Genomic DNA, 71595 nt, shown 5'->3' with positions numbered 1-71595 from the left:
ATGTAGAGTGTCATGCATAATACAACAATTTCCAAAGCACACGCCACAACATAATCACAACATAGCAAAACATATGTCACAACATAACGTAACATAATACATATAAATAGTCACATAGTACAACCATGGAGAGGATACAGAGCATGCGTCATTCATATTTCATACCATTCATTCAACTAAGTCAATAGTAAAACCAACAAAATCCAACTCTCTCAAAAGGGAGAGCAAATGTTATGAGTGAAAAATAGTAATAGATTAAATACGAAATTCATAGAGACTCAAGACATCAATTACCCAAAATTAGAGTGAGAAAGAACCTAAGAGATAGTTTAACCGCACCCAAGAGGGTGGTTCGATTACCAAAGACCTACCTCCTTGGGGATCAGCTTAGAGTCCTACACGTTACTCATTTTACAAAAACACATGTTACACATAATACGAAAGATATCGACCTACTCAATCTTCTATTACGTTACAAAACAAACTCAAAAAAGTTGAGAGAAAGCGATATTCAATCATACTCACAAATATATTACTTTCTAATATCCAAAACATTCACAAACTCAATACTAACACGAGCATCCAAGTGTATAACTCGACAGTAGACCAAGCACGATTGTTTTTACCTTGCACGAAAGTTGAACATCCATTATAAAATTTCAATTTCCATTCAGACGAAGAATGATTGTAATCGAAACAATTGTTTTGTTTGAATCATAATGATGAAAAATTGAGAAGAAAATCGGATAAACGCGTTGAACAAATTAGTAATAAAAAAAAAGAGATATCAATGACCCAAATGGGTCCCCATGATAGTTGCTTAAAATACTCGGTTTTCACACCACATTCCCCTCTCTCTTCGCCTCTATAAGTTCTCTTACATTCCATTAAGGAAACCAAAAGGAACAAGAACAATGGGTTCCCAACTCTTGTTCTTCTTCATCTTCTCATTGCTCTCAATTTCCTCCATTTCGGAATCTGCCTTAGTGCCTGCAGTCTATGTGTTCGGAGACTCATTAGTCGACGTTGGAAATAATAACCATTTGAAGCTTTCAATAGCCAAGGCCAACTTTCCCCACAACGGAATTGATTTTCCGACCAAAAAGCCGACCGGGAGATTCTCTAATGGCAAGAATGCTGCGGATTATATTGGTATGTCCGACNTTTTTTTTTTTTTTTTTTTTTTTTTTTTCCTTTATGTGAAGATAAACACACCCAAGAGAGAGAACTAGAAGAGGCTGGATATATTCTCTTCCTGTCATTTTCAAGATATTTAAAACTGAAAAAAGATGAAAGAGAAGAAGGAATAGCCTCATATATAAATAAATTAGTGTTTTATAATTAAATTGGGGAGGAGAAGGAAAGCCTCGTTCAGAGGAAACTCGAAAGGAAAAGCTCAAAAAGAACCATGTTTGTTAGCGGTGAGATTGGACCGTTACAAATCGTATTAGAGCTAGACACTGCCATATGCCAACGAGGAGGCAAGCCCCAAAGGGGTGGACATGAGACAGTGTGTCAGTAAAGACACTGGCCCGAAAGAGGGGTGAATTGGAGAGTCCCACATTGATCGGAGAAGAGTTCGAGTGCCAACGAGGACGCTGGGCACCGAAGGGGGTGGATTGTGAAATCCCACATCAACTGGGGAGAAGAACAAAACATTTTTTATAAGGGTGTGAAAACCTCTCCCTACCAAACACGTTTTAAAAACCTTGAGGGAAAGCTCAAAAGGGAAAGCGTAGAGAGAACAATATCTCCTAGCGGTAAGCTTAGGCTGTTACATAGAATTTTGGTTTTAAGCTAGTACGTATAGCGTTGTGGGTTATTTTTCTTCAAAATTCAAGTACCAATACAATCCTAAAATGCGAGCGAAAAGTCATTGATGGTACCCAAAAATCGGTCGAACAAAAATTGATCGGAAGCCCAACTATTTTGAGATATTGGTTGTGGATCATACATATCAAAATCATGGAACGAGCATTAGGAGCATAGTCAGCTTTTTACAACTCATAAGCTTGTTGAATTAAAGCTTTTAACGTGGCAAATTCTTCTTTGTTTTCTTAATGGATGGTTAAAGTGGACTAGAAACAAAATGGTAGCCCTACTGTATGCCAAACTGTATTACTCTAAACTTAAAACCCACAAAACGGGAGCCCACGTGTTCATGTGCATTCACGAAACGAACATGTGATGCTCATATCATATCAAACTTCCTTTTTTTTCTTTATAAACAATATTTTAATAGTATTGTATCCCACGACATGTCTAAATAACACATACGTGGCTGAATTAATTATGCTAATTATCCATAAAATATATGTTTAAATTTTTTTCAATTTTGATATAAAAAAATGAAAATTTGGACAGCTGAGAAGGTGGGGTTGCCGACTTCGCCGCCATATCTGTCTCTCATATCCAAGTTCAGAAAGGTTATCAACACCAAACCCTTTAAGACAGGCGTAAGCTTCGCTTCGGGTGGTGCGGGAATCTTTAACGAAACAAATGACCTTTTTGTAAGTTCCTTATCTCGTATCTAATACATTTTTGAACTTTCAATCTCGTATAATAGATCTTCGAATCTATTTGACATGAGTGGTGTAACATGTTTAAGAATTTATTAGGTCAAATTAGAAGATAATTTGTGTTTTGGTTTATTGGATTTTTTTAGAAGCAATCGGTGGCGATGGACCAACAAATTGAGTATTATTCGTTGGTGTATCAAAAGCTGGTTGTAGAGCTGGGATTGTCTGCAGCGCAAGCACACCTCTCCAAATCTCTGTTTACCGTTGTGATTGGAAGCAATGACATCTTTGGCTATCATGAGTCGTCTGATTTGCGTAAAAAGTACTCCCCACAGCAATACGTGGAGTCCATGGCCTCCACTCTCAAGTCCCAGCTTAAGGTAATATCTTTTTTATGGAAATGAGTGGCTGTGATTTCGTGCAACCTTTTTCCTTTTCTTATAAGATAAAAAGAAAGTACATAAGATAAGATTTGAATGGCCCTTGTTTCACTATGATGAATATTTTGTTGGATATAACCGGTTAGTAATCATAGATTTCGAGAATGGTATGATATTATCGACTTTGAGCATAAACTTTGGTGGGCTTGCTTTGGGCTTCCCAAAACATCTCATACGAGATGAATTTTTTATGAACCCAAGATCATTCTCTAAATTAGCTAACGTAGGACTCCCTCTCCAGCAATCCTCAATAATCCTCCCCTCGAACAAAGTACACTATAGAGCCTCCCCTAAGGCCTATGGAGCCATTGAACAACCTCCCCTTAATCTCGACTCCTTCTCTAGAGTCCTCGAACAAAGTACACCATTTGTTCGACACTTGAGTCACTTTTGACTACACCTTTGAGACTCACAATTTATTTGTTTGACATTTGATGATTCTATTGACATGACTAAGTTAAGGGCATGAATCTGATATCATGTTAGAAATCACAGATCTCCACGATGGTATGATATTGTCCACTTTGAGAATGAACTCTCATGACTTTGCTTTGGGCTTCCCCAAAAAGACCTCGTACCAATGGATATGTATTCCTTACTTATGAACTCAGGATCATTCTCTAAATTAGCCACATCGAAATATATCAAAATAAACAAAGGAAGCAAAAAGGACAACACGAACATGAGGGGAGGGATCTTTTAAAACAAAGAAACCTTAAGCACTTAGCTTTTCAATTTTCTCTATTGTTGTCGTGAAATTGGCATACATCTCGTGAATGTTTATAATAAAAAAAACACAACTAGTTTCTTAAACTTTCTCCTCAAGTTAAATACCACTAATAATCTTCTTTCTCTCGTTAAAACGACAGCGATTATATGGGTATGGAGCAAGAAAATACGTGGTGACAGGAATAGGATTAGTGGGGTGCACTCCATCGCAAAGGAAGAGGAGCAAAACAGGCGAATGCGACGAGGAAGTCAATAGCTGGGCAGCACAGTACAATGTGGCTCTAAAATCAATGCTGCAAACCCTCAAAATGGAGCTCAACAACAATATTTCCTTCACCTACTTCGAAGTGTATGCAGTCATGTCCGACTTCATTCGTTCACCATCTTCATTCGGTAATAAACTCACTCTCCTCTCCTAAAAAATCATGACCTCCACGATGGTATGATATTGTCCACTTTGAGCACAAGCTTCAGTGGCCTTACTTTTAGTTTCCGAAAAGACCTCATACCAATAGAGATGTATTCACTCCCAACGATCCTCGACACTTCTAACCTTATTTTATGATATCAGGATTCACGGAGATTAGAAGTGCTTGTTGTGGGCATGGGCATTTGAATGCAGACCTTCCATGCTTACCAATTGCGGCGTTTTGCTCAAATAGAAACAGTCATTTGTTTTGGGACCTCTATCATCCTACACAAGAAGCAAGCCGCATGCTTGCTGATTACATATTCAATGGTCCATTTACATACCCAATCAATGTCAACCAACTCATTGCTCTATGATTCTACACACAAAAAACAAGTGAGCCCTAAATGTATTGCTATATCTCTTTTGATGTAGAGGACAAAATAAATGAGTGTCTCATCATAATTCTTAATTAACTTGTTTCTTATTGTTTGTTTTATGGAAATCGTGGTTACTAAATTAGAAATACAAGGTCTAATGTCCAAACTACCGACTTAGAACTCGTTAACATATGTATGCTCACATTAATTCAAGAGCAGAAGAACGAAAATAAGCAAGTTACAAACTCGAACGGTTAAAAACAACTTTGCTTTTGTAGGGAGTACTCCTAAAAATTGAATTACAAAGCTATACATTACCATAAGCTATGTACAACATTACCATAAGCTATGTACAGTTGAGAATTATTGAGAAGATTAGTCTGATGAGATATATTTGGTATATATTAAGAGTAGTTTGATGAGATATATTTGGTATATATATAAACTATATTTGGTAAAGATGGGATATATATATATATATATGATAGATTATATAAATCTTTCACAGCTATATTTAGTAAATTGAATCCTATATATAGCTTATCAAATGTATTTTTATTCAAATTGTCCTTTGGTTGTGTACATACCTGAAAGTCATGCCATTTCATAGTCGACATACTTGAAGTTATGTCATTTGGTGGGGTACATTCCAGAAGTTATGTCTTTTGGGGTGTATCAATAAAACCTTTAACCAATCCAACTTAGCTTGAAGGCTAAAGACCCTTAAAAATAGAGATTCCATTTGAGCTTGTTTTGGAAAGATGGCTAAGAACCCATGGAATCTCTTGGAAAGAAGGCTAAGGACCCTTGGAAATAGAGATTCCATTTGAGTTTGTTTTGGAAAGATGGCCTAAGGACCCTTGGAAATAGAGATTCCATTTGAGCTTGTTTTGGAAAGATTATTGAATATGGGCATTTTTTTTTATAGGATTGAAATTGGCAATTGATTCTTGGTATGGTAAGGAACATTTTCTTGGATTTTATGTCTTAAAACTCATAGTTTTGTAAACAAAAACATATTCTATTTTCAATAAAGTTATTATTATTGAATAAATTGAACTTTACGATTATTAATCTAAATCCAATAAATTAAGAATACTCTGACTATAGTATGATTACTTGAACTATATGTAGAGACATAAGAGTGGATCAAGTTCAAGTATATAGTTAAAATGATCTATAGTATGGGGATAAAGCTGAGTACTTTATCCTGGGGACACTATGGATGCAGTCCACTTTTGTATATGACATAAACGATGTGATCACTAAATTGTACATGTGGAGACATGTGAGTGGGGGCGTCCTATGCAATGAGTATTGCATAAGATCGGACCATGAAGAAAACCACTCTCACTTTATAATGTCGTTTACTGTTGAGACTGATTTTCTTTTCATTCGATAACCTAGGTAACTCGGTTTTAATCCTGAGCTAACCATGAACTCCTGTTTATTCGGAATTATCCTTAGATTTGCATGGGTGAGAGTGGCTCTAGTTCGCCGACTCAATAGGCCTCCCATTTCAGGGGTAAGACTGGGTGAATGGCTGGGGACGTGGGGTGCAAGACGGAATTCACTCCTACCCACTTTTAGGGATAGAAGAAAGGTAGTTCCCTTAAGCACTGACTCCAGGTCTTGAACAAGGGGCCCCACCCTCTCATTGGCCTGAGAGGGATTCGGTTTACTGGTTGGACCACAAACCAATTGTTCATTAGAGGATCAGTGAGACATAAGGAACAAGAAGTAACTTTAGGGGTAAAACGGTAAATTGACCCAACTCTAGTTACGAACAACCTGTGAAGGATCGACTTACTAATCATGGTTATATCAAATGGACAGAAATATATCTATAGTGAGGGGAGTGCAACTACTAGGCTATAGTGGAGTGTCCTAGTAGTTAACGAATGTTGGTTAACAAGGTTAATGAGTTTAATCGGTTAATCTTGGATCGTTGGAGCCCATGATCTATAGGTCCATTAGGTCCCTCTACTAGCTCATATCGGACTAAACCATAGAACAGTGTGACGAGTGAGTTCAAAGTGTTCGAACTCAAATTAGGGAATATGCGCTACATATATATACGATATATTTAACCGCATTTTTGTTTTATTTACAAATTAAACAAAAAGAGAGAATTTGAGATATTTAAATAAGTTTTAAATTTTTTAACCAAATATGTGTCTGATTGAGATTGGCTTTGAGTTAATATTAAATATTAATTAAATAGTTTAATTAATTATTTAATATTACTTCAATTTGAAATTAATTATTCAAATTAATTGTTGAATTAAAATGAAGAAAGTCAAAATGTTGACCTCATCTAATGGAAAAATCGATGTCAGTGGAATTTCCAGGTGTCAAAATTTGGTTTAACAAACTTGCAGGTCAAATAAACCCCACAAGTTTGAGTTCTAATCTTGAAGCTAGGGTTGGAAGAGGAGCATCTTTGTAAAAGAATGGATAGTAATATTGAAAAACAAGATCCCACTACATGAGAAAGATCTAGACTCGTTTACAATTTCAGTATAAATAGGAGGGAAGGAACTAGGGCGAGCACTCTATGATTTGGGGGGCGAGCATCAACTTAATGTCTCTATCCATTTATACGAAGTTAGGCAATGGTGAGGTTAGACCAATTACAGTCACCATCCAACTAGCAAATCGATCCCTCCCNGGAAATAGAGATTCCATTTGAGCTTGTTTTGGAAAGATTATTGAATATGGGCATTTTTTTTTATAGGATTGAAATTGGCAATTGATTCTTGGTATGGTAAGGAACATTTTCTTGGATTTTATGTCTTAAAACTCATAGNAGTCACCATCCAACTAGCAAATCGATCCCTCCCTTACCCAGAATGTTGTTTCGTTCTCCTCCCCAACCAATGTGGGATATCACNACTATAGTATGATTACTTGAACTATATGTAGAGACATAAGAGTGGATCAAGTTCAAGTATATAGTTAAAATGATCTATAGTATGGGGATAAAGCTGAGTACTTTATCCTGGGGACACTATGGATGCAGTCCACTTTTGTATATGACNCATCAATAACTACTACAGAATGTTCGCCCAGCCAGAAAAGGCTCAAAAGGTGTGCGAACCGACTGATAGGTTCATACTCGCATGTGTGGACCGTGTGTAGAAAAGTAAATACACATCCAATTGTCCACTTAGGACAGCCGTCGTAGGAAAATAGACTAATATGATAGGTCACACTCATGATTGTATATGTTTGCATCTAACCCTAATATTTCAAGCAAAGGTCTCACTCATGTATGTGTTTGCATCTAACCCCAGTATTATAAGTTAACCCCAATGTTATAGGTCCCACTCATGGGTCACTTATTGAGTATTTCTTAAAATACTCAAGTCACGTGCTAGTTTTATTTCAGGCAAAAGCAAGGCATCCCTATACAACTGACGACGACATCGTAATTCGAGACTATAGCACATGTATAGAGTAGTTGTANTCTACTAGCTCATATCGGACTAAACCATAGAACAGTGTGACGAGTGAGTTCAAAGTGTTCGAACTCAAATTAGGGAATATGCGCTACATATATATACGATATATTTAACCGCATTTTTGTTTTATTTACAAATTAAACAAAAAGAGAGAATTTGAGATATTTAAATAAGTTTTAAATTTTTTAACCAAATATGTGTCTGATTGAGATTGGCTTTGAGTTAATATTAAATATTAATTAAATAGTTTAATTAATTATTTAATATTACTTCAATTTGAAATTAATTATTCAAATTAATTGTTGAATTAAAATGAAGAAAGTCAAAATGTTGACCTCATCTAATGGAAAAATCGATGTCAGTGGAATTTCCAGGTGTCAAAATTTGGTTTAACAAACTTGCAGGTCAAATAAACCCCACAAGTTTGAGTTCTAATCTTGAAGCTAGGGTTGGAAGAGGAGCATCTTTGTAAAAGAATGGATAGTAATATTGAAAAACAAGATCCCACTACATGAGAAAGATCTAGACTCGTTTACAATTTCAGTATAAATAGGAGGGAAGGAACTAGGGCGAGCACTCTATGATTTGGGGGGCGAGCATCAACTTAATGTCTCTATCCATTTATACGAAGTTAGGCAATGGTGAGGTTAGACCAATTACAGTCACCATCCAACTAGCAAATCGATCCCTCCCTTACCCAGAATGTTGTTTCGTTCTCCTCCCCAACCAATGTGGGATATCACAAGGTTTCCACACCCTTATAAAGGGTGTTCCGTTCTCCTCCCCAACCAATGTGAGATATCACAAAGGTGAGAAGTGGGGCGTTGGCCTCCACTACAGAAGGGAGATCCCTCACTTCAATTTAGCATCCCACTTGAACTCAACATTTTCGCTGATCTGACTTGGGTCTGATATGCTTGAACCCTTTCCTCGTTTCAATTCTTAGGAAGCGTTTAAGGTTAGTATGGTACCTCTTAGGTAGTTTAAATTTTTGGAGTAAGTTTGAAGTATCTATGCATAATTAGGCAAAACTAAGTGAGCCAATTCTCATAGTAAAATTCTAATTTACAATGTTGGACTCCTTAAGTAGAATTAAATTTCAGAGATTAGCGTTAAGTCAGCATCGAGGGGTCGTAGTAGCTTCGGCCTAGGCCAACTAAGTAAGTGGTCTTACTATCATTTTGGTTAAAAGTTGATGTTTGTATGATGACATGTGCCCTGTGGTTTTGCACGTATATATGTTTGATATGTGTGATATATTTATGAAACGATATGACTATGATATATTTATATGAATATGACATGTTAACGAAACGATATGACTGTGGTCTGTTATGTACATGATATGATATATGTTATGGTATGATGCATTTGACGATATGTTTTTGTACATGATATATACGTTATGATATGATATGTGCATGATATGAATTGATACATTCAAATACATGATAAGTTTATGATATGACATATGTGCGACATGAATGATATATGATATGATTGACAAGCAAATGGTAAATTGGAATTATGTACCACCCCGATATACAGCTAGAGATTATGATAAATAAATAAATAAATAAATAAATAAATAAATATATATATATATATATATATATATAAGAAAAACGCTAGACGAGTTGTAATACATGATAATGAAAAAGGATAAATGTTGGGAACTCATGCATTATCGTGTGTTCATTCGTCGGGGGATACCCTTCTCCTTTTACGATAATATGGACTCGTATGTTATGAGGCAGGAAAACGATCATTATGTTTACCGTAATGTTGCTATGACGGCCGCTATTCCTAACAGGTGTTCGACATCAATAACTACTACAGAATGTTCGCCCAGCCAGAAAAGGCTCAAAAGGTGTGCGAACCGACTGATAGGTTCATACTCGCATGTGTGGACCGTGTGTAGAAAAGTAAATACACATCCAATTGTCCACTTAGGACAGCCGTCGTAGGAAAATAGACTAATATGATAGGTCACACTCATGATTGTATATGTTTGCATCTAACCCTAATATTTCAAGCAAAGGTCTCACTCATGTATGTGTTTGCATCTAACCCCAGTATTATAAGTTAACCCCAATGTTATAGGTCCCACTCATGGGTCACTTATTGAGTATTTCTTAAAATACTCAAGTCACGTGCTAGTTTTATTTCAGGCAAAAGCAAGGCATCCCTATACAACTGACGACGACATCGTAATTCGAGACTATAGCACATGTATAGAGTAGTTGTACGTAATTTCTTAGACTTAGGTTAGAATATGGTGTTTTTAATTTTAATACTTATTTATTTCATTTAATATTTCGTTGTGTCGTTTTAAAGATATTTTTGAACCTTTATTGGAATAGGCATGAATCAAGAATTGGGTAGAAATTACAAAACTACCTTTATTGCACCTTTTACCTGATTTCATGGTTTTAATGAACACCAAATGACATTTTACTTATTTTCTAAAAAATCATTCATGAAAAGATGTAGAACTTATTCATGAGATTATAAAAAGATGATACGTTTACGACTTTTATGCTTGAATTTGGGCTTATGAACCTTACAATATGACAATGCCTAGGTTATAGTTATAAGAAAGAACCTTAAAGCTATAACTTATAAACCTAAGGTTAAAGAACCATGTCAAACCTATCATGACACTTATATTTTTTTTACTCACGAAGGTGGAGACAATGAACTCAAAACCAAGAACTTAAGCACCCATACTTAGGATTGCGAATTCAAAATCATACGACGAAGATCCTCAACATAGAAACTATATTTAAGAACTTATCACTCATGACTAGAACCTAAGGATTAAGGTCCTTAAAACAAAAATCAAGACATGTCTTATGATTAAGATAAGAACACAGTACCCTAGCAACCACCACAGATATTGAGCCTACAAGGAAGCTACTTAACGAATTTTATACTCACTTTAGTTTTCACATATTTTTTTTAAGGTTACTTGTTCTATTGAAGTAGTCAATGAGGATAGAAATTTTGGGTAACGCCATTCACTTGGATGATGATAAGAAAGAGGTTCATGCATAATTAGCTTAATAATATCCAAGCCCCCAAGTTTGAGTTAAGCCCTTAATGTTCCAAATGTTGTGAACCATTGGACAATTTTACAATTTAACTTCATCAGTTGATCAACCTCTACCCCTCAAGTCTTTCTTACAAAGAAAGATGTAGTAAGGTTGAATTTATTTGATGATGAAACTCTGAATGAAGCATAGGAGAGATTTAAATAATATCGCATCATGGAATACCTAGTTGTATTGGGTTTTACCTAAGGACTTGCCAAAGGATGAACTCATAGGGAGAGAGAAGCATGGAAGAACAAAGTGTAACACTCAACCTCCATGTATTGGAGTGTTTTAATTTTAAATGGATCGAGAATTTGGAGTGATGAAGAAGGGAAAGTTGGCCCTACTTAGGAAGGAAATAACAAAAAATAATAATAATATTGAATTAATTCGAAAAGAAAATGGCAAATTTGGTTTGGAACGGTAGCAATTCAAATGTATTTGGTTGGAAATTGTTCTCGATTGAAATATGTGGAAACAAATAACTAAAGCAGAAGAACAACTTGAGAAGAGTGAACTTTTTTGATATGATAAGGAATCACTATAAGAGGAGTAAGATTCGGATTACCTTGTTGATCGAATATCTCAAGGCAAGAACATTGTTTAAGAAACGAATCACTCCACAAGCAAGATCGATCATGTCTTGTTTGAATAATTCTTGTTGATCAAATATCTCAACGCAAGAACACTTGTTTGAGATTTGAATCACTCTACAAGTAAGATTAATCATGTCGAGTTTGAATGATTCTACATTCAACCTAAATTACATAGAATTGTAAAGAAACTTAGTCATTGGCTAAAGGAAGCACAAATGCTACTCTTACTATATTTTCCAAGTTTGCTTGCAAATACAACATACATGGCTAGCCTCAAAATGAAACTATTAAAGTGGTGAAACATTCATACTTAATAATCATAATAATTAATTGTAATTTAAAGTAAATAAAAAATCTTAAAATATATTAATGAAATACAATAACTCTAAATTACTCTAAATTGTAATCTACCCAAAATTTATAACATGAAATTTCATTTTTCTTCAATGTGGCATGAATTGAAATATCTTTTAATAATTTCAACAATATTTTCTTCACTACATTGAAATATATGGTATGACTGATGTCTCTTGGTTCATATCATTTTGAATAGAGGAACCTTGAGAAGGAGCTCTACCGTCCTAGGTTGAGGAGCACAAAAAACCAAGCAATCATTAAAGCTCACCTTGGTAAGGATTAGAGGTTTAGGCATTTTATTCAAGCCAAATTCGAATTTCTAACCTATACCAAAAGATTTTAGAGCTGAAATATGATTTTTCTCATGAATGACTTGAAGAACGATAACAATGGAAAGGTCTCAACCTATTTCTACAACTTCGTGGGAATATTTGGAGCAACTTTGAAGAAGAAAGCAAGAGCTAAATTGTTCTAGAATTCATAACCCATATGTCGTGCCCTAAGATATGAAGAATGAACCCCTAGGTGATGAGGGTAGCCAATGTTAAAGCACTCCATGATTTAGACAACTTTCGAGAACGAAGATTTCTAAGAAAGGAAGAATTCGTTATATCGTGTGGAAAAAGGGGAGAATAGGAGATAAAGGAAACAAAGGAAGGAAATGAAACTCTAGAGTAAACCTTGTTAGTTTTCATGCACCACATTCTCTTTTTCACGAATTTCTAATCCAATGTAAGAACATGATGGCCGCATAGCTTGAAAACCCTAATCAGGAGAAGATGAAATGAGAGCCTACAAGTAGGGTACATAATGAGTAATTTTATACTCACTCTTGCTACACTTCATTTTTCAAATGGATCGTAGATGGACAGTCGATAGAGAGAGCATGCAGAAGTCATACGGTTGTAGAGGGATCGTTAGATCCGAGTCATCGTACTTGTGTTTATGTTCTTTTGTTGTTTTGGAACTTGTATTTTAGAAAAAATATCACCCCCTTATACCTACAATTTACATAGTAGTGAGTGACTTGAACCCTTAAAAAGTGAGTAATTGGATGAAAAGATGCTAACCAACAAAATCAACAAAATCACATTAAATGAAAAGACGTTAACTCATTCACTAATTTAGTAGCAATTGGAGGGAAGAACCTTAAACTCTATGTTTTACAATTATTATTATTATTATTATTATTATTATTATTATTTGGAGTATAACATAGATTTGCTGCTAACCATTTTCCTAAACTTCTTGATGATTTGGCACCTACTAATAATTCTTTTAAACTAACCCATTTCCTAAACTTCCTCGTTAGTAAAGTTAAGGTAACGATTCCAGTTTTTAGAATAAAATCAAATCAAATAAAAATAAAAAAAATAATTAAATGATCTCATGTAATCAGTCTAAAAATAGAGGGATTTCTTGCTAGACATTTATTGCCTAATAAAAACATTCCTCTTTCTGTAAGTTTCCTTATCCTAAAACCCTAGAATGCCTTATTGGGAAATGTCTTGGGATTATTTTCCCTTGAAAACGATTTTTGCTCTCCAAACTTGTTTGTGTTTTCGAGGGTGTTTGAGAGTACGGGAAAATCGAGAGTGTTAGCCAAGAAAACGTGTGGGTTGGTTCTCTGGGTGGTTTTCTTGTTCGGCGAGCTCTCGAAATCCATTGCATTACTATTTTGGAGGAAGAGTGGAAGTTAGCATCGACGTCGGAATCGCTGCGTCGAAGAAGGCAAATCGTCGGAAGCGAAGGAGGAGGACGCCACGTGACCGTCATCGAAAACATAGGAGATCGTGTCATCAGCAGTGGTGGCACATTAGATTAGGGTTTTTGTGAGGGTTCGGGCAAAGAAGACGCAGAGTCGGGTCGGGTTTCAGCCTCTGAACTAGCCCACGAACGAATGCGGGCCCATGCGTTTCGGCCCAACACGGACACGCACCTGCAGTCTCGGTCTCGGCTCCCCAAGTGTGCTCTCGGCTCGACTTGACGTGTACGATGGCTCGACTCCGTCAAATCCCGCAACTTGGCTTGGTCGGCTCGGTAGCTCGACTTATTGGCTCGGTATCACTATAATATATCGATTCCAAGGTTTTTGGCCCTTCCAAAGTTATTTCTTCTCTTAGTTTTACCATCTGAGGTCAATATGGTTCCTAACAGTCAAAGACAGATTGGGTTAGGAGTTTATTTTGATAAATAGCATGAGATTTAGCTAGGGTATGTTATGAAAAGCTCCTAAGTTTTTATGTGGTTATTATAGGATGTATTTAACCGTTGGGATCAGCTTGTTGTGAGTGACTTCGGCCAAGGCCATGTGACCTTACTGTTGGAGTTAGCTTACTACGTGTTGTATGATGGTGCGTGCCCTGTGACCCTTGCATGCACCATGTTTTATTATGTGATATGACTATTGTGTGAATTAGGACTGTTTATGCTATTGAAACTAATGGATTAGGTTGACTGTGGACTGTTTACGCTATGAAAAGTTATGGATGATATTGATTGTTGATTGTTTATGCTATGAAAAGATGGTTGATCTGCTAGTATTATATGTCATGAAAAATGTTGATCGATGCCATAGATACACGTAGTATTATCGAGTCATGTCATGAGATGCTTATGCAACTGGAATGTACTTTCATATTATGTAATATGTCATGTAATGTAAGTCATGTGAGATGCCATGTAATGTAAGAAACGTATATGCGATGTTAGCAATGCTTATGTAATGTCATGTTAGATATGTTAAGGGACCTCATGCATATATGTATGTCACGTGCATCGGGATTCTTCCCCTTTATGATACGAAATAATGAATTACGATATTTATGTTCGTCATGATATGATGCAGACCCTTTTCTGTTCTGTGGTGTCCGACGACATGTAACACGTTGTGCCCGCCCAAGCCAGGCCCAGGGGGTATTTATACGAGCCCACCTGGTGGGTCCATGTATGCATACATGGGTCGTGTGTGAAGGAGTACCACACATCCAACCCTACCCGGAATAGAAAAGCGCCCAAGGTCATGTAAAGTTTATAAAAAGTTAGGTCCCGCTCATATGTTGCATATGTTTGCATTTCTAACCCCAACAGTGGGGTGACTTACTGAGTATTTCATAAAATACTCAAGCCACATGCTACCTACATTTTTCAGGTAAAGGCAAGGCGCCAATGTACGGTTGACGGCGAAGCTAAGGACATCATGGAAGTTGGAGAGGGGATATTTTTAGGAGTTTACGTTCATTTGACTGTTTTAAGTTAAAGCATTGAATATTGTTTTATTTAGATTTATTTTGAATTCAGTTGCTGAAGGTTTATTTTCGGAGATAGGTTTGTTTTTGGATTTATGAATCTTGATGGAAGACTTTGTTGTGTTTTTCTATGGTTATTTATGATGAGCTTCCGCGTAATGAATTATGTATGCATGGATGACGTCACTAATTAGGTTAGAAAATTAGGGATGTTACATCAAGTTTATACAACTTCCGCATGCCTACAAAGTTCAACCCTTGTCTTCCGCATGCCTACAAAGTTCAACCCTTGTTGGGGCCTTGGTTAAAATATATGCACGTTGCACTATAGTGTCAACATTCCTTTGTTTCTAATCAACTTCATCTTCTTCATGAGAAATTTTAATTCCACAACATGCAATTTCTTCCCCTTCTCTCTTTTGCATATGAACTTCTTCATCTTCTAAGGTACTTCTTTGTCATTCTACCCTTTTATTATTGGATAATTATTTATATTTCGGTCTACCTCTAGGACTCTTTGGTTAAGATGGCAAGTTCGATGTCCCATTTTTCTTATGTCTTGGTGGTCTTCCTCTAGGCCTCCTTGGTTGAGATAATAAGTATGATAAAGCAAATTAACTTATACCTCTAGGCCAATCGACTCAATGGTTTCTTCTCTCCATTCTTGGCGCCAATGCCAATGGAGGCTTCTGGAAGATGTTGATGGTTTTTCATTAGTATCTTATACAGGTGGTTTAGGGAACATTTTACCTTCCATCAACAGGGCTCCGTTTCTGTTGCATATCTTGAGGAACGAGCCGACTAACTTCACTATGTTATCTTCTTCTATCTTTTGACCAAGGCTAAGAATAATATTCTTCAAACTCGAGATGTAATATACCTAGAACAAGATGGATCATTTGCCTTGGATTGGTACAATTGATCTGTCACAAAGCTTCACATTTCTAATGTACTTCTCATCAATTTTTTTGAACTTTGCTCGATCATCGATCATGTGGTTGCTCACTCCGTTGTCTAGGTACCACATTTTGGGCTCCTCTTGGTTTTCTTAACCTGTAGGGAGGTTGGGCATTTTCTCACCCAATGATCAAAACGTAGCATAACATACATAGTTTTTTATTTCATTCACAACATGACATGATAGGATATCACATACATACGTAACATGACATCATACATCAACACATAGCATGTATAAACATAGCATAACATTATAGTACATGCAAGGGCCACGGGGCATGCGTAATCATACATCATAAAATTCTTCCAATTTCAACGGTAAGGTCATTTACCTTAGGAGCTTAAGATAATGTCACCAATTTATCCTTAATGAAAGTTCGATTTTGTCTTTTGAAATCCAAGTCAACCTATGTGAGCCCATGACATCAATTTCATATTCAAGCTTCGGCGAAACTATTTCTCTACATTTTGCAATGGTCCATATATTAAACTTCATGCCAACATTGGAGACTTTACATGAGTAGAGTCTTAGAATATATATATATATATATATATATATATATATACTACACTTTTTTTAATCTGACATCCTAAAGTTAACTTCATTTTCTATAGCTATATGTGTGATTCAGCTAATCGCATGAATGACACCTGTCATGTCATGTAGAGTAGTTGTTCTTCGATTTTAGTTAATCGGTCTGTCTGGGACTTGCCTAATTGTTTTGCAACGGACATGATTGTGTACTAATTTTTAAGAAGCCAACTTATCACAATCGCACTCTTGCGGCAACAAGACAACGATTGTGTAACACTTGTTCTAACTCAATGAAGAAATTCAAACTTTGCGGACAACGTCAGCGTATACTCGAGCCGCAAGTCATGTTTGCAAGAAATAATTTAGAAAACGTGAGTGAGAAAATACATTTGAAAACAGTTTGAAAGGATTAAAGAAAGCAACGTTATATGGCTATAAGAAAAAGAAAAAAAAAAACACCATGACTTAAATAACATATAACTTAGGGTACGAAGAATTGATGATTAGTCACATCACCTATAGTGAGTACATTTTGAGGTATTTTAGTCATGACAGGTGTAGGCATGATTTTGGTGACTAGACATACACCCGTATTGACACAACATGAATATTAAAGGCTTATCTAAGATGAAAGGATGTAAAAACAGTTTGAAACGGGCATGCAACATATCCTAGACAAGCATGATCAGGACATTCGACATGCAGTCATAGGGCAACACGCCTTGTACAAGCATGACCGTGACACCAAAAAAAAGATGTTTTTAGAGAATCGACCTAGTGTGACAACCTCTTGTCTCGANTACAATACAATTACAAATTTAAAAAAAAATTAAAAAAATATAATTTTGAGTTATATGTTACAAAAATTTGTTACAAATGATGTGAGTTGAATATATTCTACTCAAATCAGCGTGAATGTTTTTCTCTCTTTATTTGATTTTTTTTTGTTGAGAAAAATCTGTCGTTGGCTATTAAATAACGCTCGTATTAACAAATTAGTAAAGTTAATTTATTAGTTTATAAAATTAAAATAAAAGCAAGGGCCTCAATACTTCATGCCTCCCATTCTCCCAATCGGTGGTTTCAGTCCCACAGAAACGTGAACGTCGGAATCGGACTCTACACTCTCCATTCGCCGCCGCCGCCGCCGCCGCCGCCACCGCCTTCGGAGTCTAAGGTCTGACTTATTGCTCTCCGCCGCAGGAAGATGGAGTCCTCCGTGTTAGCGGTTGAACTCATTGTTTCCTATAATTTCAAGAACAAGAAGCTTTTAGAGGAAGCCCTCACCCACTCCTCTTACGTTGAATCTGCCTCCTATCAGCGCCTTGAGTTCATCGGCGACTCGGCTATTGGCCTCGCTTTTACCAATTACTTTTTCCTTGCGTATCCCGACCTCCAGCAGGGCCAACTCTCTTTACTTAGGGCTGCTAACATAAGCACTGAGAAGCTTGCTCGTGTTGCAGTCCGCCATGGCTTGTATCACTATGTTAGGCGCAAGGCTGTCGCTCTCGATGATAAGGTTTTCGATTTCACCTTCGATCTCTGTTTCTTTCCTTTTTGTTTNGTTTTTTTTTTTTTTTTTTTTAATTGTCTAGGTTAGAGAGTTCGTCGATTCTGTCGCCCTAGAAAACAACTCAGTTCCGTATGGTGGGTTAATGAAGGCTCCTAAAGTTCTTGCTGACATTGTAGAATCTGTGGCTGGTGCTATCTATGTAGACGTTAATTTTGATCTTCAAAGACTGTGGGTGGTAGGTTCATGGATATATTTTTGAAGTATAATTACTATTTCATTACTAGTCGAGCACCGATTAGTTTTTGTTTTTGATGTTTTGTAGATAATTAGGGGTTTGCTAGAGCCCATCTATACTCCTGAGGATCTAGAGGTAGAACCCCAACCTGTGACTGTTCTCTTTGAAGTTTGCCAAAAAAATGGGAAGCAAGTTGACATCAAAAATTGGAGTAACGGTTCCAAGACTGTTTCTAGTGTCTTTGTTGATGGTATTTTTGTTGCATCGGGTTCTTCAACACATAAAGAAATTGCAAGGCTTAATGCTGCCAGAGAAGCTCTCGCCAAATTGTCCAAAACTATGGATATCAATATTCGAACGGCTGTAACTATTGATGGTATTGATGAATCTTTTGAAATCGAAGGGGCAAAGCAGAAATTACATGATTTTTGTTGCAAGAAAAAGTGGCCAAAACCGAATTACAGGTATAATATTTTAGATGTTGCATAACTTCCATTACTCAGACTCTGAATTAGGAGGCAGTTTATCTTTTGTAATTGTAGATTTTACATTTGCAAGCCTGCACTCCAAGTTATATAGTTGCTTATTGAATTCTCAAGTAGTTTATGATGAAATGCAATTTTTTAAAATCTTCTTGTCTTATATCTTCATCAAACTACTTTCATTCTCTCTGTACGTGGAAATTTTATTTCTTCTCAAATTATAACATTCTTTTAGTGGTCATTGCTCATTAGCTGAATTGTTATTACATCTACACACTGATTTGTTTAAAATATTTGTCTCACATTCTATTGGATCTCCTCCTCGTGGATTATGTTGGTTGGATGAAAGTCCCACCTATGCTAATTTAGGGAATGATCATGGGTTTATAATCAAATAATACTATCTCCATTGATATGAGGCCCTTTTGGGGAAGCCCAAAGGAAAGTCATGAGAGCTTATGCTCAAAGTGGACAATAGCATACCATTGTGGATTCGACTAACATGGTATCAGAGCATCTAACACATTATAGTTACCCATTGGATGTATTAAATTGTATGAGTAAAGCTAAAGACCTGCGGTGAGTTTGATGTGAATGACAGTTTTGGGTTGTTGTTTGTATTATCTTGAGTCGATTTGTGGGTAATAAATAAAAACAGAGCTAACAGAGAGATCATTCACTTACCATATAGTTCTGTGACCATCATTTTTCCCTTCCTCATCCTCCTTTTTCGGATATGTTGTAGCACTAAATACTATATGGGGTTTTTTTCACCTGCAGTACTGAGAAGGATTTTGGACCTTCACATGATAAGAGATTTACTTGCTCCGTTAAAATTTCCACTTCTTCTGGGATGCTGTATATGGTGGGAGATGAGAAGTCAAGAGTAAAGGATTCAGAGAACTCTGCGGCCTCTATGATGATTCGTGCTTTACAGGAGAAAGGGTATCTCTAATGCTTTATTTATTCAATTGGACAGAATCTAGCATATTTCATGTCCAACTATTGGATCAGCTAGGAAAAATTCGTTTTCATCTTTTTTTTTTTTTTTCTTTCTTTCTTTTATACTTATTTATACAGGTAGATATCTTGTGAATCCGTAGTCTAGTTGCCTTTCTGAGTAAAACTTGTATTAAATTCAGCATTCATTCATCGACATGTAAAATTCAAGCCGACCAGTTTAGGTTGTCATGATGCAGTGTAAACCGATTGATATCGGGTCTGCTTGGTGCATATTTGGGAGCGATTTTAGAATAGGGAAATTAGAGTAGATGGATGGGGATGGTCGTAATTTATAGTATCAAATTTGGAAGATGGATTAGTTTTACATATAGTACATAGGTCTTCCATGATTTAAAAGATTAATTTGTTAACAGTTTGCAACTTCTGATTTTTAACCATCAACTTTGAATTTTTGAATCCAGTCATATGCATATGCATATGATCTGTGGATCCTTTCCATTTGAAGTTTAGATTGTTTCAAGTTCTTTTGAATACTTAAATTAATTTTACATCAAAGAGTCTTCTCGTCTTTTCTCATGTATATCATCAACACATCTCATTGATCTTCCATTGATGCTGAAAGGTTTTTATTTATTTGTTTGTTTGTTCTTCCCAGATTGGTTAGTCGAGCATTTCTCTAAATTCATGTATATTCTTTCCATACTCTTGTTCCACCCTTTTTGTTGGGGGTTAAAAACCCGTTTTAGCCCCTAAACTTTTAAGGTTACAATTATAATTTAATTTGTGAACTTTAGTTTTTAGTAATGTAACTAAAAATTAGTTCTTATGTTTTAAATTTTGTATAACAATTTAATCTAGTTTATAATATGAATCTTTCCATTTATTTGGCTTGCATACTTAATTATTGAAATTAACTTTGGTTTAAAGTATAGGAACTCTATAGTAAGTGATAAGTAAATAAATGCCTCAAGGGTTACTTTAAATATTGTATAGTCCAAACAACCTCCAAATGACAACCTCCAAATCCAAACAACCTCCAAATGACTGACCTTTTTATAAGGACACTAAGATATTTGAGTGAGGTTTCAAGGTATTTGAATCAGTTTTATAACTTAAACCATGATTGGGATTATAAATGGCCTAAATGCTCGGAGTTTTCAATGAACTTAAAATGTTATGAAACTTTTTAAGAGGTTCATTTATGATATGAATGGTTATGCAAGTTCCAAAGGACATTAAAATATGTTTAATTTAAAACTTAAAGGAAAGGATTAAATTACTCTAAAAGCCCTAAATAAGGATTCATGATTTGCCAGAGATCCTCAAGAAACATATTATGATCTTTATGAAGACTTAGGCAAACTATTATGACAAGTTCACATGTTTACGACTTGCGCTTATATTAGAGCTTATGAACTCATGTTAGGACTTATGTCAAACTCATGTTAGGACTTATGTCATGGTCGTTCCTTAAGAGTAACTTTTCGAACAATAATCCAAGAATCCATGAGACTAGGAAAACACTCTCTCCAAGAACAAGTACCAAAAGAAGAGCCGGACACAAGCCCTAAGCCCACCAAGACTTAAAGATATAAAGACATGAAATGTTACGAGGAACTCATTAGTAAAAGATGAATAAATATACTTAAAATTACAAAAATGACATTTTGTCATTTATTCTTAATATTTCCTTTCCAAACCTTTTTCAAAGACCTTGAATAGTTAAAATTTTGTTAGGGTATTGAAATCACTTCCTTAACCACTTTATTCTTGCGGGAGTGTTTTAGTCGAAATCACTTACTTAACCATCTTATTCTTGCTTGAGTGTCTTAGTCGTACCTGGGGATTTCTACTTCGTAACCCTTTTGCCCTTTTTTTACTTAAAATTTCCTTTTAAACTTTAGTGGGGCCATCTACAACTCATAGTTCATTACATTGTTCATTTTGTATGGGTACAAGCTCATAACTTAAATAACTTAAAAAAAATATGAATGTTACCTCTGTTTTAATATCTAAAATCTTCTAAATTTAAATTGTGAACAATAGAATAGTCATTTACCGTCTTCAAAATAAATCGTGAAGTCACTTATTATTGATTGAAAAGTTGTAACTCGGTTCATGACCACTATCTAAATTATAAAATAAAACATTAAAAATAGTATTTTAAAACCGAAAAATACAATAGAAACTTCTCTAAATTTGAGAATGAAGCTCCACTTGAATATGTTGGTACTATGTTCGTTCATAAATGAAACTTGACTTGTCTAATAAAGTATAAGTTGCAATTGAGTTCAATGCAACTTTATTTGTTGACATCTTTAAAATCTTTATGGCAAGATTAAAACATTCTATTTTATATCCGACCTCTTAGTACGATGGAAAACCAAAGTTTGAAGAGACAATTTACGTGGGTACCTATAGCTCTACTTGATATTTGTTTCTTATAGGAACTNTTTTTTTTTTTTTTTTTTTTTTTTTTTTTTTTTTTTTTTTTTTTTTGCATATTTTTAGATAAGAATAAAATGTTGGGTAGAAAGCAAAGAAGGATGCCTTCCTAATTACAGGTTCAATCCAACAACGAAAATTAGATAATAACAATAAACAAAAGAATTGGAGGAAACAACTTCTTGAGCTAAACCACTAATTAAAACCTTAAATTTTATCAAAATACAAAAAAAAAAAAAAAAGAAAAAAAAAAAAAAGAGGTATTTGGTCCCTTATATATTCTTGAGTTTATAGAAGAGGTGCCCTCCTTTTTGCCACCTTTCTTTTAAAGATCCCTTTGTTGTTTGAAAAGAAGAGATTCTTCGTTACCAACAACAAATAATGCAAAAACTTGGAATTATTATTATGTTAAGGTAGGTTGGTAGCATATCTATATGGGTTTGAAGGCCACAAAAGGGCAGGCATGGAGCATGTCAGGTGTGCTTAAATTTTGTGAGTTTCCAAGTTCTTTATATCACTATCAAGTGTTGTTGATATGTATGTCCTTTTGTTTGAAGGGAGAATAACTTCAATTCTTTTCACTTTTTCTTAAAGTGCTTTTCAAAAGTTGCTGCCTCTCACAGATGTAAAACCCCAACAAATCTCATGAGATGCTCTTCTACTTCATTTTAAGATTATCAGTTTCTAGTTCATCACATTCTTTTCCTATCTTTGCAAATATCAAGTTTATTAATATATCATGATTTCAATATTTGGGATTTGTCGTTCGAGCTTCCCCTTGAAGTTTTAAAACACGTCATGAAGGAAGATGGATTGGAGAGGAAAACGAGTGACAACAAGGACACTATACCATAAAAGGGATGGAGTGTGAGATCTCACATCGGTTGTGGTTGTGGAGGATAAGGAAACATTCTAAGGATGTAGAAATCTCTCCCTCATTTTTAAAACTTTGAGGGGAAGCCCTAAAGAAGACAATATCAAATGGTATCAGAGCTAGATACCGGGCGGTGTGGTAGTGAAGACGGTGAGCTCTAAAGGGTGGTGGATACCAAACGGTGTGTCCGTCCCATTGATTAGAGGGAGGAACAAAACATTCTTTATAAGGATGTGGAAATCTCTTACTACCAGATGCGTTTTTAGCTCAGAAATGATAACATCCACTAATGGTGGGGTTGGATTGTTACATTGATTTATCCCCGAACATTGTAAATGTACTAAATAGAAGTGATTTTGGTAACACGAGTTAATTGAAAAATAAAACAGAAACACAATTGAAAAGGCTGAATTAAACTGTACAAACCCNAAAAAAAAAAAAAAAAAAAAAAAAAAAAAAAAAAAAAAAAAGGCTCAAAAGGGTTTACGATAGAAACCATGAACATTCTTCCAAGACTCCTCTTTCTGCATCTCCAACTGCTTATAGAAATTCCCAATAAACGTCTCAGCTTGGGCAAACAACTCTTGCCCATTTCCAGCGGCGCCGCCAGAAGGCTCCTCTTCCGCCTCCTCACTGTCGCCGTCTCCGATGAAGAAAATGGTGGAAGCAGAGGGACACTTGTTCAGAGATTCCATTTTGGGATTGGGAGGGGGAATGTTGTCGGAATTTGGGATGTTGGCGGAGGTGTCGGGGGAAGGGGTGGTGTTGGGGCTGTGAGCATTATTTGGGAAGGCAGAGGAGAGAAGGCCAGCTTGTAGAGCGAGAGCAAGGATGAGAAGGTTGAAGATGAAGTAGAGATATGTGGGTCTAAGGGATGAGGAAAGAAGAGGAGTGATTAGAAGAAGCGCGGTGAGGCCCAAAAGTAGAACAATTTCGGACTTCTTGAACCTGTTCATGGCTTCTCATCTTCACCCTGCTGCTGCTGCTGCTGCTAAATCATCCTAAAATGATACTAAAACTGTATACAGAGTTGTTGCTGTGGAAAACAGAGTATAGCTTTTGGCCTATTTATACACGCAACATATTCACTTTCGTTGCTCAAAATAAAGCACTAATGAATCAAAATATATATATATATATTATTGATTTTTTGTTAGATTNTCATTTTTTTTTTTTTTTTTTGGCGTATTTTACAAATCTTATCCATTACTTGCTAAGTTTTAAGTAAAAATAGACCTTTAAATTTAAGCAGATTTAATTTCATTAGAGGGAGAGATGTTGACAAATTAAATACCATTTTTTATGAGTTTTTGGAAATCATGATCCATATCTATTTTTACAAATATATATAATTGGTCAAAAATACTTGCGAACAAAGTTAAAAAGAACACAAAAATAAAGAAAAGAAAAAAAATATGAGAAATGTTAATAGTAAAAATTGGATAATATGATCCATGTACATGAAATAATATTGACATATTATTTAATTTAAGTTTTACTAACTAACACAATTTAAAAACAATGAAAATAAGGAATACAATTAATTTTGAGTATAAAACAAAATATTATTTACGTATAATTTATTGAAAAAAGAAAATCAAAAGTACACAATTTTCACTCAAATTACTTATTATTCTTGAGAAAAAAAGTAAAACAATATATTAAAATATTCAGAAAAAAGTTAGTATGACATATATATGTTATTAAAAATAAAGCTACAACTAGGAAAGAAATTCTAAAATAACAAAATTAATAATAAAAATTTTTAAAAAACAAAAACGTTTGAAAAAGATTTTAAAATCTAAAAAAAGAAAACAAAATTGAATAAATTCCCAAACAAGTTCAAAAAATTAAAAGATAAAAGAAAAAATCAAATGGGTTTTAAATAGAAAGCCATAAACTAAAAGAAATTGGATACAACTTGTTCTAAGCTAAGAGAGTAGATCCATCTTGGTAAAAGGATTCTATAACATATGGTTCAAGGTTGACATGGCCAGTAAGAAATATGCAGTGCTACCAAATTCGAGTTCAGCCAGTCTCCAACTAAACAGAGACACACCCTGACAAAAGTTCGAGATCATCGAAGTTTAAGATTTAGAGTTGAAGGTTTAGAGTTTAAGCACTCGTTCAACTATAAAACCAAACTATAAAACCAAAGGAATGACTGATGTGAGAGCTTAAAAGTAAAATGACCATGCAGTGCAATGGCATTCTAGCTATCCTTAAACTGAAAAACTCAGCAAATCGTACTCGCATTTCTCTGCTAGCGAGCGGGATCAAGCCATTCGCCTAGTAGCAAACTTAAAACTCGCCCCCATTATAATCTTAGTTATTTGTTTAGATAAAATCATCCTAGAAAAGCATGTATAAAATGTCGAAACTTACAAAGGTGGCATTTCTTCACCATCCAAGTAGCAAGAGTTTCACAAGCGCCATCCGAATATAGAGACCATTCTTTGCTTGTCGGAAGTAGGCAGCCCTTGGATCCTCATCTACATCAACAGTGATCTGCAAAATAATGTATAACTTGTAGTCACGACATGTCTGAAAATACATGTTTGAGAATACTTATTATTCATCTTTGTTACCTCATCGAGGCGAGGGAGGGGGTGCATGACCACAGCATGTCTCTGCATCACTTTTAACACATTCTTATCCACAATGTACTTGCCTCTAGCTTGTTCATACAGATCAATCCTCTCCCCAAATCTTTCCCGCTGAATACGAGTTTGATATACCACATCACACTCGGACGCAACTTCCATCAAGTTCTCACATTCTTCCCATTTCACACCTTGTGCTGACAAATACTCTTTTATATCATCCTAGATGAACAAACAAGTTCAACGGTTAGAGGATCTTAACCTCACTAGTTACTTCCTACAGATTTGCCTTCAACGATTTACCATAAAATACCAATAAGTAAAGGATAATCAGTTTATCCGGTAATTATTTCTCCAAATATTGCTTCCCAATATCATGGTACAACAAAGAATGTCAGCCGATAGACAATACTGTCATATTTTTGCTTCAAAAGTTACCTTCATTTTTACAACATCTGGAGAGACGAAGTATATCTTCACGTCTTGATACTTGGCGAGCAAATATGCTAGTGACCGTACAGTTCTACCATTGGCAAGATCTCCCACAAGCCCAACTTTAATTCCATCCAGTTTTCCTATCTCTCTCTGAATAGTATATACATCTAGAAGAGCCTGCCAGAAGAAGGTCAAGGGTTAAAAAAAAAAAAAAAACAAAATAGATGCAGATATCCATCATAGCAGAGTATTACGAACAGCATTATTTTCAAGTTCTTGTAAAGCTTAGCAAAAGGAGCTATGGAGTGTGGATCCATACTTCCTTTTCTGATGTTTTTTTATATGACCCTCAAAATGAATCAAGTACCTCATTCTTTTATCATATTCATGGTAATCAGTGGTTCTCATTGGAATCAAACGCAATGAAAGATCAACATTCAAACACTTGTTTGAACTCTTATACAAAATTCAGCAAAGCAAGCAAATACAGATGGTAGGAGATAAAGTCATATTTATTTAGTGGCTGTTGATAACAATAACCCTTAATTGATTCGTTTCTTTAAGAAAATATTTGTAATGTGGATGTAACAATTGAGTCGATTCTTTAATAATTTTGCAAGTACTATGGCACTTACTATTTATATTGCTTAATGAATGCAGAAAAGCGGTATATAATTAGTAATTTGTCAATATCAACTGTTCTTGTGAGGACAAAACTCGGTGAAAATTTTGGACATCAACAATCTTTCGAATGAACGTACTCATTTCAATTTTCTACCATTCATGCTGTACTCCGTCACCAACAAGCATGCTTATAACACTTCCTTACCATTTACACTTACATGTTACGTATTCATACAACCATTATGTTACAAGACTAAAGAAGGAGCTGACAAAACCTGAGTGGGATGTTGTCCAGGACCATCACCAGCATTAATAATAGGAATGCCAGCAGTTGCGGCAGCTTTCTTAGCAGCACCACTTTCAAAATGCCGCATTACAATTATATCTGAATAGCCCTCAACAGTTCTGATGGTATCTGCAATCAAGTGCATATAAATTACAAGTAAACTACCGTAGGAAGGTGAAGAAAAGGAGGTGAAACAATTCAATCACCTTCGAGAGTCTCTCCTTTGGCTGCTGAAGAAAACTCCCGCGCATTTTCAGTAGTCAATACCTCCCCACCTAACCTTTTCATGGCAGATTCAAACGAAAGCCTAGTTCTAGTTGAGGGCTCATAGAACAGGGTAGCCATCAAATATCCCTTGAGCATTTGGCTTTTAGATGAACTTTTTTCAATCTTTTCCATATCATGTGCAACATCGAAAATATCATTGAGAATCTCTCTATCAAATTGCTGAGATTCGATCACATCATCAAGCTCAAACTTCTTGCTTACAAAGGGAGAAAGTGAATTTTCAATTTCCACAGCACGGCACAGGATTTCATTCCTCATTGGAGATTTCTGAATATGTTCCCATTTTGATGAATTCTCACGGAACTTGGTTTTGGAGTACCCAATCCGGGAGTAGGATGAACATAAGTTACCGTACATATAGCCCTTACAGCGTTTTATTGCTGTTTCGGTGGACGCATGCTCTTGCAATGAGTATGTCAGAAGGGATGATGAAGCAGCCATTTTAATATCCAAAATATCCTGGATAGGCTCAAGTTATAGTAAAATAAGCCTCCTTGTTTAATCGTCTTTGACATAGGCAACTAGCATGGAATATATCAAATAATAAATGAAAAAAAAAAAAAAAAAATTGTTCACACAGCATACAAAAGCATTACTACATGCGTCTGCAACTCTGCCTTACAGAAAAACAGATGCAGTGAGGTAAAAACATGGCGCAGGAGACTATTATAACAAATAAGCTACCTTTATGAATCTCGTACGAAAGGCATGCAAAATATAAAAAAGGAGTAGCCCATCAATACGCCCTGAAGCTTATGGAAACTAAGGCATGTTTGGAATGATTTTCAATGAAATGAATTTTTAATCACTTACAAAGTTAATCCAAACAAACCAGCTCTAAATTAGAAAGGAATTAGAGAGGTCTATGGCTAAGAGGTCACCAAAAGAAGACCAAAAAGGAAAAACACTAGGGTTTTCAGGATAAGGCAGCAAAATATAATTTATCCATATACAAAAGAAAGGACGAGTGTTTCCAAACTCCTCTGGTTCAAATAAACAACAATTTCGAAAATGCAAGCACAGATACTAACATATATCTGCTGAAATGAGGATTGTTCCGAATCCTCTCTCCATCTCAAACACGATTACAAGTCATCCATTTAAGGAAGCAAAGAGTAAAGAGAAAACAGAAACCAAAGGAACAACACAGAAACAAATCCTTAATAGAATCCATTGAAGTAAAGATGCAATTCACAAGGAATATTAAGAACAATTAGCCTAAAAAACAAGCGATTAGAGCGAAAAAAAAGAAGTGAAGAGATGATATGGAATACCTGAGAGTGAAGCGAAGAGTGACCGGAAAAAGTAAAGGAGAAAACGCAGAGGGAGCGGAGAAGAAAGACGGAGAGGTAAGGAAGAAAGAGAGAGGAGGAGCGGCCGGAAGCGTTGCGGGTTGGAAGCGGAAGTTTTGAAGAAGAGATGCCGCTGAAGGCGCAAAGGAAGAAACGGGGGGCGGCCGGAAGCGGATGTTTTGAAGAAAAGATGCCGCTGGTGGGAATGACAAATTTAACAAATTAATTTTTGGAAAATTATTACCAATCATTTTAGAGTTTTTTTGTATTTTGTTTTTAAAAATGGTAATTTTTAGCTAATAATAATAAAATAAAGAATTATTAAATCTATATATATCCACGGGGAAGTTTTACTTCGGGGGGAGTTTCCTCACTCTTATAAATGTGGTTTGTTCTCCTTGACAACCAACGTGCGACATCACAATCCACCCCATTCGAGGACGCTCACTGGCACTCTTTCCTTCCTCCTATTGATGTGGGACCGCCCCCAAATCCACCCCCTTTTGGGACTCAGCGTCCTTACTGGCACATTGCCTCGTGTCTACCCCTCTTCGGGGAACAGTGAGAAGGCTGGCACATCGTCTGGTGGCTGACTCTAATACCATTTGTAACGCCCTAGATCCACCACTATCAGATATTGTCCTATTTGAGCACACCTTTGTAAGCAGATGTTTTGAAGAAAATATATTATTTGTGATAATGAAAAACTTTGTAACGACTCAACTTTCTAAACTAAACTGTTATAGGAAAGCTTTCGTTTAATTTTAAAGGTTGAAAAGATATTTTAAAATAAATACTTATAATCGTGTACAGACAAGACAAGCCATCAGTAGTAGTAAGTAACCTCTGAGTGTGGATAGGCATGTATATACACAACAAAAATGTATCAGAAAATCAAACATAAAATCATTAAAAAAAACAAGACCAACTCTGATGCACACAGACATGACATGAGTAATTACCACAATATATATTATATTACTCTAATATAATTTCCATGTACACAGATGATTAATGGTAATAAATTATTACATAAATATAAAAAAAAAAAATATAATAATAAATAAATAAGAAAATGGCAAAAATGTAAAAAAATTTGAAATTTTAATAGGGTGGTATAATTTTTAATTATAAAGAGAATCTCAATCCATCGTAAGAAAAAGTGTCCAAAAAGAAAGAGAGAGAATTTATTTAGAATAAAATAATTGTGAAAAGAAATTTGTTCCTTTGAATTTTTCTTTTTTTCCAAATGGCATCCCCACGAACCCATCCAACGTCTGAGATTGCCCTGAACTTGCTCGAGTTTACTGTGTTTGGATGATTTGAGAACCTACGTATCACAAAATTCTTCAAACTTATTCTTATATACTCAAAGGGGATAGTACCCACATTCTTACAGAATGGCTCTAGTGACTCACGCTCAATAATACAAAATATAAACTCGTGAAAAAAAATCTATAACAAAAACAGTGGAAAAAATTATTAGCCATGTGTAAGTCCTGTCGCCCTCTACGATATCCACGTTCACGGATCTTGGATTCCATAGCTATCAAAAAGTCTCCTTGAACTCGAACGATATGTAGAAATCAAAAGGATTTTCCCCCTAAAAAAGGACTCACCTCTTTACGCCAAAGAATTAGAGGCTTCTACAAAAAAAATTCACAACATTGGAGATAATGTCTCGACGTTATATAATTTTTTCAAAATTGACCTGAGCGAAGCGTGCGTGTTATGGCCTTGGGCCTTTTGGGTTGTTTGGTGCATTTCGGGAGTTGATGTCTAAACAATGTCTCCTCGAGTCTTTTGACTGCAACATCTCTTCTGATGACTTGAACTCTTCAATCCAATTAACTCATGTATGCATGCAATAACACTCCCGTATGCTTCAAATACTTGAAATCTATAAATTCTACAAACAATCTCGTGAAATTCACTATAACTACAATAGTTGATCGAAGAATGATTGTGGATCAAGTTTAGATCCACTATAAACGATGAATAGTTGAGAATAATGTGAATATATATATATATATATATATATAATTAAAGTGGATGAAAGGAAATTAAAAAAGAAAAAATCCATCCAATTGGACAAAAATTAGATGTATTTGTTATTTATTTACTTCTCACATTAATTCTTAGGGCCTAAAAACGGGGACCACTGACCACGCTCCATCTGCTGCTGCGTTCTTCATTTTCATTCTTCTTCTTTCTTCTCTAAGCTCCGGCCTCTAATGGACGAAGTGATCGTAGCAGCCGACGCCTCGTACAAGCCTTCACTTCTCCCCTCAAATCTCCCTCTCCTCTCTGCCTTCCTTTCCTTCGCGCTCGCTCAGTTTCTCAAGCTCTTCACTACCTGGTACTCTCTATTCCATCGTTTCTCTTCCTACTGTTTCTTCTTAATTGCTATCTTATGCTGCTTCTATTTCATAGCTTCTTAATTTGTCTACAATGTCAATTTATGAGTCTGTTTGAGACCGTCGGGTTAGGTTTCACTGTGTTTTTGAAAACTGGGTTCTAATCCCCCCAATCAGATTTAGGGTTCTATTACACCCACCTTCGTTTTGAAATTTTGTTGTATTGTTACTTTTTTTATGCTTCCATTTATGTTTCTGTAACTTCTCTAGCTTGGGTTGGTATCCCACTGTTCTAATCTCTTCAAGGGAATAGATTCTTGTAAAGTTAATGCGATAAACATTAGTTTAATTTTTTAATTTTATTACAGAACATTTGTTTGAACTCAATTCATGAATTTTTGTTTTGTTCTATATCAGAATTAATTGATTTTGGTTCTTTAGAGTGAATTCAAGTGTGCTTCTTGATGAAACTGGTATGTATCAGATTGTAAAGGGAATCTCTTGATTCTTGAAGCAAGGAAGTGAGGGAGGAATGAAATTGTCTCGAAGGGGATTTTGAGGTTCTCACTAACAGAGAGACAAAATGGAGGCAAAAGTCTAGGGTAAAATGAGTCAAAGAAGGAGATTGGAGGACCTCCTACTTTGATAAAATGGTCAGTGCCAAAAGATCTTGGAACTGTATTTTGCTCTGATGTTGGAGGATGGGAGTGTAGTGATCAAAGATTGTCGTTGAAGAGGATATTTTGGAACTTCTTCTCTACCTTGCATGCGTCTAATGCTATTCCTTACTTATTTGTAGTTGGTTTGGACTGGGACCCCAATTAGCAATGTGGAATGGGATTTCCTTGAACTTACTATTCTAGCTGGAAGAATTGAGGCCACAATGTTTAGTTGCGAGGGGTAAGGCTCTTGGCCTAGATAGTTTGTATGTGGCTTTTTTTTTTCAAGAGAATTGTGTTTGATAAAATTTGATTTCTTTTGGTGTTCGTTGAACTCTATGGGAGAGGTGTGGGGGATGCAACCATGAACAAAACATCAAAACCTATATTTGCTCGATTTCAAAGAAGTTGGATGCTAGGAAAGTCAAGGATTTTAGGTCTATTAGCTTGGTTTCTAGTCTATTAAGGCCACAAATGTAGTTGCTATGGGGTAAGGCTTTTGGTCCAAAATTTTTGTCTATATATTTCTTTCAAGAGAATTGCGATTTGATCAAATATGATTTCTTTAGGTGTTCATTGAACTCTTTGAGAGAGGTGTGGGGATGCAATCATTAAAAAAATGTCAAAACCTATATTTCTCTATTTCCAAGAAGTCGAATGCTAGTTAACTCATGGATCTTAGGTCTATTAGCTTGGTTTCTAGTCTATTAAGGCCACAATGTTTAGTTGCAATGAGGTTAGTCTCTTGGCCAGTTAGTTTGTCTGTGGATTGAGATTTGATAAAATATGACTTCTTTAGGTGTTCATTGAATTCTAAGAGAGAGATGTGGGGGGTGCAACCATGAACAAAACGTCTAAACCTATATTTACTCGAATTCAAAGAAGTCGGATGCTAGGGAAGTCAAGGATTGTAGGTCTATTAACATGGTCTCTAGTCTTTGGATGATCATATCTAAAACTTCGGCAAAATGAATGTAAAAGGTCCTCCCAACATTATTTCCCCATCCAGGGTGCTTTTGTGAGTGGGAAACAAATCCGTGACTAGGTTTTGAAAGTGAAAGGCATTAGATAGTATTGAGTCATGAAGGAGGAGAGTGCAATCGTTAATGTTGACTTTAGAAAAGCATATGATCATTTTTTTTTTTTGGAATTTATGGATGATTTTTTTTATGGGAAAGATGGCTTTGCTACTATGGTTATAGGTAGTGTATCCTCTTTCCCCTTTATTTTCCATCTTTATTGGTTATGTTCTAATTCACCTATTGATGGGAGGCGTGTTCAAGTCTCTCATTTACAAATGAAACCATTTTTTGTTTTTAAATAAAAAGTATTATTAAGCGAATGAAACAACACCACGAAGGCTACGCTGGGGAACTTCCTCTTTAGACTACACATGCAACCAAACTGCGGTCATGTCCTTTCAGATTTGAGAACATGTGGCTGGACAACCCCTCCTTCAATCTTCTTTTTCTCCGTGGTGGAATGTGGAAAGCCCTAAATATTGGGAAGGTGTTTGCTTCATGAGGAAGCTGATGGCCCTCAAAGGACTATTAAATTGTGGAACAAAGAGGTCTCTGGGATTTTAAGGAGTAAGAAAAGGAGGTGTTGGCTAGAATTAATGCTTTTGACAACCTCAAAGAGGAGGTAGCCTAAATGAAACCCAGAAAGAGGAACATTTTTCTTTAAAACTGGAATTTGAGGAGAGTTAGTAAGGAAAGAAACCACCAGTTGGAGGCAAAAAGCTGAAGTGAGATGGGCCAAGGAGGGAGGTTGCAACACTCCGTGTAAGGTTAAAAACTTCAGCCCATCGGTTTCATTACAAGTGTGTACAAAATCATTTCATCAAGCTTAATGTGAGTTATGTGAACTAGTATTAAGGTTCATCCTTGTTTGTTTTTGCTTGTCTTTATTATTTGTTTTGAGAAGTGTGTTCGGTTAGTGATAACAAAAATTGAAAACAAGGGATTTGACAGAAAACCAAGTTGTATTCCGTGTTTTCATTGTTTCTAAACTGTGTTTGGTAGTAAATTTTAAATTTAAAAATATGCCAAATTGTTTCGCTTTTTGGGTCACATGATCCAAATACAATCCAAATATTGTTTTGAATAATTAGATAATTCAATATTATAATTAAAATGAGTTTTTGAGGACTCAAATTTGTAATTTTACAGATATAGGAGACAATTTATTTGATCAGCAACAGATAATAAGTTAACGGAATCCTAGAGCTATACTGGGCTGTTCTTCCTTTGCCTCTTCTTTCTTGTTTCACTGATAATATAATGGATTGTGCAGGTTCAAAGAGAAGAGATGGGATTCCAAAAGGATGCTGGGGTCTGGTGGAATGCCTTCATCACATTCGGCCACGGTAACGTCTCTAGCTGTAGCTATTGGCTTGCAAGAAGGAACTGGGGGACCAGCTTTTGCACTTGCTTTGGTTTTGGCATGCATTGTACGTACTTAACTGCCAGGTCTTGTTCATTATTTGAGTTTAACTTCTATAATGATATCTTTTATTGTTGTTTTCTGTTTGATAATCTCAACCGTTGTATGAAAATATCTATAATCATGACTCTCCTTGGAAATTATAAGAAATCTTTAATTGTCCAAAATTTCATCAATTAGTTTTTGGTTCCTTGGGAGATTAAATTAGAGAATTCTATTGATTTTTGTTTTTTTGAGGAATTTCAGTATCGGTACCTAGTACTTTTTATGATATTCAGATCAACAAATTGCCATGATACACCATGTTTCATCATAGGGGATTACATGGCACTTTAGATCTGTCAGTGGCAGCAATATTTACATAGATCAAATATCTTCAACATAATCTGGCAGCTAAGATGAAGCCTTCAATTGGCATGCGTCTGCTGTCATCAAGGATTTAGATTTTGATGTAAATGAATATGTTGAGATTTCAATTATATAATCTATATTCATATAGGTAATATTCTTATTTGACTTATATACATACACACTACATTTGTATGGTACATTAGAAAGATATCAATTGTATGCCGTAGCTTCCTTGTATTGAATGGTTGATATATATCATTTGGTTGGTATGAATTAAGTTACTAGTGGGTGGGTGATTTTTATATTCCTTGAATTCCTGAAACTGTTGAAGCAAATAGAATTAATGACTGGTATGTTTTGGTATATCTTGTCCTTTGATCTTTCAATTCTGGAAGGACTCTTTATTGACAGAAATTCAAGACTTGTTTTCTCTATGAACACAAAAACCCATCATTGCATCTAGAAATATCTCTATTGGTTCCTGTTTTAAATTTTGAGAAGCATCCTTGTGCATCCACATCATTCATCCTCTTAGAATGACAAACATGGTCATAGCTCAACTAGCATAAAACATGTTCCCTCAACCAAGTGGGCATTGGTTCAAGTCGATCCATCCTCTTAGAATTATTTCAGAAACTGAAGTTTCAATAAGTTGTAATGCCCTGTATGGCAGTTATCTTTTTTGAGAAGAGAGACAATTTCATTGATAAATGAAATAGGGGGAGAAAACCCCGAAACACCTATAGGTAAATTATGTGAAAGTGTTCTCCAATGAGAAATTAACAAAGAGGTTATAAGTATTAAAAGGGTATTTACATTTACTCCAATACATCGCATGAAACAGAAGTAAATCCATAAAGCAATTAAAGGAATCTCAGTATCTCGGAAAATTCTGACATTCTGTTTGTCCTGAGAAAGACTATTAAGAGCCAACCGTAGCTACCAAAATTGAAGCAAGAAAATCAAAGATGGTGTTAGGCAAATGTATGGACCAGTCGAAAGCAGCTAGAATAATATCCCAGTATCTAGAAGTAAAATACAGCGAGCAAATAGGTGACTATGATTCTCTGAAACTGCGGAACACATAACACACCAAGATGGAAAAAGGTTGATGTATGACATTCTCTGTTGAAGATTACGTTCCCAAAGAAAGATTTTAATCTTCTTTGAATAAGCATCTTGCCAAATCACTGAGTATAGATTATTCAACAAGGGTTCATTTGTACCCACAATATTTTCTATACGAGATTTAACAGTAAAAGTATTGGAAGGATCAAGAGGCCAAGACCAATAATCATTCAGGTTCCTTAACCTAATTGAGGATAGAAGATGAGAGAGATTGGACCATTCAGTTGTCTCCAATTCATTAGGGTTCCTACAGAAGCTCAAATCCCAGGCATTAGTAAAGGAACCCAGACGTCAGCAACTGGACTATTTGGCTGAGAAGTGAGTCTATAAAGAGGAGAGAAGACAGTATCAATAGCTTCATAACTCAACCAAGAATCACGCTAAAATGAAATTGATCGATCATTACCAAAACGACAGGCATGAGACTTAACAAGAGATAAACTGGAGCAAATATGACGCCAAGGTGATTTGTGTGAACCTCTCAAAATTAGACGAGGCCAAACACAATCAATCTGGGAGCCATAATATTTAGCAAAAATAAGTCTGCGCCACAAGGTGTCTCTCTCGTTTAGAAATCTCTAAATCCATTCAGCCAAACGAGTCAAATTCTGATGATAAAAGTTCCCGGTGCTAATGCCACCTAATCGTTGGGGAAGCTGTGTTGTCTCTCAATTAACATAATGCATTCCACCTTCTCCTTTGGAACCTTTCCAAAAGAAACTATGAACAAGCTTGTCCAAAGAAGAGGAAATCTTTGCTGGCAGTTTAAATTACGACATGTAAATCGGCATACTAGAAAGGGTGGTTTGGATAAGGCTATGCCTACCTCCTTTGGAAATAAATGAATATTTCCAAGTCCTAAAGGTTTGTGCTGAATTATTTGAAGAACTGGCTACTGGAATGAAGTGTATTTTTTAATTACCTCCTGGTGGAAGACCACGATAGGTTGAAGGCATTGAACCTTGTTTACAACCAAATTATGTCAATAACTAGTCCAGTTCTATCTCATAAAGGTAGACCACGATAGCTTCACAACTATTTTTTAATTACCTCCTGGTGGAAGACCACTCTTAGAAAGATTAATATTCAAACCAGAAGCCAATTAAATTAATTTCACAATATTAAGATGTGTCAAAACTTCTAATCAAAAGTAGAAAACAACCATGCATCATCATCAAGGATGGGTTGCGATCTTTCCCAATCGAGCATCATGAGATATTAATCTGCTAAGACACTCAAAGGCTAAAATGAAGAGAAAAGGGGAAAGCAGATCACCTTGAAGAATGTCCCGAGAAGAATAACGTCCAAAAAATCCCAATCAACTTTATCAAATGTTTTTGCAAGGTCCAATTTTGGAACCATACCCTTATTACGAGAGACATTCCAGTCATCAACCAATTCATTGGCCAATGAAGAAGCATGCAGAATTTGTGGATTAGCTACAAATGGCAGTTGATTCTAAGCAATAATAGTAGGAAAGACCAGTTTCAATCTATTAGATAAAACACAAGCAATAATCTTGTATGCACATGGAATGAGACTGATTGGGCTATAGTCAGTGACAGATTTGGAGTCAATTCACTTTGGGATTAAACAATGATAGTTTCATTCAACGCCACGTTAATAATTCCAGAAGAATAGAAATCATGAAGCATGACCATTACATCATGCTTAGTAGTGTTCCAAGAGTAACTTAAAAATTTAGCATTTAAATCATTTGTACCAGGAGACATACTTGCACCCAAAGAATCACAACTTGGAATTTCTTACGGACATCATTACTGGTGGCCCATAAACAACAGAAAGCTAAAAAGAAAAACCGTCAACCGTCAAAACATGAACAAAGACGTAGAAGTGACCTTGGATAACCTCTCGCACTGAAAATTCTGGTTCACTCCTCAAAACAAGGATACCCCCAGAGGCTCCAATCAAATCAAGTGATGCCCAACTAATATGAGATGAACTCCAAAGAGATTTAACAAGATAATTGTCGATCTCTGATTTTTTAGTTTCCTGAAGAAAAACAATTCCCAGATTGGATTGATGAAGAGTTTTCTTGATCAAAGGGCACTTTCTCCATGATCCAGACCCTGAACATTCCATGAGATAAATTTCATTGATCAACCGATTCTCCCTTCAAAAGAGCCGGTGAGGTTGTTTTATCATAATAGTGGACAGTGGTATGGAGATTTTGCAATTTCGTTTTAAATTGGAATTTCTTCCCAGAAGTTGTCATGATTTCTTTTTAGTTGGTTGTGGTAGAGGGGGGATAGCCATAATGCAAAGACCATGTTTACTCAGAATAGGGGTCAAATGGTGAAGGTACGAGAGCAGGGTAAAGGGTGAGGGGTATGCAGTTGGAAAGGTGTTATGTTGGATGGGTGGGTGAATGGATTGATGGTTGAATAAATAGGATGAGGTGAGCTCCAATAAAAAAAGTTCAGGCTGTGGGGATAATGGTTGATGAGGTTGAAGAGAGATAGAGGCATCAAATGAAGGCAAGGATAGATTGGGTGATGGCTGATGAAAGATGAGACTAGCTGAAGGAACTCCATGAATGCGATAGGCAGTGGGAGGTTGCACGACTACCAGGTAAGTTCATCACAAGCAATAGAGAGAAGTTTGTGGTCAATGGTGATTGATCGGTTGGAGTAATTTCATTAAGGCTGGATGGATATGGGCATGGTGGTTGGAGGGGGAGCAGACGGTTACAAGCCAGAGGAGAGGCATACTTGTGTCTCATTCTTATAAATTAAAAGATCTTTGGGTTTGTCTTAACATCTACTTCTAGATTCTAGATGCTTCTGGTGTTGGAATACTTGTGTATCCATCTCGTTGTCAACTTCTTTTCTTTATAAATCAGGGCTTTCTATTTTATAGTTCAAAACGAGTTTTTATATTTCTCCTAATGAAGATGAACTGAGCCAATCCCAGTAAAGCTAGAACTCGAAATGTAATCACGTTAGCCCTTTATTGTAGAAAACAGCTGGTCAACAGCTTACCTCATTTCCTATTCTTACACCAAAAACTGCGACATTAATAAGTGAGACGATAAAAAGAAATCCAGTAGATGGCTCTTACTCATCACTTCTTACATAACAGATATTCCAGTTGTTTTTCTTATGCTTCCTGTACTAACGACGTGCTACGATAATTGACAGGTAATGTATGATGCTACTGGTGTTAGACTCCATGCCGGTCGCCAAGCTGAAGTACGGTTGTTGATTCGTATGAAAACACTTTTATTTGTCAATGGTCTTTTGAAATCAATGGCATATGTTGAAAATTTCAAATCAGCCTGCCTTTACACATAGCACTCACGCTGTTCAGCTTAGCTTTGAAAAACCCATTTCATCTAGAAGTTTGTATCCTTTGAAGGACCCATTTCATATTAAATTCATATCTACTACCTATATCATAATTTTCCTTGCTTGATGTAATAACTTGCGTATATTTCAGCTATTAAATCAGATTGTCTGTGAACTTCCTCCCGAGCATCCTGTCTCGAGCGTTAGACCTCTACGGGATTCGCTTGGCCATACCCCGCTCCAGGTTTTTCGTCAAATGCCTTTCAAGTCGTCATAGTTTATTCTTTTTAGTATTCACAATATTTTACGACTGAGTTTGATATCATCATGTTATAAACTGCATTATTCATCCAACATATTTGGTTACTGATATGGTCTGTGTTTCGGTTGCCATTCGAGGGATCTTCATCGATCACTAAAGGTTTTCCAACTTCCACACGCTTTGCACTTGAGACATTATCCGAATTTCTGAGTCTCCTTCCCTCCCATTGCCCCTTTGGGAATTATATGGTTGATATCTAAGACTTCGATATGGGTTTGGGTGCAGGTGCTTGCTGGGGCAGTGTTGGGATGTTTAGTTGCGTACCTGATGAGGGTTTCAGATTAGGCGTACAGTTCAGAGACATGTCCTTAAATTTGTGCTTGCTTGTCTTATCCAGTTGAACGAATGTAGATGTACTTAGCTTCCCACTTAGTACGTAGTATTCTTATTGTTTGTCAAATAATATACACATATATATAGAAATTTTGAATGGTGTCTATTCGTATTGCATCAATTTTCTTTTGAAAAAATTATATTTCCTATGTAAGTATTGAAAAGATACTAACTAACTACTCTATGAAAGGTTGTATGTCATTTATGTCATTTGTATTTACTAAAACATACAGATGAGCCTGCTTTAGTTGTTTCTTGTCGGGTGTCATGGAAGTTGCAGATGAGGGTTGTCTCCTTTGATCAGTCTGATTTCGATCTTTCCAAGTCGAATAGGTGACATTATGCAAAAGTTATGTGTAAAACTATATAGGTTTTTCAACAATGTACTCCTCACCATTACAACCTTCAGATCTATTTCGATTTTGAACAAATTCCTTAATAACTTTAATGTACATCATGATAATAATGTGCATCTCCCATGTATCTCCCTTTGATGTTAAAAAATAGGTGATCGTTAAAATATCATCACTACCCTAATTCAATAATTATACGTATATATTTTATGATTTCTTTATTTTGGTAATAAAGATAGGAAAAGAATTAAGGTATTTTAGAAATAAATGATTAGATATTTTAGGAAAAGATTTAAGGTATTTTAAAAATAAATGATTAGATATTTTAGAGAGAAAAAAAAGTTTGGTCTCTCCTATAATATCATTCCACCCGCATTGAATTTTATCCCAAGAATCACAAACAAAACAAAGTGTAGTAATATTTTACATCTTGTAAACTCTTCTTGATTGATGTTAATAAAGTGTGTGTTTCCCAAATGTATTCGATAATCTAGTATTAGAGCGAAGTTGGTATAGGTTGTCTAATCTCTTGAAATTCTTAGTATGCTATGGTTGCAGCTATGTTTGATCTTCCACGTCAGAAACATTTTTTTTGAGATTATTAGTTTGTTTCTTTGTGTCATGAGTAGTTCGTAGCTCTACAAGTTTTGTGTCGAAAAAGCTCGTTTGGTATTACTGAGGTATAACTAACACGACGAGTGATTTTCAAATTGTTGGAAGAATCAAAAAACACGATGAATGATTTTCAAATCGTTGGAAGAATCAAGAAACTCAACAGCACAGTTACAACATGTGATGTCCTTCTCTTTACAAGGACAAGACTTATGAGAGTCGTTGGCAGGAGTGAAACTATGCCGCCAGAAGAGAATCCTAATGGCATCTTGCACAAATGGAGAATCAAAATAGTCAAAACAATGTTTGTCTTGAAGACCACAATCGGAAAAGAGACGTTAGAGCACATTTGGGATGACAAGACACTAAAAGAAGTATGAGACACGTTCATGATATTGTTTTCAAAGAAGATGATACGAGGCTACAATTTCTAGAGGATGAGCTGTTATCAATCTTACAACGTGATATGACAATTGTTCAATATTTCCATAGCCTTCTTCTTTCTGTTCCCACATAGTTTCTCTAGCCCGATGGTTTTTGTTGTAGTACCTTAATAAAAATTATTTTCCTGATACATATGACATTCACTTCTCATGCTAAAATTCTTATTGGTCTTTCATCATAATTTAGGTTAACGTTTATCGGTAAGGATTCGTAATCTACCACATGAGTTGGGTCAGTCACATATTTGTGAAGTGTGAGTTCATGGAATACGTTATGCACTGCAGAGAGGGACAGTGGTAGGGCAAATATGTATGTCACCAGTACGATTCGATCTAGAATGTTGAAGGTAAAGGGAATGAACTATTCATCCATATAGCGGAAGCATTGTGAACCGATTTGATTTTATTAAGAATTAAAAGAGAGCAATAAATACGAGAGCAAGATCTTTACCTTGCTAGAAACTGTAGCTGCTCCTTAAAGTATTCCAACAACGTAGAAGTTCTTCCACATTCTACAAGATCTTCATTGTTATAACTCTGAACTCCAAAGTCAAGACTTATGCGAGCCTCATGAGAGAAAATTCAAAAGAGATTGGAGAATGAGAGTCTCTAAGAAAATGTGAGAGAACATGTTGGCTCAACCTAAAAGTGATTTAACTCTTAAAAAATCTTTAACAAATAATATATTTAAATATCTAATATATTATGATATAATATTTTATTCAAATCATATGTTATAAAATATTGTAATATACATTTGACTAATTTGAATCATTCAAATTCCAAACTATGTTTTTACTTAATGTATAAATATATATGAATTATTTTAATATTTAATGTATAAATACAATAAATATATATTTTTTTTCTTTTAATATATCTATATTAAATATTAATTACAACGGTTCATATTAATAAATTTTTCCATTTAGATTTAACCTATCTAATATATTAAATATTAATTTGAACTCTTTAAATTAAATATATTTTTATATTTATTAACCTATCTAATATATTAATTTGAATCCTTCAAATTTGGTAGATCAATCATATACTATTTAAGATTATATTAATAATCTTGATTTTTTATATCATGTAAATAAAATAATAAAACAATTATTAAAAACTAAATAATTAATTATGAGGTTTTATGGCATAAGTTCCAATAGGAGAGTTTGACGAAGTGTGGACTTAGCTCACCTTGTTGACAACTCTAAGTTTCTACGCCTCACGTTGACATAACTCTTTTGTCTACTTTGAGTCATGTGCATTCTTGCCTCGATCTTTTACATGGGCTCATTGGTGGCTTGGACTAACTCTCATCCTAATAGTCACGTTTGCCTACCTCGTCCCAACACACCGAGGTCTTTATTTCCCATAGGGTTAAGACTTTACACAAAGTAATCTGTGTAAGCTTGTGAGTCCAACGACCCACCACTACTCGAATGACAGCATGACCTTTTGTTATCTGAGGTAAACCTTGAAAGAATTTCGTGACATAATCAATCAAGAGGTTGAACCTTTTGTTGCCCCTTAGAATCACTAAATAGTGGTTTGGACATATCCTTTTAACAACCTCCACTTGACCTACCACCTTGAAGAACTTAATCGATGTAGTATTCACTCACGATGCATCAGTAATTTAGTACAAATTCTAAATTATGAACAAGGTAAACAATATCATGTTGCTTTGGTAAATATGAGGTAAGATACTGACCTTTTGATGTTACTTTTAGTACTCCAACTTGTCATCTCTCAACTTTATCCATATACCATAGAGTTTAGACTTTTTAAGTTTGTGTTTTGAACCGGATACTTTTGTATGTTGTTCAATATATATATATATATATATATATCTATATATATATATATATATATATATACACTTTTGTATGTCAACTATATATTGTTCAATATATATATATATATGGTAAATTTTACACCGCCGACTCTTGAGTTAAGAAACTTGTTCTTTGTCCCAACAGCTATGGGTAAATTTTACACCGAGACTCTTTGAGTAAGAAACTTGTTTTTTGTCCCAACAGGTAAAATAAACCTCAAAACAAAACTAAATTGACTTGTGTTACAAGTTAGAGGTTAGCAAAAAAGATAGTGAAAGAGTTGTCTGTTCAGATGATAAAATTTATTTAAGAGTTTACAAACAAAACTTTCAGTTGATAGAAGTGAAACTACGTGTTCATATGCATCTCTACCTCATCACATTTCTTTTTCCACTTTAAATTTTTGAAAAAAAAAATTATTTTGGAACAATTTTAAAGGACAAAAATGTAACAATTAGGATGTTCATAAGCAAAGGCCCAAAAACATAAAAATAATTATCGAATAATAAATTATTTGCAACACTTCCACAACATTTGAAGTAACAAAAGTCAAAACATCATTAAGAATACAATCTTTTTCTCGAGTTCAACAAACGTCTGAATAGAGCATTTGAACCTCTTACCTCTTGATTAAGTATAAAAAAAAAAAAGGACATTTTCAGCTATGTAACTAACAAAAATCAAACAAAGCTAATAAATTATAATGGAGAAATTATAAGGAAACTAACAGTCATAGAGGTGGCATTTATCATTGTAACCATCCTTTTCAAAACTGTCGCTACTGAGTGAAACAAACAAGTAAACCATTTGTGTATGGGAAAGCAAAGGGCTGTGGTTCAAAGCAAAAAATATACAAGAATGGGCGACCAAATTAATAGGAAGGGAAAGTGGGGTCTACCTCGCGGGCCCAACCCTCCAATCCACCAATGATATCCTTAGCTGAACTGAACCCTTTCTCCTGGAGAGCCTTGACGGCTCTTTGAGAATCATTCCCTCTCCTACAAACAACGTATAATTGAACATCACCACTGGAGGAGTCTGAACCCTGTTTATGTTTCTCTCCCTTCAGAGCCAAACCAACTTCTTCCAGCCTTCCGTCCAAACTAGACAGCGGAACGTTAAGGGAGTTCGGAAGAGAAACAATTCTGAAATGGTGCTCGGGACGGACATCCAAAAGCACGTGTGATTCGCCTTTATGAAGTCGATCACTGTACTCTTTGGCACTTATTCTTGAGTGTGGCTCCAGTAGTTTTAACCTCAGAGGAGACTGCAAATCAACAATCAGAGGAACTGCTTAACACATGCTCGGTTTTAGCCAAATATTACGCTCGGCTCGGAAAAAAGGTGTGCCAGATGATATGCATGAAGGAAAAGTATTTGCACATGTAATTCAAAAAGTACCGTAGATAATGGAGACTGGGTGAACTTCTCATAGTCGAATTCTTGAAATTGTGCTGCTTTGAATTTAGAATTTTCTCCACATACTTCACACTGCAACGACCTTCCACGAATCTTGACCTGTGTTTAACTATACAACTTAGTATGACTTAAGAGAAGGGAAGCTAGAAATGACAGTCTATAACACAAAGGAAGGAAGGCTGGCTTTATCGTTCCACTGGCTAGTTTGGACGGAAGGCTCGATAGTTAGGAACCCTAATTCATAGTTAGCCTCAGACATCCATTGTTCTCTCTATTAAGCACATTCAGAGTGCTCGATAGTTATATAGTTAGGCTCGATAGCCCACTTTTCAGACATCCAGAGTTCTCTCTATTAAGCACACCCAAATATTCGAACAAATGACCTTGGAAGCATCAGGTGAAGACGACTTTCACTATTCAAACTGACTCCCTCCATGTCCAATCAGATTTTCATTTAAAATCATCATAGTTGCTAGAAATTAGAATGAGTCTAACAAGATCATCTTCCCAACAGGGCACAATGGTGATGGGTAAAATGATATCTATGATACTAACAGTTAATAGCATTAAAATTAATCAGTTGAAGAAAATTATATATAAAAATGAAACATACAATTCGGATCCTTGCTGCTAAGGCATCAAACAGAAGCATCCGTCCAGAAAGTGGCTCACCAACTGCACTTGCAATTTTTATAGCCTCCAAGGCTTGAAGACAGCCAATGATCCCAGGAACTGGAAAATAAATAGCACAAGAATAAGATTAACGAGGAAAGCTTGAACATGAAAATCATATTACACAAGAACTAGAACACACGTTATGTTGAACTGCATTCCATTTCTGGGTTCTGCAGTACAGACTATATTCAAGAGGAAAATAAAATTTGGAGAGCACACAGGGTTACTGGCCTAATGGAAAATGAAAATTCATCAACCTACCTACTCCAAGAACACCACTATCAGAACACCTTTGGCATGCTGTTGTTGGCGGGGGAGTTGGAAATAGGCATCGGTAGCATGGACCTCCATTGTAATTGTAAACTGTCAGCTACACCAAAAGGATGGAAAATAAGATTGATTAATGAATTAATTTTATCAGAGATAAAAATATAAGCTAAATTATCATCTGTCTAAACAATGAATTTATGCGATTCTAGAATAATGAACTGAATTCAACTGCTTAGAGTACCTGTCCCTCCAAACCTACAGCTGCACCAGACACAAGAGGCTATAAGAAAATCGTAACATGATTAGTCTTTGTCAAGGAAATATACAAACTAAGCTGTTCAGTTATGTTGTAGCAGCCATTAGTTAAACTAATAGAACTTATGATTAGCAAATTCAATGAAACATCCATAATTTCCTGACTTAAATTACTTTCTAAGAAGAATAGAGTTTATCATTTACCTTTCCCAGCACCACACAACAATCACTAATCATGTATCGGCTAGGAGCATTATCTGTTGCATCTACTATGATATCATATCTAAGTTTTTGTAGTTAAGAAAATCGAAATGTTCAAAACAGCAAACAGTAAAACACAGGACGCTCATAAGCAGATAATTTAAGTCAGGGTAAGAGTAGAAATATCAAACTCTAAGATCACTGCAATAAGGATACTTGCTAAAAATTTCTAAAGCGTTTGATGTACGAAGAGCTTCTTTGTGTTCAACAATCTGGACAGTAGAGTTGATCCTAGGATGAATGCACATTAGTACTACCAAACCATGGGCTATAAAACTCCTACAAACTAAATATCAGGTGGTAAAACATACGAGTGACACGTAGCAGCAGCCGATTCTACTTTCGACCGTCCAATATATGCCTCAGTATGGATGATCTGAGATATAAAATGTATTTAAGTAGTCAGTAGATTTATAATCTAGTAACAGAATCATATTAATGAAACAGAGTTCTAATAGTTTATAAAACAAAAAGGCCAGAAGTACTTGAAATATAATGCAATTGAGCATTAAAGACAAAAGGTTACCTGCCGATGCATGTTATTTAGCTCAACTACATCATGATCAACAATTCCCAGACGACCTAGAATCATAATTCCAAACATATGCAACACAAAGCAATTACTCAATTGAAAACAATAAAATATACAGTTCTAATCAAACTTCTAAATGGTACAAACATCTTACCAACCCCACAAGCTGCAAGATACATCAAAGCTGGTGAGCCCAACCCTCCCGCTCCAACTACTAAAATCGAAGACTTCAAAAGCCGCGATTGCGCTAAAACAAACGCAGTTGAGTTAATTAATGCGTCACTTTGTAATCGTTTAGTCAATTCGAGAAGGAATTGGTAGAGAAAGCAGACCTTGGACTCCGAAGGTAGGAAGGAGGAGGTGGCGACTGTATCTGTAAATCATGTCGGGGGACAATCCATGAGGAAAAGTGGAGTCGAGAGTGGATAATGAAGCGGAAGGGGCATGAGAGACGCCATTGTTCTGGTGATGATTCAGGTCGCGGAGCTGGGACTCGAGAGATGAAATACGACGATCTAAGTCGGACCTGGCGGATTTCAAGGTCTCGATTTCGTGAAGAATACGAGAAGATTCTGTGGTAGTGGAGGCCATCCTGGTAAAGCTCAGTTCACAAAGGGAGTAGGACGAAAGGAAGCTTAGAACCCTAACAACATCGAAGCAGGAAGGAAGCGATTTGGAAAAGTCAGCCCAAAATCAGTTGCCACTTCTTCGATTTGACTCCAGAAGGGTAGTTTTGTCCTTTCCTTATTTCAAACTTCCCCAAATGTTTAAAATGTTGTCTTTTGTCTATTTTCTATTTAATATATTAAATATTAATTTAACATTTTAAATTAAATATATTTTTTTATTTTAAATTTATTAAATATTAATTTAAACTCTTCTTATTAAATATATTTTATACATTTAATATATCATATATAAACTTAAATACTTCAAAATTTTCTTTCAATTAAATTGATCATATTACTAAATTATTGTAATTTATTGTAATTACTAAATTATTGTTTTATATCATATTACTAAATTATTGTTTTATATCATATATAAACTCTTCTAAATTATTGTAATTTAAATTTTAAATTAAATTAAAATTTGTATGATATATGAACTATGTTTGTAGCATATAGTATTAGGGGTGTATATGGGTCGGGTTGAGTAGAAGAAATGTTTTGGGCTAACCCAAGAGTTTGGTTGGGTTGAATTGGTAACCAACTTAACCAGAAATTGTTACACAACCCAACTCAATGCTCTATTTCTAGTTGTGTTTGAGTTGCTAAACTATACATATCTTATATAAAATATATTAAAAGTTCACCCGCAAACACATCCAAGTTTTCTTATTATGTCCAATAACCACACTAGCCGACTGAACCTATTTGGTTTTAGAAAATTAGCCTAACTCAACTCAAAATGTTATCTAACCCAACCCAATCTTTATAATTCTGGTTGGGTCGGTTCGAAATTTCAAATTGTCGAGTTCACTGTTAGGATTTCTAAGATTGAGAAATGTAATCACATATAACATGATTCATAGTGTGAACCTACTTTTCTTAAGGTAAGTCTATACAGTACTTCTCTATACATAATTCTCGCATATTCCATAAACCCACTCAACAATCTCGTATATATACCTCTAAGCTTGATTACAAATTAACGCACACTCATGATACCGAAAAACACAAAAAGAAAGGAGCGTGTATTATATCGTGGTGTACACGTCCATATGTAACATATTGGTGAAGTAATTCATACTCTAACAGACAACTAGAAGACATACGTACATACATATGCATGGTATTTCACTTGTACTCCAAAAATGCATTGAATTCAAAATAAAACAGAATTAAATTTTTACACACAATAAGGTATGTCTTTCCATTCTAATTTTGGCTCAATTTGGCAAACACACCAACCAACGGCGCCGTATTGTAAGTACAAGCTTCAGTTTGCATATAATTAGATCGTTCATCATGGAACTCATCTTTCTCATTGGGTCCACCCACCACACCACCCATCAACACATTAGGGTTCGGATCAAGGCGAGCATACCAATTATCATACCCCTGCGTGCACCCGATGAATCCCCCGTTCGTTTTGATCGATTCAATCGACGCTCCTCTATGGTGCACCCTTTGAGGATACCGTGGACCAAACCCGACCAAGTAGCTCATGGCCATTGGATTGTCCCCCAAGATGTAGTCAACTTGGGATTTCGCAAAAGTCAACATCTCTTGGTGGCCCACTTTGTGTTGATGACATGTGAGGCGTTGATTTGAGGCTTGGAGATGGTCGGAGTAGACGGTGAGAAGAAACGCTGCGGTGGAGACGTATTGGAGGTTATTCCATTTGCGAGTATAGAGTAAGCCTCCTCGGGTGCGTTTCAAGTTAGTCGAGTTGTTCTTGTTCTTGTTGAGACAGCCACAAAGGTAATGCTCCGCCTTTGCTCGGTAGGCTTCCATTATGGACTTATGTTCCTTCGATTGTTCTTCCATTCGCAACTAAGATTAAAGGAAAAAGTTACCATTTTTATTACTTTTTACACGAACAAAATGGAGTTCTAGAGAGAAATTACCATGGATACAAGGATTTGGAGGCCAGCATACTTAACATCCCAACTAAACTCATTGATGCCCCCAAGTAATCCCACCAAAATTCTTCCCATTTTCCAGCACATATTTAAGGTACTCTTCCCTTCCACTGCTCTTGTACAGCCACATTGCTGCCCACAGCAGCTCGTCCTTGTACCCGCTCACTGACGAGTAATACCCTTTTGCCTCTTTAATACTCTCGTCGTATTTCCCTCTGTGCTTATCGCCAAACTCGAACAACTGCACCACAATATTTGTTAAAATATCATTACTAGTCCAATTGGGTCAAACCCAATAATTATATGAGCCCGATCTATATTCATTTACCAAAATGACTTAAGTATTTTAGAAATAAAAATATTTTAGATATTTTAGGAACAAATTGTCTATTATAAATACGGGTACACTTTCATTATCAAAAAATACAAACATGAAATAGTTTCTACGGAGTCTCTTGCAGCTCCATTGAAATAAAAAAATTATGAAATAAAGTTTACTTTTTGTTCCAACAGTTCCATTTATTTTATTTATTAATTTCATGTTATTTTTTTGAGTTGTTCTACTTGCCTCTTGTGCATGGTGCAGCAGTACATGGGAGTAGTGTGGGTTTGTTCTACTAAACACAATGGCTGCTGCCGCCATAGCCGCCGCCGTCTCTCCAGCCACATCGGAACCCGGGTTGTTTTCGTCGATCTTGTAGGCTTGCCGTGACGTCGTCATATCCTCCGGCCGTTGCCAGCAGTAGTGATCCGTTGCCTCATCTCCCACCTGGGAAAATAAAAACTTGATTTGTTATGATCATCAATATGAGACGCGTGTAATTCACGCGCCGCCTGAATTTGGTTGAGTAGGTAACCTGTGCCCAGAAGACGTTGGGGTGAGGATGGGCTTTGATGAAGTAATCAGTGCCCCACTTGATAGCTTCCAGCGCGTGAGTGTACTCTCCGGCAGCGGCGAGTTGTTCTCCATATTCAATGACACCCCATGACAGCATTGTGACGGTGAAGGCCATTGGTAAACCGAATTTGATGTTGTCGCCGGCGTCGTAGTAGCCTCCCACTAAGTCCACCTGAAAATGGAAACAAAAAGGCAAATGAATATTATTGGATGAAGTTAAAGAAAGAAAGAGAAAAAGGTGTGTGTACGTACTCCTTGGTGGAGGCCATCGGAGAGGGCAGAGTGGTGGCGCCAAGGGAGTCTTTGGTTGTAGGGGAGGCGGCCGGAGCGTTGGGATTCGAAGTAGAGGAGAGTGATGGAGAGCGCGTGGTGATAGTCATGGGATAATGAATGAGTGAAAGGAAGGATGAGAAGAAAGGAGATGAAAGGGTTCAACATGATTCATTCCTACGTTGGGGCTCTCTCCCATCTTTGCTACAAATACATCCCATGCTTCCTACTCACTATGGACATTAGTTGATAGTGTTTTTGGTTTGTAAACATTATATATGTTAATAAATATTACTTTATTATTCTTTTTTTTTTTTAAGTTCATGGATAGTTTTGGTTCCCAAACTTTTCTAAGTTGTGCATATGCTTTCTGAGCGTTTATGATATGCCTCTAGAGAGTGGGTTTGATCGTAACAGTGCTCAGAGCATTTATGACATACCTCTAGAGAGTGGGTTGGATTGTAACTGTGCTATGAGCATTTATGACATACCTCTAGAGAGTGAGTTGGATTGTAACTGTGCTCTGAACATTCCTGACATACCTCTAGAAAGTGGGTTGGATCGTAATTGTGCTCTGAGCATTTATGATATGCCTCTAGAGACTGGGTTGGATCGTAACTATGCTCAGCTATGCACTGATGTATCTAACCATGACCACATTCTGGCCCTCTATATCTCCTCCTGTAGTTCCCTTTGTCTTGTGATTAGTGCAAATGAGTGGACAATTTTTCTGTTCATTGTGTTTGTCACTACGTTAGTTTTTCTTGATTGGTAGAAGATTTTGGTGTCATAGTCCTTCACTAACTCCAATCACCTCTTATGCCTCATGTTCAACTCCTCTTGCGTGAACAGAAACTTGAAGCTCTTATGGTGGTATGCACTTGCACCTTCTTTTCCCCATATAGATAATGCCACCATAGTTTCTACTCAAACACCACAACGACTAAACATTTCACGAGCAAACTCACGGGTTTAAGGATAGTGAATCCCAATTGGATGTCTACTTCCACTCCACCGAGTTCAAGTTCTGTTTATGAACCTTTCCTTCGAAAAATTATAAGGTCACATAATTCATAAATAACATGAATATAACGACCCTATTTTCCTTCTATAATAAGGTCGCTACTACATGTGTGGTTTAGTTAAGAAACACGGACAAATAATTTTTAAAACATTTTAAACAAAAATCGATAGAACAATAACAACGAAAAATTACAAAATAGAAATAAACAATGCCTACAATAACATAAGATAGAAAAATACATCTATCCTAATTTCAGTCGTCCCAAGGCCAACCGCTACCTTGTCATCCATGCATGAGTGTCTTTCATTTACCTAAAAAGTAAGAATAACACGTGATTTCAGTATTTTAATAAATATTTCGTAAGTGGCTCTGCTATTGAGGTCAAGAAATGTATGCACAAGTAATTATGGATGAAACTATCTTTTAAAAAAAAAAAATCATTTCCTTTTTCTTCTTCGTATTTTATGGAATGATATTAATGTGTTGCAATTAGTTAGTTAGAAATTAAATCATAAGCATATCAAGAATGAGATCTTTAAGCACACTCGTAATAAGGAAGTGAAGCATTTTACTCGGCCGAGAATACAAAGAAATTGACCTATTTGAGTTCTAACCTTTTGAATTATGACTCATGCAACTTTTATAAACTTGTTAATTTTAACTAGTTTTTAAAGGGAGCGTCAATTTAACTATAACTTAATTAGACGGAATTCCTTCACCAGGGATTTAAATTTTTATCTATAATAATTTATTGCACNAAAAAAAAAAAAAAAAAAAAAAAAAAAAAAAAAAAAAAAAAAAAAAAAATTCAAGACTCTAATCATGTAAAATGTCTCTACGAAGTCTAACACATGAACCATTGTAAAATTTAGCGAAATAATTTGATAAAAGTTCAAAATTTAAAATTGATGTCATGGGTTCACAAGGTTGACATGGATTTCAAAGAACAAAATCGAAATTCATTAAGAATAAATTGGTGACACTAGCTTAAGCTCATCATGAAGTGGTCTTACTATAGGATATGTTAGAAATTGTATGCGTTACAATTTATGATGTATGAGTATATGATGATGTATAAGTTATGATGCTTGATGATGCACGTAATATATATATTTCGATGTATGACGTATTGATATACTTGATGTATGAGTTATGATGCTTGATGATGCACGTAAAATTTATTGCATGACGTTGTCTTAATATGTTGATGCTTTTCATATTAAGCATGTTGTATGATGATGAGTGCCATATTGCATCATGCTGATAGACCGACATAGGACACGACCCTAATAGCATGAAAATGATATTAATATAAATATCCAACGAGCATGTGTTACTTAATGTAACAAAGAGATGAGACTAGAGGGTTGTGTCAGAAGAGATGATAAGATGAAATTTAGAGGGACCTCTTGCATATTATATGTTCATAAGTATAGGGATACTTCCCCAGAGACGATAGTGCGGACGCGCATAGTATGATGATGAGGGTGTTCATGGGGAGCATGACACCAAGGGGTTTCGCTGACCTCCGGACGTTGCTACAGATTAGATTGACCAAAGAGGATCCAGGGGGTGTGTGAGCCCCCTGGGGATTCACACTCGCACGTGTGGGTCGTGTGTAGGGAAGTACAACACATTCATATTAGTCCGAGACTGGAGGCCACCCCTAGAGAATAGAGATAGGTCCCAAGAGCATGATTGCAAGTTTTGCATTTGCATGACCTCCTATAATGGTGCCACTTATTAAGTATTCTTCGAAATACTCCAGATGGGTGCCACATTATTTTTCAGGTAAAAGCAAGGTGCACTTGTACGGAGGACGGCGACATCATGAGTAGAGACTGTGGCACGTGCATAGGGTAGACTCATATTTAAATTCCTGGTCTGAGGTTAGAATAGGTTGTTTTGCATTTCATCGTTTTAAATTATTTTGTATTTGTTTTTGTTTTCTCTAAATTTCAGTATTTTGTATTTAAACATGTAAGACTGTGTTTTCCAGAGAAGAGGATATTTTAAATGTTTCCAACACTTATATTATAGATGATGTTTTCTTTTAAGAGTTATATTTCGGCATTAGAGATGAGTATGAGACGTTAGTAGCGACTCTGAGTATGTAAACATTTAGAGTCGTTACATTTGGTACTAGAGCTCTCAATTTTAGATTATGTAGACTAGCCTACTGTTGATATTTATGCCTAAAGCCTTGTAATTAATTATTTAGTTTCTAACAATAATTTTTATTATTTTATTTGTAATTTAATTATTATCATAATCCAAGGTTATTAGTGTAATCTTGAATAGTATGTGGTTGAAATACAAGAGGATCGTGTTCAAGTAATACCTAAAGAGTCTATAGTATATGGATAAGGTTGGGTGCCTTATCTTGGAAACACTATTGATACAACCCACTTTGTAATCGTTACAAATGATTTGATCCAAATCGTTCATGTGGAGACATGTAAGTGGGGGTATCCTATACAATGAGTTTGTATAAGACTGGACCAAGAAATATGTAATCACTCTTTATAAATCCGTTAATTGAGAAGATTAATATTTCACATGATGATCATATGCGACTCGATCTTAATTCTGAGTGAATTATGAACTTCTGCCTGTGAGGGCATGTCCTTTAATTTACATGGGTGAAAATGACTCTTTTTAGCCGATTCAATATGCCTAAGATTCTAAGACTTGATCAAATAGGGAGTTGGGAACATAATATCATGGGATGTAATTCACTCCTTCCCATATAAGGAAAGTAGATGAGTTGTTGTTTAAGTACTGATTTCCGGAATTGAACAATGGGGCCCACCCTCTGGCACAAGAGGGATTTGGTTTATGATTGGATCATAAACAAATTGTTCATTAGAGAATCTCGGTGGTACTTAAGATGAAAGATGTAATTAAAGAGGTAAAGTGGACTTTTGATCCAGTGTAACTATGAACAATTTGTGAAGGATTGACTTGCTTGTAATGATTATATCAATGACATAACTTGTCCTACACTGCATAAGAATGCAACTCTAGGTCTACAGTGGAGTCACCTATAGTTAATGAATGAAAATTGATTAATTAAAAAGTTAGTTAATTAATTTTATATGATTGAAGCTTATAATATGTAGGTCCACAAGGTCCCCTTTGTAATGACCCTAAATTTCTACCTACCTAGAGTCGCCACTAACCTCTCATCCTAATCTTAAATGCGAAATATAATTCTTAAATGCTCATAATAAGTACGAGAAAATTTAAAACTTGAGAATACATTAAACTGCTAGAAAAAACTGATAGACTTGACTTACGTGTTTCAAAACATCAGGTTGGAATTTAAAATAAGATAAAAACTATTACAAATCAAATAATTTAAATAAATGAAATGCAAACACCCTATGCGCGCCACAGTCTCTGATTACGATACCATCGTCAATACGGGCGCCATGCCTTTACCTGAAAAATAATATGGCACACGGCCTGAGTATTTCTTCGAAATACTCAGTAAGTGACCCGACTATAGGGGTCATGCTAATGCAAACACATGCAATCATGATTTAGGGACCTAATCTCTAAACATCATAATGGTGGCCTCCAGTCTTGGACAAATTGGATGTGTAGTACTTCCCTACACACGACTCACACGTACGAGTGTGAATCCCCATGGCGCTCGCACACCCCGTGGACAATCTGGTCAAGCTAATCTGTAGCGACGTCTGGAGGTCAGTGGAACCTCATAGTGTCATGCGTCTCATGAACACCCTCATCTGTGCGCATTCGCACTCGTGCACATTCGCACTCATCATCTCTAGGGGAAGTAATCCCATGCTTATGAACATACGATATGCATGAGTTCCCTCTAAATCCAATTATACGTCTCTTCTGAAAAAACTCCCTAGTCTCATCGCTTTGTTACACTATGTAACACATGCGCGTGGATATTATATTTATATTAAAACTTCTGTTCTTTCCAAAAAAAATTTATAGTTCTAGATTGGATATGAACCGCTTAGTATTTCTTCATTCATTCTCATCCAATCAAAGACAAAAAATATTTTTTTTATTGTTCAATGCTTTGATTTCTTGATTCATTCATTGTGAGGTAATTTAAATATTTCTTATCCATTTTTTCAATTAGTTTAAAGTTATTACCCCTTGTCAGTCTCAATATTGACTGAGGCTCTAATATCAGTCTTATTTGTTTTCGGTATATCTTTGTTTTTAATCTTAATTTGATGGTATCTTGATCGAAGATCTATTTTGAAAAATATTGTTACTTCTCGAAGATGGTCGAATAAGTTCTCGATGGTGGTAATGGGTATTTGTTCTTTATCGTTCTCTTGTTTAGTTCTCTGTAGTCAATGCACAGACGCATCAAACCGTCTTTCTTTTTAACAAACAACACTGGCGCACCCTAAGGAGATACACTAGGTCGAATGAAGCCTTTTATCTAATAAGTCTTGTAGTTGTAATTTAAGTTCTTTTAATTCTGCTCAGGCCATGCGGTATGGGTACCGTATCCAATGTTTTCTTTTTTCCTTTTGTGTCTAGTACATAGGCTAGAATCGCCCACCCCCTTGTTGTACCAGGCGTCTAACTTTCATCATATTATTTTTGGGTGGTGCCTATGCAAGTTCTTTTAAATTTAAATGTAATGGTATAAATACTACATCTTTCTTATGTCAGTCTATAACTAGCAAAGTTTTTAGCAAGCCAGTCCATTCCTAGAATGATGTCGAAATCCGTCATATCTACTACTTTTAGGTCTACTTTGATGGTTCGAACAGCTACTACTACTTGTCCGTCTTTTACTCTATTTTCAGTAACTAGGTCTGCTCCCGCTGGGGTATCGATCGACAACACATGTAATAAGGGTTCAACTATGAACCCTGCTTGACTAACAAAAGGCCAGGAAACAAAAGAATGGGTTGAACCCGAATTAAATAACGTTAATGCAAAGTGTCATAGTATGGAAAGCATACTTGTTACCACGGTGCTAGATGTTCCCGCATCCTTACTGGTTGTTGCATATGCCCTGGTCTGTGCACGAGTTTGCATGGAGGGTTCTCGAATAATCGGGCCTCTAGGGGGTTCCCTTGGGTTTCCCGTGTCTCTTACAGGGTAGAATCTGGCCAGGTGACCTGCACGACTGCACCTGTAACATACACCGAAGCCTGCCATACATCTGCCTCGATGTTGTTTCCTACATTCGCGATATAGGGGTTTTTCGCGTTTCGGTCCTGGGGTTCGGTCTACTAGGAGTGGGGCAGTTCGCCTGTCATGAGATCGAGGTCTCTGGGATGGCGGTTGGAATTTCTTCGGTCTGGCCTTGATGGGGCATTTCTTTCCTATGGCGACGGTTGACTCTGGATTTTTCTCTTCCTAAGGTTCCTCCAAGACCTTGGCCGTCCTCAACGTCGTAGGTTTTTGGGTTAAATGCCTCCACCATGCGGCAGGTTTTCGGGTTCAATCCCAACACAAATTTCTCCGTCTCCTTTTTCACAGTATCTAATAGTGACGGTGATAACCTCTTTAACCTCATAAATTCCTGGACATACTGATCTATGGTGCATTCGCCTTGAGTCAAGTAATTGAATTCTTGTTGTTTCTTATTCGGGTTTCCTTCGGATAACACTGTTTTAGGAAGGCTTCCTTAAATGTATCCCACGTCGTGATCCCCTCTCCTGGGTTGATATTCATTTTGTTATTCGTCCACCACACTTCTACATCCTTTTATAGCACATATGTCGTACAAGCTACTTTGTGGTCATCCGGACACCTCATTGATTCAAAGGTTGTTTCCATAGTTGCGATCCACATCTGAGTTGCCGTAGGATCTTCCTTTGAACCGACGAATGGACGAGGGTCATACCGTTTCAAGTTCCGTAACCAGTTTGCCCCTCTGTTCGATTGTAGATTGTTGGCTTGTTGTGTTGGCCATTATTGTGGCTTGCTGTGTGGCTATCATTGTTTGCATCATCGCCTGGAATGATTCCCACATTAATTGTATAGTGGAATCCAATACAGCCGTTGGTGCTACTGGAGGTGGTGCAGTTTGTGGGGGAGGTACAACTTGTGGAGGAAGTACAAGTTGTAGCGGGGGTTCCCTTGGTGGTGGTTCGAGTGCATAGGGTCCAGTTGTCGACCTTTCTTGGAAAGAGCTTCTTTCAGCTTCTCCTATTCCCCTTCTCCTAGTTGGGGTTTTCCCCTTCCTCTTCCACCTCTTCCGCGTTCTCTGATCGGCATGGTTTTAGAAACAAAAAATAATTCTATCTAAGTCTATTGTTTACTAATAATATTACTATGGTTGTACCTGACAGCAACGAGGCATTGATGATTGGACCGTGGAATATGTCAAGTCTGACCATGGAACATGCCAAGCCTACATCTAGCCTATAAGATCTATAACCTAGAGCTCTAATACCAACTATAACGACCCTGACCCACCGCTAGCAAATATTGTCCTCTTTGGATTTTCCCTTTCGGACTTCCCATCAAGGTTTTTAAAACGCGTTTGCTAAGGAAAAGTTTTCACACACTTGTAAATGGTGTTTCGTTCTCCTTCCAACCAATGTGGTTTCTCACATTGAATGTATCAATAATATAAAAATAATATTAAGAGATTTTATAACGGATAACTAAATAGCAAATATAAGAAGAATTTAGAGTTTAAAGAATATGAAAAATAATTGGAATTTTCTTCAAAATTTTCATATTTATCAATTAATGTAATTTATATAATGCATATTGTTGATACATTAGCACTCGTAATCTAAGTATAGATTTATATTTATCATTGTTCGACTTATATGATACTCATATTTATTATTATTATTATAATTTATTGGTTTTGCAAGTATACCTAATATTAACAACAATAAATTACAACTTATTAGCGAAAGTAATAATTGAATGCACACCAAAGTATTAAGGAAAAAATGTGAGAAAAAAAAAAAAAAAAAAAAAAACAGGGAAAGACGATGGATGAGGAACAGTTGAAAGTTGGTGATCAATCAAGAAAATCGCAACCGTCCGATGCAAGCAATGAAGACAAATAAACGGCTACAAGACAGTGAGATTAATAATTACGTACAGTTCATATTTATTTTTCCTTCTTCTTATTTCCGCCCCTCAACCAATCGTAGAGTGAGACCCGGAAACGGTCAAAATAAGGTTTAATTAATATATTTACACGTGGCATCATAATGGGCCCCACCACTTCTCACCTAGCGTGGTTGGTCGTCTTCCCACTTTCCTTGTTTCTCTATAAAAATCAGTATTTACTGACCTTTTTCTTCACCTAAGCAATACGCCATGGCCTTCTTCTACCTCCTCCTTCTCTCTTCCATAGCTCTCTCCGACGCCGCCGGATGGGTTGGAGTTAACTACGGTCGAATCGCCGATGACCTCCCTCCGCCGGAGAAAGTGGTTAAGCTTCTGAAAGACCAAGGAATCGACCGAATCAAGCTCTACGACACCGACTCCGCCGTCCTCACCGCCCTAGCCAACTCCAATATCTCCGTCGTTGTTGCACTTCCGAACGAGCTTCTCTCCTCCGCCGCCGCCGCCGCCGCCGCCGATTCTTCCTTCACTGACAACTGGGTCCAATCCAGCATCTCCCATTTCTATCCCAGCACCAAAATCGACGCCATCGCCGTCGGCAACGAGGTCTTCGTCGACCCAAACAACACCACCAAATTCCTCATCCCCGCCATGAAAAACGTCTACACCTCCCTCCAAAAATACAACCTCCATAACTCCATTAAAATCTCATCCCCCATTGCCCTAACCGCCCTCGCTTCCTCCTTCCCAACATCCTCCGGTTCCTTCAAACAAGACCTGATCGAGCCAGTCATCAAACCCATGCTCGCCTTCCTCCGCCAAACCCAATCCTATCTAATGGTTAACGCCTACCCTTTCTTCGCCTACGCCTCTAACTCCGACAAGATCTCTCTTGACTACGCTCTGTTCCGGGACAACCCCGGAGTTCTCGACTCCGGTAATGGGCTGAAATACTCCAGTCTTTTCGAGGCGCAAATCGACGCCGTTTTTGCTGCCATGTCGGCTCTTAAATACGACGACGTTAAGGTCGTGGTTACGGAAACTGGGTGGCCGTCCAAAGGGGATGAGAAGGACGTGGGAGCAAGTGGGGAGAATGCGGCGTCGTATAACGGCAATTTAGTGAAGAGAGTGCTGACGGGGCGTGGGACCCCTTTGAGACCTAATGACTCACTCAACGTCTTCCTCTTCGCTTTATTCAATGAGAATCGGAAACCGGGCCCCACTTCTGAGAGGAATTACGGTTTGTTTTACCCGAACCAGCAGCGCGTTTATGACATTCCTCTGACACGCGCCGACGTGGAGAGTGGATCTCCAACGATGGTGAATGGTGGTAGCAAAGCTCAAGTGCCGTCGTCGAAAGGGCAGACGTGGTGTGTAGCCAATGGGAAGACAGCGGCGGAGAAGCTACAGGCAGGGTTGGATTATGCGTGTGGAGAGGGAGGAGCTGATTGCCGTCCGATTCAACCAGGTTCCACGTGTTACAATCCGAACTCAGTGGAGGCACACGCTTCGTACGCTTTCAATAGCTATTACCAGAAGATGGCTCGTGCGTCTGGCACGTGTGACTTTGGAGGTGCTGCTTACGTCGTTAGTCAACCTCCACGTATGTATCTCTATTAAAATTTATTTGAAGAAATTAATTTTTGATTTTAAATAATAATAAAATGATTTTGTTTAAATGGTGCAGAGTACGGAAAATGCGAGTTTCCGACAGGGAATTGAGTTGGGACAGCTGCGGAAAGTGGTCGAAATCATCATCATTATCAGTATTTTAATTTCATTTAGTGAGATAAAACTGACTTTTTTTATTTGATGTTATTTTTTTTTTTAAATTTAGAATTATAATATATTATTTTGTATGTAATACTTGAATATTTAATATTAAAGTTATTAATGGGAATTTACCTGATCAACGGCGAGAAAAGCATTGATATTCATTTCATACTTTGGTTTCTTCGTAAACGATGGATTATTAGACGAACACGACTCTCTACAATGGTATAATATTATTCACTTTGAGCATAAAGTCTCGTAGCTTTACTTTGAGATTCTCCAAAAGGCTGCATACCAATAAAGAGAGTATACTTTGATTATGAACTCATGATCATTTCTTAAATTAATCGATCTGGGACACTTTCATCCAACAAGGATCAGCGGGCTCATATCGAAATCCGACAATAAGTCTGAAAACGTCTATCAAAATGAAAAATTGGAGTGTTCGTATCATTCGAGAATTCGATCCATTTAAGTTTGTTTGATCATCTACCCGACACCAACCCAACTGTAAAGGTTGAGTTTGTCCAACAAAATCACTATCCACTCCTATTTTTTCCTACAAATCATGGGCACCCCATGTAAAAGTCCAATCTAATCCAGCTACTTTTCTCCTCATAATGTGAAGTCCCCACCCACTTTCTTACCTTTTTTCCAAAGCCTTAAACATCAGAATTCAACTCATTGGGTTCACTTTTTAACTAAAACCAACAAATCCTCCATTTTTGGGAGAACCAAAGGGTTCGGTTGGTCACCCTATTTCATTTTTACATTTTGGGTACGTCAATTTTCCCTTTTTACCCTCTAGTAAAAAAGGGAAATAAAATTTATGAACTACGCAAATCCTCCTTCTATCCTTTCTCATTTATTCAAGTTTCCGTTTTTACTCATTATATCGTCGTTAGCCCTCACAGTTCTTAAACGTGTCTTTTAGGAAGAGATATCCACACCCTTACAAATAATGTTTCGTTTCTCTCTCTAACCAATGTGGAATCTGACACGAATAAACTACCGTTGAAACCTGAAATTTATATGAAGCTAATTTGAAGTAAAATCCACACGAAAGCAAGAATGAAGTATCGAAAAATGTTCGATTCCAAAGACCAATCGTGGGAGTAAAGTTGATTCATTAAAGGTCAAGCATGAGTTTTGAAGGAGAACCCACTAGAGAGAATGAATAGAGCTTTGAAAACATAAATCTCTAGGGTTTTGTTCTATTATCTTCTTTGGTTGAATTTGCTTTTATTTACCAACGACTTTGAGTGATTTTAACTCCATTTGATTGGTGTTGAAGATCCAGCAGGAGGGTCGGTTCAACCAAACCAGTTGACTTGTTCTATTGAATCGACCTCCAACGATTTAGTTGAACTAGATTTTATGTTTTGGTCTGATTTGTTCCCTATTTGTCTGCTTTTTTTAATTGAATTTCGATGGTGTTAGGGCCTATTAAAGGGGTTTCGAGAAATTTGGAGGTGTGGAAGTACCAATTCGAGCTAAAATATCCAAATTCGACCATGTAAGTAACTATTCAGAACATTTTTGAGCCTATACTTATAGGATTGAGCTGGAACGGGTGGAATTGAATTATGATGATGATTTGGAATTATGAGATGATAGGATTACATTCATATGAAATGGTTAAGAATTTGCTAGCTTATCTTTAACCATCGGCTATGAAAATGAGGTTCTCTTAGTATGTTAGGTTTTGTTTTATATGAATGATATGACGTCGAAACAAGAGTTTTTTAGATTATTCTTAACTGGGAACCGTGAAGAAAGGGTTAACATTTGTATTCGACGATGGTAGGTGAACTCTAAGAAACTAGATTATCTGAAAACGATAAGCTCCAAGGGGATTGATAATGAAGAATGATTGTAGAGAATAGTAGAATGCTAACTAGAATGCTCGAAGACCCCGAGTAATCAGATAAGCACCAAAGAGTTGTATGGTAAGGACCAATGAATGGACTAAGCTCCAAGGAGCTAGGTTAGGGGAAATGATAGAGTTCTTATGGGCTAGACTATGAAAAACAAATGGATCTTCGAGGAGCTAGATTATAAGCATCGATAAGTTCCAAGGAATTAGCCTATGAGAAACGATAAACTTCTAGAAGTTAGATTATGATAAAATAATGGATCTTTGAGAAGCTAGAACCTTACGATGAGCTTGACAAAGCTAATAGAACATAGTTACTAGCTTATAAAAAGCTTATGACTTAGAAGACATGATATTTAAGTATGGAATAAGATTTAAGAAGGATATAATGTAACGACCCCAGTGTTCTACTAACCTAAAGTCGCTACCATATGCATGATATAACTTCTTGTGCAGAAATATTCATTTAAAACGACTTCATAAATAATACCATAGACTTGGATGTTTAAGAAGAAGGTCTTAAAAATAATAAAAAAGAAATATTAAAATAAACCTAGTCAATAAAAAAATAGAAATGTCCTATACTAACCTAAGATCTACACAATTAAATGCAACTACCCTATACACGTGTAATGGTCTTTAATTCCGATGCCGCCATTAATTGTACAGAGGTGCCTTGACTTTACCGGAAATATAGAGGTAGCACATGACTTAGTACTTTAAGAAATAATCGGTAAGTGACCTCACTAATAGGGACAAAGAATGCAAACACATGCAATCATGATTAGGGACCTATCATTTAAAATAATTATCGAGGTGGCCTCTAGTCCGGACAAATTAGATATATAGTACTTCCTTACACACGACCCACACGTGCAAGCGTGAGCCCACAAGGTGGGCTAGCACACCCCTTGCACCTGCATGGTTGGGCTAGTTGACTATAGCCGAACGTCCAGAGGTACAACAAACCCTTGAATATCATGCAAGACATGATGAATCATCATCATCACCATCGTAGTGTACACGTTCGTACTCATCATAAAAGGAAAAGTATCTTGATATAAATGAAAATACAATATGCATGAGATATCTATACTTTTGATCTTAAATCATTCATGTGACACAATCTCATACATCATTCACATATTATGTTAGGTAACATGCATGTATAAGCTTTCATACATTCATAATTTATAACATCACTTAAGAGTTGTGTATCAGAAAACTCTTCATCATTATGCAACATGACATCTCATACAAGCACATCATCATCACATGAGATATCATCCTACTATGTTATATCATCATCACACATCTCATGTCATCATATCATAATATAATCATCCTAACATATCATATCATCATAGTCTAACACATCATCATAACATCATAGCATCATTGTAACACATCATAATAGCATATCATAGCAAATCATATCACCCTAACACATCATAATATCATATCAACATACATGACATGTGCAAGGACCACTAGGCACGTGTCATCATACATAAGAAAAGTCTTTCGACCAAATCAATAGTAGGACTACTTGGTTGGCCCTACTCTGAAGATTTCCTTTTAACTTAGCTAGCTTTCACCCTTTGAATTCGTTTTTTGTTTATGCCAAGGCTTCACTTATTTGAATATTTACTCCGTAGCTTTAGTAAAAGTCGAATTCCTAACTTAATTTAATTTAGTACTATGAAAAATGGCCCCTAATGACGATAATTGCCTTAAACAAGGTCAAATTCAGCTTTGGGAGGGTCCAAAACGTAGTAATTGATGTCGAAAATATCAAAGCGAGTCGAATAAGCTGAATTTGAGCTGTGGAGCCGCCGAGCTGTAAAGGAAGCCGAGCCAAGCTGAACAAGCCGAGTAGTCGAGCCAAGTTGGAGCATGCGCGGGTCGCATTTTTAGACTGCATGCGTTTGGGCTGCAAACTTACAGATGGGCTTAATGAGCTGCTGGGCCGAGAGCGTCGTTGGGTCATGGATTACGTCTACGCCACGGGTTGCTAGGTATGTGTAATACACGACGGTTAAAAAGAAATAAATAATAATATTAAAAAATAGAAAGAAAAAGAAAACACGTTTTGTTGCAGCTCCATACGCTGCTCGCCGCCGACAAGTACAAACAAGTCTCAGGCGGCGAACGACAGCGCTGAACCTGTTACCAGTGCGTCAGTTGAGGTAAGGGTTCGTGGGTGTTCGAAATCTTACAAATCTCATGTACATAGCTTACTTTTTCGTGGACACTAAGGAAGAATCAGACCATTATTTTCAGCTTGCTGAGATGTAGGAGGTTGGAGAAGAGGTTGCAGAAAAAACCGAGGCGAAACAAAGAGAGAGGCTATGGCGAGCACGCAGAGTTGAGCGAAACGGAGAGGAGAATTTGAGCTAGAATGAGTTGACTTGACACATTAAATGTGATTATGTATGTCTACTGAAATGAGTATACGATGACTTATGAATTGAAATTCATGACTTAGTATCTATGTTTAGATTGCTATGATATGTCTCTATTTCATATGTTTATTATGTATGAGGTTATACGGGACAGTTAGGGATTCGCTAACTAACTCCTAACTGCGAACTTGACTCGATTGTTAGGGATCCATATAACTATAGAACTGGCTTTACGATTTATGATTGTAACATGCAAGGACTACCCCAAAATTTGCTAGTTAGCTTTATGTAGTGAGCCTGTCGAGCGGCAGAGGTCCATAACGGTACCTTATGAGTTGATTATGACTATAGTTCATGCATGTGATTTATGCGGTTATATGGGGTTGGTAGGGGTTCGCCAACTAGCCTCTCACCGTAAACCTGACTGGATTGTTAGGGGTCCAAATAACTATATAACTTATATATGATGTCTTATGATATATGATTCGTGCACTGTGGGGACCATTAGGAAGTTTTCCCATTAGCTTCCTTTTGGTGAACCTGTCGCAAGTGACCGGGATCTACAGTTGCACATTAAGGTTGGTCGAGCCTTAACATGCATGAACCCTATCAGATCTGTACCGAGGTCAAGCCTCGAGGACTCTAAGATATGATAATGATTAGAGACTAGTAGAAATGACAAACTGGGAGACCTAAAGAACATAAGAATATTTTGAGGGCTGGCGGTCCAGATGGGACCGAAAACCAAAGAAATAGAATGAGTAAACCTAGGGTGTAGCCTAGGAAATGCCTACTTTGGAGAAATAAACCTCCCTAATGAGAATAAGACACCGAACAAACTAACTAAGGCTAATAAAACTCGATAATGAACTATGAACTACTAGCACGCCGCTTACTAGATATATATTATATACTCATCCCTGCTACTTTTCTTTCAAATAGTCTTGATGGAGAGGACGAGGTAGCGGCACACACGAGTTATGGGTATGGTGTTTTGGGCTAGATCGGGGTTTTGTCTCTTATTAATATGTTTTACTTATGAACCCTTCATGTTTGGTTTGTATTCATGGATTTATGAACTACTAGTGTCATGTCCTTTTGTGTTAAGAATGAGAAATAGAAATAAAATTGGGATCGAAAGTATGATCTTCATTCATGTTTACCACGTTTAAATAGGATACAAACTATCAACTAATACCTAAAAATAGAAAAAATATATATCTAACTAAATCTGGTAAATAAATAAAATATACGGTTAATCAAATCTATACTAACAACTCCCTAAATATGTGAGATATATTCTAACTAATTATCACCGCAAAATATCCTCTTAATACTCCCCCTCAAGTTGGAGAGTGTATGTCGATCACACCCAACTTGTCCTTCAAAAAGTCAAATTGCTGTCTTCCCAAAGCTTTAGTAAAAACATCTGCCAATTGCATTTTGGTCGAAACATAATACGGTTTGATGATTCCAGCTTGTAACTTTTCTCGAACTATATGACAATCTATTTCAATGTGTTTCGTACGTTCATGAAAAACTGGATTGGCTGCTATATGTAATGCTGCTTGATTATCACAATATAATAATGCTGGTTCGGACAGTGGAACATTCAAGTCTTGAAGAATGTATCTTAACCAAGTTAACTCTAAACAAGTATTTGCCATAGCTCGATACTCGGCTTCTGCTGATGATCTGGACACATTAGTCTGCTTTTTAGACTTCCAAGAAATAATTGAATTTCCGAGGAAAATGCAGAACCCAGAAATAGATCGTCTGGAAGTTCGACAACCACCCCAGTCAGAATCGCAATATGCCTGTAATCTTAAATTGTTTTCAGATGGCAGTAGAAGTCCTTGACCAGGAGTGCCTTTGATGTACCTCAGAACTCGAAGAGCTGCCTCCCAATGTGGTTTTCTTGGTTCATGCATAAATTGGCTAAGCATACGAACTGAATAAGCTATGTCAGGCATAGTGACGGTCAAATATATTAATCTGCCAATCAACCGTCTGTATTTACTTGGATCATTCAACTTCTCTCCTTCAGTTAAAGAAAGTTTCAGATTTTGCTCCATAGGAAATTTGTCTGGACGTGCTCCTGTAAGACCTGTGTCTTGAAGGATGTCTAGAGTATACTTCCTTTGAGACATAAAAATTCCTTTTCTAGATCGAGAAAATTCAATGCCTAGAAAATATTTCAAATTTCCTAAATCTTTGATAAGAAATTTCTGGAGTAAACTAGTCTTGAGATATTGAATTTCTTCGAGATCATTGCCTGTCAACAGAATACCATCAACATAGGTTAGAACTGCAGTGAAAGAAGTACCTTTACTCTTAGTAAACAAAGAGTAATCTGCTTTGGACTGAGTGTAGCCTGCATTTTTGTATAGTTGTAGAAAATATAGAGAACCAATTGCGAGAAGCCTGTTTTAATCCATAAAGAGATTTATGGAGCCGACATACTGTATTCTCCCCCTGTCGGCGAAGACCTGGTGGTAAAGACATATAAACTTCCTCGTCTAGATTACCATGGAGAAAGGCATTTTGAACATCCAACTGATGGGTGAACCATTTTCGAGCAGCAGCAACAGTGAGTAAGCAACGAAGTGTAGTAAGTTTCGCTGTAGGGGAAAATGTTTCTGTGTAATCAATACCTTCAACCTGAGTGTATCCCTTTGCTACTAGTCGAGCTTTATAACGTTCAACAGAACCATCAGAGTTGTATTTAATTTTGTACACCCAACGACAACCAATAGCTTTGTATAGTTGTAGAAAATATGGAGAACCAATTGCGAGAAACCTGTTTTAATCCATAAAGAGATTTATGGAGACGACATACTGTATTCTCCCCCTGTCGGCGAAGACCTAGTGGTAAAGACATATAAACTTCCTCGTCTAGATTACCATGGAGAAAGGCATTTTGAACATCCAACTGATGGGTGAACCATTTTCGAGCATCAGAAACAGTGAGTAAGCAACGAAGTGTAGTAAGTTTCGCTGTAGGGGAAAATGTTTCTGTGTAATCAATACCTTCAACCTGAGTGTATCCCTTTGCTACTAGTCGAGCTTTATAACGTTCAACAGAACCATCAGAGTTGTATTTAATTTTGTACACCCAACGACAACCAATAGCTTTATGACCAAGTGGTAGAGGAACGAGAGACCATGTATGATTACGTTCCAAAGCTGCAATTTCATCATTCATAGCCTGCTGCCATAACGGGTCGCCAACTGCCTCGTCATAGGTTTTAGGTTCTGTCTGGGATGTAATAAGAGCTAGAAAAGCACGTTGAGTAGGAGAAAAACGAGAGAATGAAAGGTAATGATGAAGGGGATACCTGGTGCCAGTGCCGGGACTTGAGCTAGAGGTTAAATGATTGGCTCCAGAAGACATCTCATAATCCTTATGCCAAGCTGGAGGCTGTTTAGTACGAGTAGAACGTCGAAGTGGAGCTGATGTATCAGGTGGGATAGGATTGGAATTAGTGGGCGAATCTGGAGAAGGTGGAGGAGACGACGGAGTAGGAGGTGAAGGAATAGAAGGTGGAGGATGGATGTTTGAGTAGGATGGATCATGAAGTGGTACAACAGGAGTCGAAGGAGCTAATGTCGAAGTTTGTGAAGCTGATGAAAAAGGAAAATCATCTTCACAAAATTTGACATCACGGCTGATAAAGAATTTGTGAGATTGCATGTCATACAACTTGTAACCTTTATGACCACAAGGATATCCTACGAAAACACAAGGAGTTGCCCTAGGTTCAAATTTTTGCTTAGGATGTACTATAGTTGCATAACATTTACAACCAAAAACTTTAAGATGATGAAATGTAGGTGGTCGTTTGTAGAGTGCTTCAAAGGGTGTCTTGTTAGATAATAATGGTGATGGCGTTCTATTTATAAGATAAACAGCCGTTAAAATGCACTCTCCCCAAAAATTAAGTGGAACCTGTGACTGAAAAAGAAGAGACCTAGCTACATTTAGGATATGGCGATGCTTGCGTTCTACGACTCCATTTTGTTGTGGAGTATAGACACAAGTGCGCTGAAATTCAATACCACAAGAAGTAAAGAATGGTTGCAAAGATAGGAACTCAGTCCCATTGTCTGATCGAACTATCTTGATAGTAGTATGAAATTGAGTTTGAACGAATTTAACAAAGTTCATTAACAAATGATGTACTTCTGACTTATGTTGCATTAAAAAAACCCAAGTACATCGAGTAAAATCATCAACAATAGTGAGAAAAAAACGCAAACCAGAATGGGTAGGAATTTTATGTGGTCCCCAAACATCACAATGTATCAGATCAAAGGCAGAATGGGTTGTTATTGAACTTCTTGGGAAAGACAACCTAGTTTGTTTTGCTAACGGGCAGATACTACAATTATGAGAATAACTCGCATTATTAAGATGCAATTGATCAGCTAGAAATTTAAAACGAGAAAAAGAAGGATGACCTAGGCGTAAATGCCACAAATCAGATGACTGAGATACTTGATGAGCTGAAGATTTGATTGGAGATGAAGAAATATGATAGCGACCTCCAAATTGTTTACCCAAGCCAATCATCTTCCCCGTAGCCAAGTCCTGCATAACACAAGAATCAGGATAGAAGGTGACATAACATTTTAAGTTATTGGTAAGTTTGCTGATCGACATTAGGTTTAAATTGAATCAAGGCACACATAAAACGTTGTTTAATTTAAGGTTAGGGCTAAGGGAAATATTGCCCGTATGTGACACACATGTTGTCTCTCCATTACGCAAATTTATTGTAGACATGATGGCAGCCTTTGGTTCAGTCATAACAGAAGATTTTGATACTATATGATCCGTAGCTCCACTATCGAGAATCCATGAATTAGAACTTGCAGAGTTAATAGATAATGTAGATATGGGAAACAAACCTGCAACATTCATGTGATTGTCAGAATTACCAGAAGGGTGATGATTGATTGCAGATAAGGCTTGTGCTATTTGTCGTAATTGCTCACAAGAAAAAGTTGGAATGAAATTAGGGGTCTGTTCTTCTGTATTCAACTGTGAAACATCGGCCATATTTGCAAATAGTCGATATCCACGATTATTGTGTTGATTGACTTGTCTTGTCCTTCCAGAATTATTTTTCTGTCGACACCGATCTTCTGTATGGCCCCTTCTATCTCAAAATTTACAGTGAAACTTAAGAATTCGACACTCATTGATTGTATGACCACTTTTATTGCAGTGTTCACACAATTTGTCCTTGGTGAGTTTTGAATATATTGTTTTCTTCTACACTACTGATGCAATCGAGAAATTCTCAGTAGGTTCAGAAGTTACCTGACGCTGCATCTCTTCTTGTACAAGTAATGAATAGGCTTGCCTCACATTAGGTAATGGAGACATCATCAATATGTTAGATCTCACCATTTTATAAGACTCATTGAGCCCCATGAGCAATTGCATCAACTTGTCTGCTTCGCGTTGATCAATATGTATTTGACGTTGATTACAGGTAAATGATGTGCGGTACGCTTCAAGTTCATCCCAGAGTGCTTTGAGCTTGGTGAAATATGTTGACAGTGCCATGGTTCCTTGTGACCTCGTTGCTATCGAGTTTTGTATTTGAAAAATTGCTGGAGCATTCTTTTGTGAGAATTGATCGTGAAGATCAACCCACACTTGATGAGCTGTCTTGGCGTGAATAATGCCCTTATCGATATCTACTTCAACGGAATGAGTTAACCAAGATATTATCATACTGTTGCACTGATTCCAAAGTTCAAATTCGGTTGAATTTGCATCTTGGGACGGTTCCTCAATTGTGCCATCAATGAAGCCAATTTTCTTCTTGGCAGTAAGAGCATGCATAACTGATTTACTCCTTGTTCCGTCATATATCGAAAATATGATATTCATTCAGGTTTACACGTTCAAATGGTCGATATTCATTCAGGTTTACACGTTCAAATGGGATACAAAAAAATATATAACTAACTAAATCTTGTAAATAAATAAAATATATGGTTAATCAAATCTATACTAACTAATTATTAAAATATATCTCCAAAATATCCTCCTTGTTCCGTCATATGCATCGGCTACCGCCATCCTATAAGCTCCTTGTTCCGTCATATATGCATCGGCTACCGCCATCCTATAAGCTCCTTGTTCCGTCATATGCATCGGCTACCGCCATCCTATAAGCTCTTTGTTCCGTCATATGCATTGGCTACCGCCATCCTATAAGCTCCTTATTCCATCATATGCATCGGCTACCGCCATCCTATAAGCTCTTATCTTTTGTGGAATTCATCAAATATACTAGATTGCTTTCTTTACTTACAAAGAGTCCTCTCTCTATATGTGCTTGTGGACATTACTCTCTATATTTTTTCTTTTTCTCTCGTACCCACCTTATACATAATATGTTAAATTAACTCATATTTAAAAAAATAATTTCTCTCTTTTGAAGATGCAGGGTATCAATCCCCGTACCTCTCCCATGCTAAACGAGCACTCTATCATCTAAGCTACATCCCCACAATCATTGCATCACAAAACCCTAAATTTCCCGTCATCAATAATAGTGAAAATGAAAAATATTGCTACCCAGCCTATAAGGAAAAATTGAAAAGAAATAATATATTTAATAATAGATAGTCTTATTTTTGGAGATGCGGGGTATCGATCCCCGTACCTCTCACATGCAAAGCGAGCGCTCTACCATCTGAGCTACATCCCCATGATTTTTACATCATAAAACCCTAAATGTCCCATCATCAATAAAAATGAAAATAAAAAAATATCAAAATATTAACAACAAATAGTTTGGTTTGGTGATGCGGGGCATCGATAATTGTTAAAATGAAAAATATAATAACAAATTAAATACTTTCTTTTGGAGATGCGGGTTATCAATCCCCGTACAACTTGCATGCAAAGCAAGCGCTCTACCATCTAAGCTACATCTCCACAATTTTTACGTCACAAAACCCTAAACGTCTCATCATGAATAATAGTGAAAATGAAAAAATATCGCTACTCATTATGTCATAAATAAAGAAATATTGAATAGAAATAAAATAGTAATAACGAATAGTTTCTTTTGGAGATGCAAGTTATCGATCCCCGTATCTCTCGCATGCTTTGTTTATGCATGGTATCGATCCCATGATTTTACATAAAAAAACTCTAAACTTCCCGTCATCAATGATATTGAAAATGAAAAACTATCCCCACTCATTATGTCGTAAATATGGAAAATTTAAAATAACTAATATATTTAGTAATCGTTTCCTTTGTTGATGCATGATATCGATCCCAGTACTTCTCACATTTGATGCAAACGCTCTACCATCTAAGCTATATTCTCAAAATTCTTATGTCA

General features: G+C 36.5%; 6 protein-coding genes, 1 non-coding gene and 1 pseudogene across 7 annotated transcripts; 4 read left to right on the top strand and 4 right to left on the bottom strand.

Moving 5' to 3' along the window:
* The first annotated feature begins 871 nt into the window (after nucleotides 1-871).
* LOC111809855 (GDSL esterase/lipase At5g55050) lies at nucleotides 872-4602 on the top strand. The gene is made up of 5 exons (XM_023696310.1): nucleotides 872-1152; nucleotides 2365-2510; nucleotides 2666-2899; nucleotides 3829-4081; nucleotides 4260-4602. Exons 1-5 carry the CDS (start codon nucleotides 915-917, stop codon nucleotides 4472-4474), a joined length of 1086 nt encoding a protein of 361 aa, XP_023552078.1. The 5' UTR covers nucleotides 872-914; the 3' UTR covers nucleotides 4475-4602.
* Nucleotides 4603-17772: 13170 nt separating this feature from the next.
* LOC111809735 (ribonuclease 3-like protein 2) lies at nucleotides 17773-20195 on the top strand. Its single transcript, XM_023696135.1, has 4 exons — nucleotides 17773-18251; nucleotides 18328-18480; nucleotides 18568-18944; nucleotides 19743-20195. Exons 1-4 carry the CDS (start codon nucleotides 17940-17942, stop codon nucleotides 19915-19917), a joined length of 1017 nt encoding a protein of 338 aa, XP_023551903.1. The 5' UTR covers nucleotides 17773-17939; the 3' UTR covers nucleotides 19918-20195.
* Nucleotides 20196-25276: 5081 nt separating this feature from the next.
* LOC111810676 (aspartate carbamoyltransferase, chloroplastic) lies at nucleotides 25277-28991 on the bottom strand. The gene is made up of 6 exons (XM_023697420.1): nucleotides 28755-28991; nucleotides 27399-27939; nucleotides 27182-27321; nucleotides 26286-26459; nucleotides 25833-26069; nucleotides 25277-25752 (listed from the first exon to the last, which is right to left on the bottom strand). Exons 2-6 carry the CDS (start codon nucleotides 27919-27921, stop codon nucleotides 25645-25647), a joined length of 1182 nt encoding a protein of 393 aa, XP_023553188.1. The 5' UTR covers nucleotides 27922-27939; nucleotides 28755-28991; the 3' UTR covers nucleotides 25277-25644.
* A 1905-nt stretch (nucleotides 28992-30896) lies between these two features.
* On the top strand, nucleotides 30897-39812 carry LOC111810317 (uncharacterized membrane protein YuiD-like). The gene is made up of 5 exons (XM_023697014.1): nucleotides 30897-31131; nucleotides 34084-34240; nucleotides 38874-38924; nucleotides 39172-39264; nucleotides 39568-39812. The coding sequence occupies exons 1-5, from the start codon at nucleotides 31007-31009 to the stop codon at nucleotides 39625-39627; spliced, it is 486 nt and encodes a 161-aa protein (XP_023552782.1). The 5' UTR covers nucleotides 30897-31006; the 3' UTR covers nucleotides 39628-39812.
* A 3783-nt stretch (nucleotides 39813-43595) lies between these two features.
* Nucleotides 43596-47033, bottom strand: LOC111810715 (adenylyltransferase and sulfurtransferase MOCS3). The gene is made up of 11 exons (XM_023697471.1): nucleotides 46669-47033; nucleotides 46491-46583; nucleotides 46331-46386; nucleotides 46116-46180; nucleotides 45961-46035; nucleotides 45748-45826; nucleotides 45530-45568; nucleotides 45280-45388; nucleotides 44957-45075; nucleotides 44326-44442; nucleotides 43596-44191 (listed from the first exon to the last, which is right to left on the bottom strand). Exons 1-11 carry the CDS (start codon nucleotides 46925-46927, stop codon nucleotides 43796-43798), a joined length of 1407 nt encoding a protein of 468 aa, XP_023553239.1. The 5' UTR covers nucleotides 46928-47033; the 3' UTR covers nucleotides 43596-43795.
* Nucleotides 47034-48216: 1183 nt separating this feature from the next.
* Nucleotides 48217-50259, bottom strand: LOC111810445 (annotated as a pseudogene).
* Nucleotides 50260-58416: 8157 nt separating this feature from the next.
* On the top strand, nucleotides 58417-60078 carry LOC111809766 (glucan endo-1,3-beta-glucosidase 13-like). The gene is made up of 2 exons (XM_023696184.1): nucleotides 58417-59768; nucleotides 59853-60078. Exons 1-2 carry the CDS (start codon nucleotides 58418-58420, stop codon nucleotides 59885-59887), a joined length of 1386 nt encoding a protein of 461 aa, XP_023551952.1. The 5' UTR covers nucleotide 58417; the 3' UTR covers nucleotides 59888-60078.
* A 10799-nt stretch (nucleotides 60079-70877) lies between these two features.
* On the bottom strand, nucleotides 70878-70950 carry TRNAA-UGC. The gene has a single exon. It is a non-coding gene; the product is annotated as a tRNA-Ala (tRNA).
* Nucleotides 70951-71595: the final 645 nt, after the last annotated feature.

This window comes from Cucurbita pepo, chromosome LG14 (genome assembly GCF_002806865.2).
Source record: "Cucurbita pepo subsp. pepo cultivar mu-cu-16 chromosome LG14, ASM280686v2, whole genome shotgun sequence".
In the NCBI taxonomy this organism is placed as follows: domain Eukaryota; kingdom Viridiplantae; phylum Streptophyta; class Magnoliopsida; order Cucurbitales; family Cucurbitaceae; genus Cucurbita; species Cucurbita pepo.
Note: the sequence above shows the minus strand (reverse complement) of the source record. Positions and strands in the feature narration are given on the sequence as shown.

Coding starts and splice junctions, on each gene's coding strand:
- LOC111809855 (XM_023696310.1), top strand. CDS start 915: ATGGGTTCCCAACTCTTGTTCTTCTTCATCTTCTCATTGCTCTCAATT. Junction 2,900..3,828: donor CTCTCAAGTCCCAGCTTAAG/GTAATATCTTTT, acceptor TTAAAACGACAG/CGATTATATGGGTATGGAGC. Junction 4,082..4,259: donor TCGTTCACCATCTTCATTCG/GTAATAAACTCA, acceptor TTATGATATCAG/GATTCACGGAGATTAGAAGT.
- LOC111809735 (XM_023696135.1), top strand. CDS start 17,940: ATGGAGTCCTCCGTGTTAGCGGTTGAACTCATTGTTTCCTATAATTTC. Junction 18,252..18,327: donor CTGTCGCTCTCGATGATAAG/GTTTTCGATTTC, acceptor TTAATTGTCTAG/GTTAGAGAGTTCGTCGATTC. Junction 18,481..18,567: donor ATCTTCAAAGACTGTGGGTG/GTAGGTTCATGG, acceptor GATGTTTTGTAG/ATAATTAGGGGTTTGCTAGA.
- LOC111810676 (XM_023697420.1), bottom strand. CDS start 27,921: ATGGCTGCTTCATCATCCCTTCTGACATACTCATTGCAAGAGCATGCG. Junction 26,460..27,181: donor CTGGACAACATCCCACTCAG/GTTTTGTCAGCT, acceptor TTCTTCTGGCAG/GCTCTTCTAGATGTATATAC. Junction 25,753..25,832: donor CCCTCCCTCGCCTCGATGAG/GTAACAAAGATG, acceptor ATTATTTTGCAG/ATCACTGTTGATGTAGATGA.
- LOC111810317 (XM_023697014.1), top strand. CDS start 31,007: ATGGACGAAGTGATCGTAGCAGCCGACGCCTCGTACAAGCCTTCACTT. Junction 38,925..39,171: donor ATGCCGGTCGCCAAGCTGAA/GTACGGTTGTTG, acceptor CGTATATTTCAG/CTATTAAATCAGATTGTCTG. Junction 39,265..39,567: donor TTGGCCATACCCCGCTCCAG/GTTTTTCGTCAA, acceptor GTTTGGGTGCAG/GTGCTTGCTGGGGCAGTGTT.
- LOC111810715 (XM_023697471.1), bottom strand. CDS start 46,927: ATGGCCTCCACTACCACAGAATCTTCTCGTATTCTTCACGAAATCGAG. Junction 45,827..45,960: donor GCTTTAGAAATTTTTAGCAA/GTATCCTTATTG, acceptor ACAAAAACTTAG/ATATGATATCATAGTAGATG. Junction 44,192..44,325: donor CCCAGTCTCCATTATCTACG/GTACTTTTTGAA, acceptor GTTGATTTGCAG/TCTCCTCTGAGGTTAAAACT.
- LOC111809766 (XM_023696184.1), top strand. CDS start 58,418: ATGGCCTTCTTCTACCTCCTCCTTCTCTCTTCCATAGCTCTCTCCGAC. Junction 59,769..59,852: donor CGTCGTTAGTCAACCTCCAC/GTATGTATCTCT, acceptor TAAATGGTGCAG/AGTACGGAAAATGCGAGTTT.